Source organism: Megalops cyprinoides, chromosome 1 (genome assembly GCF_013368585.1).
Source record: "Megalops cyprinoides isolate fMegCyp1 chromosome 1, fMegCyp1.pri, whole genome shotgun sequence".
Classification (NCBI taxonomy): Eukaryota; Metazoa; Chordata; class Actinopteri; order Elopiformes; family Megalopidae; genus Megalops; species Megalops cyprinoides.
In genome coordinates, this window is record NC_050583.1 from 11,755,853 (window position 1) to 11,827,941 (window position 72,089).

At 41.1% G+C, this 72,089-nt stretch overlaps 3 gene segments (V, D, J or C); all 3 read right to left on the reverse strand.

Moving 5' to 3' along the window:
- Window positions 1-6,190: 6,190 nt before the first annotated feature.
- Window positions 6,191-12,317, reverse strand: LOC118783659. The segment is given in 2 exon segments: window positions 6,191-6,498; window positions 12,275-12,317. Coding segments are annotated over 2 exon segments (351 nt in total).
- A 9,409-nt stretch (window positions 12,318-21,726) lies between these two features.
- Window positions 21,727-22,244, reverse strand: LOC118783623. The segment is given in 2 exon segments: window positions 21,727-22,037; window positions 22,180-22,244. Coding segments are annotated over 2 exon segments (357 nt in total).
- A 9,300-nt stretch (window positions 22,245-31,544) lies between these two features.
- LOC118790730 lies at window positions 31,545-32,044 on the reverse strand. The segment is given in 2 exon segments: window positions 31,545-31,864; window positions 32,002-32,044. Coding segments are annotated over 2 exon segments (363 nt in total).
- Between the last annotated feature and the right edge of the window lie 40,045 nt (window positions 32,045-72,089).

Below are 72,089 nucleotides of genomic sequence, written 5' to 3' on the forward strand. Positions count from 1 at the left end.
GTACATGTGGTGTAACTTTCATATGTGATCCAAATACCCATTCATTTTACATTTATATTGAGTTGAAACTGATTTCTCTTTTAGAAATGATTTCAATGTTTGGAGGTTTGGCATTGACTTTATTATCAAGGGTTCTGATGAAACATAGAAAATGATCCAAGCAGGTAAAAAAAAGACATTCCCCCATGTTTTTTTTTTTCATTTGAGACACACACTTTCTCTCTCAACATCTCTCAACATAGATTTGTTGAGTGAATTCAGTACCATCAAAACGAAAGCATTATTTCCCCAAACTCATGAAATGAAAATATAATATCAGTGTGACTTTCTGTTGGGTTCCACTAACAGTGGAATTGGAGTAACATTGATATTTGTTGGCAGATGGCAGTGTTAGTGTCTTTTCAAGTCATGTAAAGTCATCTTCATAACTTATATTGTCATAACCGAGTATTAAAAACTTGAGAAACTAAAGGATATGACAGTGGCGGAACAACTTTACAAAGGGCCCTGGGGCAGAAATTGGTCAAGGGCCCCCCCTCTCTGTCTGTCTGAACTAAATGGCTAGCCTACGTCAGATGATCTTCGAAGATCAGAGATATACCCATCATGCACTGCAGTTGTCGGCAAATGAGAGAAACGTGAGTTTATTTGATTAAATAAAAACAATATAGATTATAAAATAATGTTTTTGAATCAAAATAAGTAATGGAATATATTTAGGATTGGGTTAGACAAATATATTTTATATTTTCAAAATTTTGAGCCCCACCCTGATGAAGTAGTATACCTGGAAAGAGCTATATAAATAGCGGATCACCACTTATTGATTTGTCAGTGGGAGAAGAAAGAGCACTGATCGTAAGGACGCAGCCTGGAATGTGTGTTAAAGGGGGCCCACATCGGGGCCATGAAGGGCCCCCCGCAGCTCCGGAGGGCCCCGGGCCCAGGGGCGCCTGCTCCGCCCCTGGATATGACTAAGCACTGACACCGGAATAATCTGCAAGTGAAACATTTGCATGCTTGCAATGGATGAAAATTAAAAGTTTTAATGATTTTTACAATTCATGTATTTTTCAGTGAAGGATTCAATCAGTCTAGCTGCAGGCAAGACACTCTGCTGTTTCAGGCTGCATGGGGCTTCTCATGGCTTCTCTGACTGCAGATGTTTAACTCTTATTCCCATGACAGAGAATGAGGGGAGGTTTTTGTGTGGCTCTCCCATTACTCTCCAACACTGTGAGTATCGAGCGCAGTAATACACAGCTGTGTCCTCAGCCCTCAGGTTGTTCAGAGTGAGAGAGGACCTGCTGTTGGAGCTGTCTCTGTTTAGGTTTAGGCGTCCCTTAACACTGTCTGCATAGTTAGAGCTGCCATCGTATCCCAGCCATTCCAAGCCCTTTCCAGGAGCCTGACGAACCCAGCTGATCCAATAGCTAGAGAATGTGAAGCCTGAAGTCTGACATGTGATACTCAGAGACTGGCCTGGGGTCTTTATCTCTGAATATGTGGAGGGGGTCAAGGAGACAGACAGAGACCCTGCAAAATAAGAATTAAAATCAACAACAATGCTGCAGTCCTACATAAACATTTTAGTTCTTCTTATAGCGTATTTCAACTCTAAACCTACCCTGTATGCAACAGATGAGAAGGCAAACACTAACAATGACTTCCATGATTGTCTTAGAGTGGCTGAACCAAACTCACTATTCACATTTAGATGCTACCCCTTTAAAAGAGGGCACCTCCGTTACATTTGCATCTCACTTGCATATTACATAAAAAGCAAACTCTTGTTGGATTTGCAATATGTATGAGCACACTGACTGTGAATTCAGTTTAATCAATCATGACAGATAAATACACTACAATATGTATTTGCACTTATTTTATGTGTATTAATGTTGTGAGCATTTAAATTCAAATGACTCATGATTCATATTACATCTTACAAAAAATACACTTGCAGTGCAACAGTGAAATAATTGTTAACATTTGTTTTATTGCTTTTCTTTCTCAATTGGACAAATTTTCTCCATTGTTTTAGATGTTTACTATTGACATGATAACTTTCTTCAGATTATTGTGGAGTTATTCACATGCAGTTTGTTGGTGCAGTCGTCTCAGTATTTTGGATGGTATAATTTTCATCTATTAACAGTCTTTAGGGAGACTGCCTAGAGAAGTTACATAATAACGGCATTTAATGCAACAAAATGAGAAAATGCAAGATTCCACTGGAAGGTTTTTAAAACAGGGAGATGGACAGAGACTGTCCTGGCTTTACAGTCAAGAAATCTGACTGACTGAGTTCAACATTAGACGGCACACCTATGAGTCAGGAGATAAATTCATTAGCATGTGTATTAAATAGTGTCCACATAGTTTTTAATCTCATTCTGACTGGCACTGTTATTCAGGATTCTGCTATTATCATTGTGCTTAAAGTGACAGAAGAAGACACTCACAGGATGCAGCTGCAAGAAGCAGTAGCAGAGATGCAGGGAACATGGTTTGTGTTGAAGATGAACTGGAGTGAGCTGCTCTTCTCAACTCTCCAGGACTCAGGGGCTGCTGAGGTCTGACAGAGACACTGATTATATTTAAGTAGCAAAGTGGTAATGCCTGGATTTGCACAGGGCTGTGATGACAGATGTTTGACTCAGTGAGCGTCAGTTTTTAATGTAGGCGGCTTTTAGCAGGTTTACAGGTGTTACAGAGTTTGTATTTTTGAATGACCATTGATGTGTGTCAGTAGGACTTTGTACAGGGATCACGCACGAGAAACGTAGTAAGGCTGGACCACAAAGTACCGTGTAACTCGACACACTGTTGAGAATCACTCTATGGTAGAACCTGTGGATCTGTTTAATTGTGCTACAGTGATAAACATATCAGCAGAGTGTGATTATCTGTGCATATCAAGCAGAGCAGTGCAGCTTTTAGTATTCCCACTGGTGCAGTGACACACCGCCCAGAGTTGGGGGAGATAGGGCTCCTGGTCACTGCACACACTTTGAAAGCAAGCTGAATTCTATGGCCCGAGTTGAATCGCAGTTGTGTTATCAACCAACCTTGAGTAGGAGCACACTGGGTAGATAAATTGGCTTGGATATACTGGGGATAAGGGTGTATATATTCACCAAGGGCCAGTCCATCTCATTACACACTGTTGACTCCCCCAGTTCAATCAGGTGGCCAAAAGTGGCCTGTATAAAAGTGTCCGTAAAACGTCCTCCTCCTGCAAGCCTGGCATGGCAACTGCAGTGTGAAAAGAGGTAATGCTTGGTGTTTCAGAGGAGAACATGTGCTGCCTGCACTACCCAGAGGTTGTGATTTCATTGCTGTGAAGAACAGTATGCTACACTATTCATTTGTGTTGTAATACAGTGTTTTCAATTCATTAGCTTGCTAGCTCATCTGTCACAGGAATCTCCTAACGGATTGTACCTCATGTTTGCACTGATAACTTGTCCTTGTTGTATTTTGTTTCTCTTTACATGTTTATTTGTTGTGCTTTTTTAATTTGTTTTTGTCTTTTCCATGTGACATAATGAAGTCAAGTATATAGACAGCATTAGCCAGAACACTAATTCTAAACAAACCACTAATCCCCATTGCACACTATACTGTGGATCCCTTATCATCATTGATTGTGTGGCTTTGTGTCCTGAATCACATCGGGGTGCAGTGTAAACCTCCCTGAGTGTCTCGTACGAGCTCCTGCTGACTGCACTTCAGAGTGCATTAGTTAGTCTTTTTCACAAGCTATTTTATATTGACCTTGATCTTCTTCCTTTGAGGTCTTTTTCAGAGGTCCTGGCCTCCTCTAAGTGACAGCTGAGGGGTAATATATTCAGTGCCATTTAGGGAGAGCCACAGTTCCATGTTTTAGAAGTTCCTGATGTTTATATGATAGGTGAGCGATTCTTTGATATAATACCATGGGAGGGCCATTGGCTTTGGTCTGAAGCATAAAATCCCACACTCTGCAGCGAGTTTTGTTATGTGATTTGTGTAGATGTACCAGACATACTTGTAGATGCTGATCTGATCTGTGTATGTCTTCATAACTCAATAATACGTTACACCTTAATCAAAATCAAAATATTTATATATATCCCCTCTCACAATGTTTCAGTATACACTGGTGTACATCCCGGGCCAACATGTTGTCTGTGATTATTGAAGTGTGAAACACTTTGCCAGGAGCAGCAGAAGAGATGCAGAATACATGTTTTGTGTTGATGATGAAGTGGAGTGAGCTGCTCTTCTTAACTCTCCAGGGCTCAGGGGCTGCTGAGGTGATAACCAGACAGAGCCACTATTTAAATACAGAGGGGGCAGAGAGAGAATGTTCAGGTTTGCATAGCAGAAGAGGCATATAATTGGTACAAAAAGAGAAATGAAACTTTGTCTCATAATGGATGCTTGACTGAAGAACAGCACACTAACAAATGATCCTCTATTGCAGAACAACAAAAAAATCGATCTTGCAATTTTCTGTTTAATATCAACATCCAAATTGTCCAACTGTTTACATTACTGACACTGTACTGACTCAGGCATAGAATCAGGCATAGGCATGTAATTCATATTGTTTAAAATATTTCTGTTTGAAGACAGTCTGTTATTACCTGGATAACAAATTATTTCAAAAAGTCAATTATGTCAGTTAAGCCCTACAAGTTGATTTCAATGTGAGGCTAGACCATATCACACCTCGCATTACCTAAAGCAGAACCATTAGTCATTTACACAGTTTGTGTGTAGGGATGTGTAAAGAAAAAGGGAATTTATTTTTTTGCACATTTGCACATATTGTTAATCTAATGACTGAGAATACATCAGCCAAATTCTCAAATATGTCTCACAGTTGTTCATGCATGTCATAACACTCTTTTTCTGAACGTATGTGGAATGGCATTTAGCAGATGCTCTTATCCAGTGCAACTTACAAGGGTTACAGGTTTATCCATTCATACAGATGTATATTTACTGAGATGATTCTGGGTTAAGAACATTGCCCAAGGGTACAATAACAGTCCTCCAGCAGGGTTTTGAACCAGCAACCTTTGAGTTATGAGTCTTGCTCCTTACTATTATGCCACACTGCTGCCCCGTGCCCTGATCTTTTCAGCCTAATGAGTTTTATTTATTTATTTTTTTAAATATGGACCAATAGGTCTTACACATGGAATTTAATATGAATATTGATAATACTGAATTATGATATTTATAAAGTTCTCTCAGTTTCTGGTGGTGGTGACATGGGGTCAGTAAAGATGTGAATAGTAGAGACGTTTAATCACTGTAAGTTTTGACTGGGTTTCAGCCCTCTCAAACACTGTAGCTGTTGGGCACATTAATACACAGCTGTGTCCTCAGTCTTCAGTGGGTCTACTTTTAAATAGGTTGTCTGCACCTCTTTGACTGGACCTCTGGTCTTAAGGGAGCTGGAACAGAGAGAATGTTTGCGTGGCCCAACCCTGAGGAGAGGAGCTGAGAGGATGTGTGCTCCATCTGTTACCTCCCTCTGTGTCTATGCACTGAAACTCACATTGCAAGCAGAAACTGGTTTGATTGTCCTGAATAAATATATCTCACTGCCCCCTGGTGGACATTTTCAGAGCTGTTCTGATGTGGGCACGTCTGCTTTGCTCAAGCTCCCAGTCTGAATCTGCTTATTTCTGAGAAATAAATATTGTATTTCAAGTTTGTGGAGCCCTTTACTGAATATATCACATTTCTAAAGGATCCGAAAACACTGAAATGGCTAATAAATGTTTGGTGTGAGCTTATAAATACTTGAGCTTATTCACATACAAATACAAATATAGCTGGCTCTTGTTGTTGTCTCTGAAGATGGTGAATATATTGTTGTCTCTGCAGATGGAGAATCATATTCCATAATGGCCAACCACTCTAGTTCCATCCCAGGAGTCTGTCTGCTGTAAAAATTGGGGCACATACACTAACATTAGGTATTTATGGGTACAATATTATGTTGTATTGTATTGTTGTATGTATTATTATCTGTTTCATATGTTTCAAGCAATGACACAGAAATGCATGATTTTTCTTTTCAGGGTCCTATGTTTGTGAGTGTGGGGGTATGGGGATGTATGTGTGCGGATTTGTGGGTCTCTGAGTTTTTGTACAGCTCTACTGTTGGTTCAAATCACTGTGGCCATCAGGCACAGTAATACACAGCTATGTCTTCAGTCTGCAGGCTACTTCCTTGTAAAGACACTGTGCTGCTGGAGGTGTCTGTGGAGATGCTGAACTTGTTCTTAAGGGAATCTTTGTAAGCAGTGCTTCCATCATACCCTATGCCACCAATCCACTCCATAGCTTTTCCTGCAGGCTGTCGAATCCATACTGTGGCATAGTCGTTATCAGTCAGGGAATACCCAGAGACTTTACAGGAGATGGTCAGAGACTGTCCTGGCTTTACAGTCAAGGAACCTGGCTGGGTGAGTTCAACATTAGACTTCACACCTGTAGGAAATGAGATAAATTGATTACCACATGGGTTAAATAGCTTCCACACAGTTTTTAATCTCACTCTGACTCACACTGTTATTCAGGATCCTGCTTCTACTGTTATTTATAAAGTGACAGAAAAAGACACTCACAGGATGCAGCTGCAAGAAACAGCAGCAAAGATGCAGGGAACATGGTTTGTGTTGAAGATGAACCGGAGTGGGACGCTCTTTTCAACTCTCCAGGGCTCAGGGGCTGCTGAGGTCTTAAAGAGACACAGCCATCACTTAAATACAGAAGGCAAAAAGAAAGAGAGTTTCGTTTTGCATAGGAGGGGAGGTGTATCATATATAGTAGTTGGTAAAAAGGCCAAAAAACACTAGAAATAGAGAAACAATATTTTTATTTCAAAATTATTTGTTTACAATTTATTTGACTTACAAACAAAACAGTATCAATGGCTCCTTCATTGTGTCTCCTTCATTGTGTCTACTTTTTCTGCAAAGGTCTTACTGCACAATTTGAGTATAGGGATATGTTAAAAAAAAGAATTTGCTGATCCACATATTTGTAAATGCATTCTATTTTACACTTTTAATAGAAAGGCAGTCTGTATACAGAATGAAAAAAAATCTAGCCTGTATAATAATGAAAATGAATAAATTAGTACTAATACTACTACTGCTACTACTACTGCTACTACTGCTACTAATAAAAATAAATACAAAATTACAATTGTTACGTTATGTTAGATTCTACTACAGGAAAAATGTCAGAGTAAAATGAAAAAGGTGTTCAAATACATATTGTGACAAAGTGTAGTTTGTTCAGGTGCTAATCAGTATGTCAGGGCGGTGATCGGGACATGAACGCGGACCACAGGGTTTTACGGTTCCAGGCGTTTATTAAAATCGGCAGGCGGTTCGTAATTCAGAGACAGGCAGGTTTGGAAACACTAGTGGTGTCAATCAAATCCGAAGCGGCAGGCAGAAATTGAAGTCGGGAATCAGGCAGGAACGGCAATGCGGCAAGCGATCAGGGAAACTAATGCGGGGACGAGACAGGTAATAAACACTGAAACGAACTAGCAACGAGACAGAGACAAGCAGGGATATAAATAGCTGGTGTAATGAGGAGATGGGATGCAGGTGAGCAGGCAGGCAGGTGACGGTGATGAGGAAATCAGGTGGGCGGGGACCAGGCTGGGAGCGGAGCGGGGCGAGGGCTGGAACGCAAGGAAACAAGAGCACATGGAGAAGGAGAAACAAAAACAGCACGGCTTAGGGGGGCGGAGCCCTGACACAATAATGAAAAAATTGTGTTGTTGAACAAATTCAGTCATATGATTTTTTTTTTTTTTTATATTTTTGAATGCTGATTAAAAAGTCATACAGTTTGACTTTAATGTTGATAGTGCTGGTCTTGACATGAGATATTTATAAAGATCTCTCTGGTAGAGGAGACCAGTGGCAACGTTAGGTCTGATCATTCGGGGCTATATTTTAAGCCTAGTCCCGAATATTTTAGCTGTGAAAAAGGAGGTGTTTATAGCAAAACAACAGACAGACTGTGTAACAGAGTGGAACTTGACTTGCAGCGTCTGAAGGTGTGATAATGTTTATTTATTGTAAAGGTAGATATAACCTCCCCAACCTACCGATGCCGATCTCCCTTCAAAAAAAAAAAAAGAAAAAAGACAAGCCCCAGGCAAACTTGACTTAGCCCCGGATCTTTTCAATAGCAAGAAACGCCCCTGGAGGAGACACAGGGAACATGCAGAGAGAGAAAGAGTGTACAATACAGATGTGCTTCAGTGACTCTGGGTGTGACATATCCTTGAAAAGTTTTTGTACAGTGCTGCAGTCTCTCCTGTCACTGAGTCTCTGGCACAGTAATGCACTGCAGTGTCCTCACTCTTCAGGCTTTTCCCCTGTAAGTGAAGCAGGTTCCTAGAGGTGTCTTTGGTGATGGAGCATGGCCCTGGAGGGAGTGGGAAAATATCCTGCTCATCTGTAAATACAGCTGGCTCTTGCTGTTGTCTCTGGAGATGGTGAATCTTCCCTTAACTGACTAGGAGTACTATGTGGTGTGCCCACCGTATTTAATATAAGCAATCCACTCCAGTTCCTTCCCAGGAGCCTGTCTGACCCATTTCACCCAGTAGCTGATGTGAACCCAGAGGCTGTGCAGGTCAGTTTGTGGGATTCTCCAAGCTTTTTAACTGCTGGTTCTGACTCAGTCAGTGTCTGACTTTTAATACCTGTGAAAATAATGAACACGTTCAGCTCAAAATTAAGTAAAAGGTTGTTCATGTAAAAACATTTTTCATATAAAAATGAACAATTCCTAAAACATACTTGTTAAGCATACTATTATCAGAAGTAATCTGATTATAACAGTCATGGTGTAAGTCTTTGATTGGTGTCTAAAATAACAGTCTTACAGCCAGTCCCCAACAACAGCCTATCCTCCCTTAGTGCAGAGAGATAAATGAAGAAGGAAGAGATCAGAGTTTGCATGAACTCCTCCGCACTGGGTGGGAAGATTTACACACTGTTTAAATAGTGGAGTCACATCTGACTGTTTCAGATTTTATTTTATCCATCCATACAGCTGATTATTGTATTATATTAATATTCAGAATGAGTCTAGAGTCAGGTAAGGATATGAAAGAGGGGCCAACATCTTACTTGCACTCAGCAGCCTGAAAAGAAAACCAGTCATACATTTCAGTCCAGTGTACCAGAGCTACCCTATAAGGACTGCAAAATGCCATAAAATATAGAAAATATCCTCATGTCCAATCTGAAACATTAGCCCATGTACTGTATGTGCAACAACTTGGCATACAGTGAGGCATGACAATAATAGTAGACAGTTCCCAATGTTGCTTACTTAATATGAGCTCATTTTAAGCATTAGGCAGAATTTCTTTTGGCAGAATTTCTTCTGCTCATTGCACATGTAGTTTATGATGTAGTTTATGTGTTTATTTTTTCATGTGTGATAAAACTGATTTCACATTCATTGTGTATGTTTATATGTAGGAGTTGCACAGTGAGTTTATTATTGATATCCTCACACGGATAAACTAGTGAAATAAGGAGGTAGGTGGAAAAGCACTCACATTCATAGAGTGTATTCATATCCAGTTTGTAAGGCTGTGGATGCTGGCTCTTTGTTCTCGGGATTATGTATGGTGCCCATAAAGAAACCAGACAGACAATGGCATTGAGGAGTCTCTGTGACCATTCCATCACTCTGTCTTCAATATCACTTCAATGTCAGCTTTTACAATGTGTCAGTATACAGCAGAATGTCTTCAAGCTGAGCAATTTGACTGTGATTAATGAAGTGTGAAGTTTTTGTATTGCTTTTAAATGACTTTCACTCGCTGTGTGTATGTGGCACAGTAATACACATCTGTGTCTTCAGCCTGCAGGCTGCGTGCTTGTAAAGACACTGTGCTGCTGGAGGTGTCTCTGGAGATGGTGAACTTGTTCTTTAAAGAATCTTTGTAAGCAGTGCTCCCACCACTGCTAATATATCCAACCCACTCCAGTGCTTTCCCTGCAGGCTGCCGGATCCAGAATGTGGTATGACTGCTCAGGGAATACCCAGAGACTTTACAGGTGATAGTCAGAGACTGTCCTGGCTTTCCAAACAAGGAACCTGGCTGAGTGAGTTCAACATTACACTGCACACCTGTTGAAAGAAGGACATAAGAATACATTCTACAACAATTTGACAAAAGATACACAGATATTTCTTGACCAATGCTGAATATTTTTAATCTTGTTGACATGAAAGTATTGATCTGCCGCAAAACCTAAACACTGAGACTCACAGGATGCAGCTGCTAGCAGCAGCAGCAGTAGAGATGCAGGGAACATGGTTTGTGTTGAAGCTGAACTGCTGTGAATGTCTGTAATGGCTTCTCACTGTGCACATGCTTAAATGAACACGGTGACAGCACTGGATTTGCATACAGCTTAGCTTGAAGTCATTCATCAATGGTGAGTGATGGATATAAAAGAGGTTAGATATGGCAATTGAACCCACAAACTGTACATGTAAGTGTGTGTGAGTCTCCTGGTGTCTTGACCACTGGATCAGATTCAGTCAGAACAACCTTAGCCTGAACAATTGTAAGTAAATGAAAAAGGGCACTGTGAGGGTCAGAGGAGATCAGACACTGCGGTGCAGCACAGCCACACAGTGGAAGCTGGTGACCCATCTCTCACTAAGTGGTATTCTGCCACCTTTATCAATGAAAGGCTTGGGTCCACTCAAGTGCATAAAAAGTGAAACTTACTGCAATGCCTTATGCCAAACACAATCTGAATATTGCACATCTCTCTCCTTTTCCTGATTTTATTCAGAGATTTCTTGCTGGTCTGTGGTAAGTCTGTGGTAAATTTCAACACTGAATTGCCACCCTTTGAGTTCCTGTGTTTTAAACTGGAAAATGATGGTGAACATGGTGTTTCTATGATTTATAGAAAGCTCCCGATAACATTCTCCATTCTGTTTGCATGGATTGATTCACAAGCTCTGCATACTGTGGATAGAATTCCAGAGCTGTCTGTAATTACAGCATTGATGTGGATATATAACATTTATAGAAGAATTATGGTACAAAGACCAGGATCTGCGTAGGCTCGCAAAGAGCAAAAACCTCATTTTGATTTCCAACGTTTACTCTGGTTGGGATTGAACTAAATTTGATGGGTGTAGGAAAGAAACAATACTGCTTTAAGTTACAGAACTTCACATTAAAAAAGACATATCTGTTATAGAGCTGTTGTTTGTTTAGCATTGACACAACCAGAATTCAGGTAATCTAATTTTTCTGATTTCAGTCAGAAGGCAGCTGAGGTGAAATATCACAGATACTATATATACATAAAATACTTTATGTTAACTATTCAAAAATACTCACTTGTTTAAGAAAAGTCTCAAGTCATGTATTTTATATTAAATAATAATTTTAATGTACATTTTTGATAAATGTTAAGTGAGCAGCCTTGTTGCCAGATAATTTTGAGGGTGAAGGAATCAGACAGTGAAACCAATACACCCTCCCTCCATCCTCCCTCAGCTGAATGGTTTTTATACAGCTCTTTGCTTCACTTCACACACTGGGAGTATCGAGCACAGTAATACACAGCTGTGTCTTCAGGCTTCAGACTGCTCATCTCCAAGGTGACTGTGCTCCTGTCATTGTCTCTGGAGATGGAGAATCTTCCCTTTACAGAGTCTGAGTAATATTTATTACTACCGCTTGGGCTGCTGATATATGCAATCCACTCCAAGCCTTTCCGAGGTGCCTGTCTGATCCAGCCCATAGCATTGCTACTAAACGTGTAGCCAGACCCTGTGCAGGTGAGAGAGATCCTCCCTCCTGGACTGCCCACCTGACCTGCAGGCTGGGTCAGAACCACATCACAGTGGACATCTAGAAAGAAGGAAGAATGCATCATTACCACCATCATATAATAATAATAATAATAATAATAATAATAATAATAATAATTACCACCAACCATATAATAATAATAATAATAATAATAATAATAATAATAATAATAATAATAATAATAATAATAATAATAACAAAAAATTTCAAAGACCTATCCTGATTTTTAAACACTTTATTCACACGTGCCAGTTAATGACAGAAGTACTATGTATGCCACTAATGATGACAGCGATGATATTTTTTTTATCTTATGTGTGACTAACTCATCTAAAATGACAAAGTCAAAGTGATCAAAGTGCAGAAACTCACAGGATGCAGCTGCAAGAAGCAGCAGCAGAGATGCAGGAAACATGGTTTGTGTTGATGATGAACTGGAATAATCTGCTCTTCTCAACTCTCCAGGGCTCAGGGCTGCTGAGGTCTTAAACAGACACAGACACTCTTTAAATAGAGAGAGAGCAAAGAAAGAGGGGTTAATTTGCATAAGAGGGGAGGTGTATCATATATAGGTATAAAAGGGTGAAATGAAAAACACTTTGTGGATATTATTGCTTTTTTCAGTTACAATGGCTATTACAAATTCTTACAAATTCAATACAAAATCTTTGATAGATTTTAATCTTATTCAGATTTTTCTTTTTCCTGATGATTGTAAGAGGGAAAAAATGCTTTTCTTCAGCCATTGCTGTGACAAAACTATCAGCTAATAGTTTGGAAAATTTCCCTCTAAGTAAGATGAAAATTTCATATGGTTGTGAAAAAATGAGATTGATTGTGTGGCTGTTGAGAAACAAAACCATCCTGCACCATCATTTGACAGAACTCATGAAATAACTCAAATCTCCAAGACTGGAATCATAAACAAACGCCTCAGGATGACAATGTGTCTCTGTTGTGTTATGCTGTCAGTTGGATGGGAATATCATTGATACTGGTTGGCAGAGTGCACTGTTCTTCAAAGCTGGACTGATGTACAACCAACCGTTGTACTGTCATATTAGCCTTCTCTTCATCAGCAAACATTACCTACATATTATTATTATCTTTATATACCTACTTATTATTATTTTTTTTGCTGTGTTTAATATAATTTCACAGAAATGAACACTTGCAGGATGCTGATGTCAGAAACAGAAGCAGAGGTGCAGGGTTTGTGTTGAAGATGCACGGGAGTGAGTTGCTCCTCTCAACCCCCCAGGCCTTAGGGGTTGCTGAGGTCAAAAAGAGACACTTTTCACTTTTCACTTCATTAATATTGATTCCAGCTCCTTGTCTCAGGGATCCTGGAGTGTGCATAATGAAGCCAGACAGACACAGGGAGTGAGGATTCAGTCTCTGTCTCTGTCTACTTATTCCATACCTGATGTACTGCCTTCCGATTATAATACAATTTAAATTACTGTTTCAGTTCATATAACTGATCAATGTCATTAAGAATAGTTAAATGGAATAATGACCTCAAAGCCATTCCATCACTCCCACAGTTCCCCCCTGCAGTTACACCTTCCACACTCAGCAGGATTACTCCTACTTCTCCCTCCTTATCTCTTCTCTCTACCGTCTCCTCTGCTGCACACAAGTGCAGAGAATCAAACATAAATATCAAGACCAACATGTGGACTGTGATTAATGAAGCGTGAAGCACTTTTTGTATTGCTCTCAAATGACTTTCACTCGCTGTGTGTATCTGGCACAGTAATACACAGCTGTGTCTTCAGTCTGCAGGCTTCGTCCTTGTAAAGACACTGTGCTGCTGGAGGTCTCTCTGGAGATGCTGAACTTATTCTTTAAAGAATCTTTGTAATAAATGTTTCCACTGCCACAGACACGTCCCACCCACTCCAGGGCTTTCCCTGCAGGCTGTCGTATCCATTCTGTACAGTAGCTGCTATCAGTGAGCGAGTACCCAGAGACTTTACAGGAGATGGTCAGAGACTGTCCTGGTTTTACAACCATAGAAGCCGGCTGAGTGAGGTCAACACAATGACCAACTGTGGATAAAGACACATGAGCATATTTCTTAGAATTCTAATTCATGCATTTTATTAAAATCTTTCTGGAAACATGTTAAAAAGCACAACAAGCAGACAGTGCATCTTTGTCAATTTTGGAAAAATGATTATTGAAAATGTCATCCATGACTGTAACAGTCACCAGAGTATAACATCTATACTTACATGAAAATGTTCCCAGTAAAATGGATAATACTGCAAAAACTCCCATTGTAATATACAGATTCCCCTCTGTTTTGCGGGTGATGGTTCGGTGTCGAGTGGAGAATTCTCAGTGGCCTTTATAGGAAATACAGTGAACTGAATTTGTTTAAGTCTCAGGGGGATGCACTTTTGGACTGAGAAAAGCTTAATAAATTCAGTGTGCCCTCACATGGATGGAAATGAAGACCAGTGCACAGGTCCACTCAACATAGAGCTTTATTTTAGATCAGGTGGTAATACTGACAGATTTAGGAATTGTCATGAGAATGAATAACTATATAGTTTTTATATATGTTTGTGTTGATTACTGAGCTCATTAATGAAATTATGCTTTTACTTTACTTTGTGCAGCTTAACTTAATACTTGTTTTTACTGTCTAGTATTCAAATGTTGATGTATCAGGACATTTGATACATCAAATGTCCTGATTTTTCTTTTTTACCTTAATTACAATGTAGATCGTATCTATAAAATGCATTAGTAATGTTTTACAATATGGTCTGCTGATGTGACATTATAAATAACTTTGGAGTAGTTCAGCTTCAGTAATTTGGTATAATAAAAGACAGTGTTACAACATTCAGTTAGACTGTGTTAATTTCTGCCAGGGTGAACTGAGTACAGCTTCAGTAATTTGGTATAATAAAAGATAGTGTTACAACATTCAGTTAGACTGTGTTAATTTCTGCCAGACGAACTGAGTACAGCTTCAGTAATTTGGTATAATAAAAGACAGTGTTACAACATTCAGTTAGACTGTGTTAATTTCTGCCAGGTGAACTGAGTACAGCTTCTGTAATGCAGCAGAATAAATGGCCTTTGAAAAGCAGACTCAGAGCTGGAGGTAAATGCGTTGGAGGTGATGAGTGTAAAGTTCTGTCTCAGAGTCCCTGGGACACAACCTCACAGAAACCATATCTGATTTTGGTGGGAAAATCAGATATGTTCTTCATCACTTACTGGTAAAAGGCTTCATAATTGAGTTCTCACTCTTCTGTCAAGAGTATAAGATACCAATGGTAGGATGAAACTTTCTTTAACTCTTTCTATATACATATGTTTTGTATATTGGTATTGAGCAAAGACTAGTTATCAAGATATCTCCTATAGAGATCAACTAGCAGGCCTCATTTTGAAGTCTTCTACAGAAACCATATTTGAATACAAATAACTAAGAATCGGCACAATTAGGAATCAGTGCAAACATGCAAATATGTTACTTTTGTAATTCTTTTCATTGTGTGAGGAATTAGAGAAGAGCACTTTTAAGAAGAGCATTTCATGTTGCAACACATTGTAATCCAGTCAAAGAGTATAATCTCATCCTGCAAGTGGTACGAAAACTTCAGGTGAAAAGTGCTAAATGTGGAAAAAGGTGGGTTTTGTACAGCCATAGTGCTATTTTTCTGTAAAGTATCTCTCAGGCACAGTAATACACAGCTGTGTCCTCAGTCTGCAGGCTGCTTCCTTATAAAGACACTCTGCCACTCGAGGTATCTCTTGAGATGCTGAATTTGTTCTTAATAGAACCTTTGTGAGCAGTGCTTCCACGGGCAGAGGGTAAATGCTCTGTTGGTGATGAGTGTAGACTGGGATACAGTATCATCACAAAACTGAATATCTGATATTTGGGGATCCTTCATCTCTCACTGGTAACAGCTATTAAAATAGCAGTCTCTCCTTCTGTCAAGAGCGCGCAATACCAAGAGTAAGTCACTATTGTTCTTGTGCAAAAAAGTTACTTTTTGTCCTGATCATTGTTGTGTTCTTTAAAATACAGGAAAGTTGTGGGTTATGCAGTATGTCATTTCTTATTGTGACACCATGTAACCAAACAAAATAGACAGATGATAGATAGATAGATAGATAGATAGATAGATAGATAGATAGATAGAAAATAGTTACGATGAGGAATAATGTTTTAATCTCTTCATGCCATTATTATGAAAACTTCATACCAGCACAAGAGGTAAGTGTATGCAATTTCTATAATTTCCTTCTTGGAAAATATTTGTTGAGTAAACTCTCAGGAGAATTGCAATAAAACTAATTTCAGTAAAAATCTTATTTTTCAGCTAGTTGCAGATACAAAATCAATTTTCAAAAAAGCTAAGGCATGGCAAACCTTTGTGAAACGCTACCTTAATTTAGCATGAAGCCAACAATAGCTTTTTTATCCAACCCAAAAGTGAATGCAGGTATAAGTGTTTGTTTGTGTTCTCTGTTGTCTTTGTCTTTCTTGTTTTCGTTTCTTTCCTGTCAGTTGTCTGTGTCACTGCGGACATGTGTGTTTCTCACACTACAGTCAGGTGTTTGGTTCTTGTACAGCCGTCTGTATGATGTCAAACACAGTACCTCTTGCTCAGTAGTACACTGCTGTGTCCTCTGCTTTCAGCTGGGTCATATGCAGATAGAGGCTGGAGCTGTCTTTGGATGCTGTGAATCTGCCCTGCACAACCTGTGCAGTGCTCTTGCTACTGTCAGAGTAAAAGTAAACGATCCATTCAAGTGCCTTTCCAGGAGCTTGGCGGATCCAGTGCATGATTGTGCCCCTAACATCAAACCCACTGCAGGCACATTTTAATGTGAGGGATCCTCCTGGTGCAGCCACAGCTGATTCAGACTGTGTGAGAACAATCTGAGACTGCACACGTAGGAAGAGAGACAAAGGTGAATAATGAACAAATGTTCAAAAAATATGAACACATAATGCAAGCTAAAATTTAATTCAAAAAGCTACTGATGATATAACAAACACAGAGACTAAAAGGATGCAGAGTTCATATTTTCAGATATTACTGTCTGTGTCCCTCGAAAAATATGTAATTAGGTTCAGTACCATATAGTTACAAGTTATCCATACTTTCCCAACTAAAATTCTCATCTTCAGCATTGGGTGTGACATTGTGGTGAAAATGGTTGATATGGTTGATTGTTTGCATGGAAAATGTCCGCAAATATTTTTAAAATATGCCATGTATGCAACAAAGAACAGTTTTGGGAAGATTTGATTAGTTGTGTGAATTCAGTACCATCAACACAAAAGCATTATTTCCCTGAACTCATAAAATCATTACTGAAATCGGGATGAACCTATTGCTCAGAATTTCATCCTTTCTGTTGCATTGACATTGGTTTTTCAGGGTTTTTACAATTTATATGTATTTCTGTAAAGGATTCAGGCAGTGTAGCAGTTGGCAAGAGATTCTGCTGCTTTCAGACTGCATGAGTTTTGTTCATGGTTTCTCTGACTGCAGCTGTTTAACTCTTATTCCCATGACAGAGAGTGAGGGGAGGTTTTTGTGTGGCTCTCCCATTACTCTCCAACACTGTGAGTATCGAGCGCAGTAATATACAGCTGTGTCCTCAGCCCTGAGGTTGTTCAGAGTGAGAGAGGACCTGCTGTTGGAGCTGTCTCTGTTCAGTTTTAGGCGTCCCTTAACACTGTCTGCATAGTTAGAGCTGCCATCGTATCCCAGCCATTCCAAGCCCTTTCCAGGAGCCTGACGAATCCAGCCGATATAATAGCTAGAGAATGTGTAGCCTGAAGTCTGGCATGTGATACTCAGAGACTGGCCTGGGGTCTTTATCTCTGAATATGTGGATGGGGTCAAGGAGATGGAGAGAGACCCTGCAAAAGAAGAATTAAAATCAATGACAATGCTGCAGTCCTACATAAACATTTTAGTTCTTCATATAGCGTATTTCAACTCTAAACCTACCCTGTATACAACAGATGAGAAGGCAAAAACTAAAAATGGCTTCCATGATTGTCTTAGAGTGGCTGAACCAAACTCACTGTTCGCATTTAGATGCTACTGCTTTAAAAGAGGACTCTCCATAACATTTGCATCTCATTTGCATATCACATTAAAAGGACACTTGTTGGATTTGCAATATGTATGAGCCTAAATGAGGCTCACAGTGAATTCAGTTACAATCAATCATGACAGATAAGATTTGTATTTTTATGTGTATTAATGTTGTGAGCATTTATTTAAATAAATGATTCAAGATTCATATTACATCTCACAAAAAATACACCTACAGTGCAAAAGAGAAATAATTGAAATTTTATATGTAAAGTGTCTTCCTGTCAGTGAGCTATCCAATATTATACTCACAAAGATGAAAGAAGAGATTAACTCTTTTCTGTCTTTAACTTTTCTTTCTACATGGGACAAAATATGGAGTTTTTTTTTTTTTTTTTAGATTTGTATACTATTGTCATGATAATCCCCATCAGATTTTTGTGTTATTCACATGCAGTTTGTTGAGGCAGCTGCCTCAATATTTTGGATGGTATAATGTTTCATTTATTTGCTATTATCTTTAGGAAGACTGTTTAGAGAAGTTGCATAAGAACTGCTTTTTATTTTAATAAAATGAGAAAATACAACTTTCCATTGGAAAGTTTTAAAAAATGGTAAACTTAAACATTGTACTGTAAATGTATATTTTGTGTGTGTGCGTGTGTGTGTGTGTGTGTGTGTGTGTATGTGTGTGTGTGTGTGTGTATGTAAGCATGTTTTTGGGAGGGTGGGGGGTGGGGGTAGGACTCAGAGTCCAAAGTTTGTAGGCATGTGTGGGAGTGCCAGAAGGGGGATATTTGTGTCTGGATGTGTGTGTCTTTGTCTTTGTAATACGCAGCTGTGTCCTCAGTCTTCAGCTGGTCTATTTGTAAATAGGTTGTCTCAAGGGAAACATCTTCAGAGACAGTGAATCTCCCTTGGAAAGAAGCTGCATAATTTGAGTTTGTGTTTCCAATCCACTCCAGTGCTCTCCCAGGTCTCTGGCGTATCCAGTGCATATAGTACTCACTCAAGGAAAACCCAGAGACAGTACAGGTGAGCTTGACTGTTTCTCCAGGTCTTTTCACCTCTGAGACTGACTGATCCAACCTCACATCATCACAGCACACACCTGGGGAGAAATAGAAATTTGAGGTCTAAAACGCAGTTTACACAAACTTGGTAAACAGCTGCAAGAGTTAGAGAGGGAGAGAGAGAGGATTGTGTTGTGCTGAATGTTTCCCACTCACAGTGCAGACACAGCAGTAGAAGAACAAATCGCAGGGCAGTGTCTGGAGACTCCATGTTGAGTGGAGGAATGAGGCCCTCTTTGGCTGGACCTCTGGTCTTAATGGAGCAAAGAGAATGTTTGCATGGCCCAACCCTGAGGGGAGGAGCTGAGAGGATGTGTGCTCCCTCTTTCACCTCCCTCTGTCTTACTGTATGCACTGAAACCCACATTCCAAGCAGAAACTGGTTTGGTTCTCCTGAATAAATATATCACACTGCCCCCTGGTGGACATTTACAGAGCTGTACTGATGTGGGTATGTCTGCTTTGCCCAAGCTCCTAGACTGAATATGGGTATTTGTGACAAATGCATATTGTATTTTAAGTGTGTGGAGCCATTTACTGTACATATCACATTTCTAAATGTTGGGAAAACATGGAACTGGTCAATAAATATTTGTTTTGATATCATAAATACTTGAAATTCTTCATTTAATAAAGCTGGCTCTTGGTGTCATCTCTGACGATGGTGAATATTTCCTGAACAAATTGTGAGTAGTATCTTTGACAATGACTGTCATATTCAAAAACAGCCAACCACTCTAGTCCCTTCCCAGGAGCCTGTTTGATCCATCCCATCCAGTAGATACTTAATGTGAAATGAGAAATGATTCACTAACATAAATAAGAAAAGAATAATTGTATTCTATGAAATGAACACGTTTCTTTGTTTTACAGTCATTGAAATATTATAATAATGACTGACAGATTTTTTTGAGAAGCCATGATGGCTCAAAATAAAAATACAATGGTAAAAATGCTTTGTCTGTGGTGTCAACTATTCATCACACAGCAATGACTGCAGGCAGAAATGATCCTTGCTGTGTGACGAAGGCCAGGTCTCGGCGGAACATGTTGAAGCATTGATGTAGATCAAAGCCATCCCTATATTTACTACACAGCTTTTTACAGTTATTGAGAAAGATAAGGTTGCTCAGGCTGCAAGTAAAACTCCACTAGTTTTCACTAGTCTTCAATTTCTGTTCACCTTCCATTTCGAGATTATATTTTCAACTGAATAAGATCACAATATTTCCACACTCAACTGTCAGGAGTATCAGCTGTAATAACTTGTATAGCCTCTCAAACAACTGATTGGTGAAACTCCTGTTGAACTGAAGCATGTACACTAACATCATGGATTAATGGGTATTGGGTTGCTTTTCATTTATGTTGGAAGACACTTCCAGGCTTTGACGAAAAGGCATGATTGTTTTAGGAACAAAATGTTAACCCTACAACACAAAGCATTAATGTGAGACATCAGTACTAAAATGTTCAGTTATGATCAGTTATGATCTTTTTCATGTTGAGAGGCAAATCCCTTGCTGTCCCTTTCAGAGACTGACATCTTCTGGCCACTTTGAGAACTGCAATGGAACAATGTGTTTCTGCTGGTGTGTGCTAGCACTCATGGGGTCAAGAAAACTGTGATTAAATGACACAGATACCTGAGCTGTGACCTCCCTCATGTTTACAAATTAATCTTTGGAATATGCTCAAATAAACAGTATAGTATAGTATAATAGTTGTATGAAAACACGTCAAAACTCCATGGTGATACTGTGCTGTTTAGATCACACCTACCAAAAGCCCATTCTGGAAAAAAACGGAATACTCTAACAGCATGTAAATCAGATTCCAATGTTTGATAAAACCTGCCAATTGCATTTTTTGAATTAATTGAATTTATACTGTATCTTATTAGAGTTATGTAGCTTTATGTACATATTTTACTAAGAAAATTAAACCAGTCATTTCCTGAGCTGATGTTATTATATTTTGGAACAAAATATGAGAGCGCAGGACATTGTAGTAAAGTTTTTTGTTTGTTTTTGTCTTTTTGTAATGTAGTTCATGGGTTCTTACACTTAAATGACATTGCATAGACAGCTGTTATAGGAGGGTATTTCACCTTTAAAGCTCTCTTCAATAATATCCCCTTCCCCATCCCTGAAGGTGCACCCTGTAAACCCGGCTCCCCCACTCTCATCAGGCTTCTCAGTCTGCATGCTCCTGCAGTCACTGACAATGGCAGCAGTATTAGATTAGCCAAGTACTAACTTCATATGCATGCATTATAAACTTTGGATGAATGTATAATCTGTATAATACATGAAAATAAGCATAAGGTAAGAGGGAAACATTGTACCATACACCTCTGCTTGTGCACTCTGTGGAAACAATGCTTCTGTCTGTACAACAGCTTTCACTTCAGGAAGCTACACTTAACTGTGTTTATCTGTGTATGATAAAGGGAAAGAGGTTTTGTCTTGCTCTCCCCTTACTCTCTTTCACTGTGACTCTGTGGCACAGTAATACAGAGCATTGTCTTCACCTTTCAGGCTGCTCACCTGTAAAAGCTGCATGAGAATGTTGACAACTTGATTGGATGGCAGATTCTTACTGTTATTGTTGTATGACGAGTGAGGGAGTTTTTGTATCACTCTTACATTATAATCTCTCATTGTGTCTCTTGGGCACAGTAATACACAGCTGTGTCTTCAGTCTGCAGGCTGCGTGCTTGTAAAGACACTGTGCTGCTGGAGGTGTCTCTGGAGATGGTGAACTTGTTCTTTAAAGAATCTTTGTAACGGGTGCCACCACTGTTAATATATCCGATCCATTCGAGGGCTTTCCCTGCAGGCTGCCGGATCCAGAATGTGGTATAACTGCTCAGGGAATACCCAGAGACTTTACAGGTGATAGTCAGAGACTGTCCTGGCTTTCCGAACATGAAAGCTGGCTGAGTGTGTTCAACATTACTCTGCACACCTGTCGAAAGAAAGACAGAAGAATACATTCTACAACAATGTGGCAAAAGATACACAGATATTTCTTGACCAATGCTGAATATTTTCAATCTTGTTGACATGAAAGCATTGATCTTCCGCAAAACCCAAACACTGAGACTCACAGGATGCAGCTGCTAGCAGCAGCAGCAGTAGAGATGCAGGGAGCATGGTTTGTGTTGAAGCTGAACTGCTGTGAATGTCTGTAATGGCTTCTCACTGTGGAGATGCTTAAATGAACATGGTGACAGCACTGGATTTGCATACAGCTGAGCTTGAAGTCATTCATCATTGGTGAGTGATGGATATAAAAGAAGGAAGACATGGCAATTGAGCCATTTACTTTGATGCAGAAATCAGGCAGTAGTGCAGCAGTGTGGAGTTTATTCCTATATTGACTGAATATGGCTTTGAAATTTACTCTACTGGTTTTGTTATTTTCACATCAGCTCCAGTATGTGAAAGGGTTTGTGTTCAGTGTGTGATGTTAATGTGCCGAGCCTTGTAGAGAAGCATATTCACAGAAAATAGTGCAGTTCATAATGAATAGTGCATAATGAATCTTCCCTTAACAGACTGGGAGTAGTAAGTGTAGCTGCTACCAGTGTAAATGAATGCAATCCACTCTAGTCCCTTCCCAGGGACCTGTCTGACGCATTTCATATTGCAGTCGCTGAATTTGAACCCAGAGGTTATACAGGTCAGTAACTGCTGGTTCAGACTCAGCCAGTGTCTGACTCTGAACACCTGTGAGAGGAAAAACAATTTAGAGCTGAATATAGTGAACCTCATACAAAAATATTGCACAAAGTGAAAAGGTAACCCACTAAAACTTACATGTGAGGCATACATTCTGGTCAGGATTTGCACTATACAGTTATCATTGTTTTGAATATTGTACAACAATAACTGTTTTTCTACTGCACTTCATACTGTATAATAGCAATAACCTTACCCTTGTTTATGGGAAACAATGTCAAATCTGCTATTAGTCAGAGAGTACCCGGAGACCTAGAGGTGGTCAGAGGCTGTCCTGGCTTAACAACCATAAAATCTGGCAGGTTGAATTCAACACAGCGAACATCTGTGAGCATATTTGTTATTAATCATCCATGAATCATGAAATAAAATGAAAATACACAGACAGTAAAAATTTTCCAGTGAGAAAAAAGGGGCCCAATATCATTGAAATGTTATAAATGTTAAAATGGTATAAATCACCATGACAGCGGTTTTCACCTACATGACAATGCATCTATTAGAATCATTAATATTGCAGTAGTGTTCAGTGTCACTCACAGATTCTATTTTACAGGTGATGCTCCTGTATTGGGAGGAGAATTCCAAGTGATTTTTATAGGAAATAAAGTGGGGCACATAACTGTGAATAAGGAAGAAGAGCACTGATGATGGTCACTTGTTGATTTGCACTTGATCCTCTGCACTTGGTCAATCCACCTGCTTTTACCCTCTTTATTTTTATGGCATTTTTAGTCCATCATAATAATACTGTGCATCTTAATTTGTTTCCCAAAACCGATGCAGTCATGGTAAGCACTGAGTTCAGTAATTGCTTATGGGACAGAATCAAATTCTCCTCAGCACGTAATCACTGTCACCTACAATATAGGCAGATTCGCAATTACAATTTCGGAAGTAAGTTTATTAGAGTATATGCCTTCTGGTAAGATTAGGTGCTCAGTACATTTATTTTCATATTGTTGGCTTAGGGTTTAGGGTTCTATGTTTGTGATTGTGTGTAGAAGTGAAAGAATAGGGATGTGTATGAATATGTGGGTCACATTATTAGTAATTAGTTATAAATGTTCTCAAAGCAGACCCACATGTCCTCAATAAATACATAATACCGTCATATATTACACAAAATGTAATGAAGTAATCATATTTTTTTTCTGTCTGGGTACAAAGGTCTGCTGTCCATTTGCTTTCAGTATATGTTAGCGAAATATGACACCTCGATACAAGATAAAGAAGACAATGCAAACATCTGAAGTGAATGTACTGTAAGTAGGTGAAAATGTACACATATATTGCCCGTACATGAACATTAACCATTATTAATATTCCTAAAAAATGATTAATATTCCTAAACCTATCAACATTCTTACTGAATTCATAAGTGATGTTGGGGGAAGCTCTTAATTCTCCTCCAGGTGGGGGCAGCAGCACTGCTCATAAAGGACATTCTGGTCCTGTGAATTTATCTTCTTTTTCTCAGTCATCCACCCCCCTAAAGATTTAGTCAAATTCACCCTACTTTACTTCTATTAAAAGCCACTGAGAACTCTGCTCCCACTACAGGAGCATCATTTGTAAAACAGAGAGGGGAATCTGTGTGTTACAATGGGAGCTGTTGCAGTTTTGATAACTTTCCTGGTTACAACTTCTTGTAAGTGTGCATGTATCATTTAAGTTGCCGTCAAATTGAAGTTTGACATTTTAATGATTGTTTTAGATGTTTAATTATTGTTTCATGCTTGACATTCTTTATCCACAGATGTTCACTGTGTTGAACTTACCCAGCCAGGTGCCTTGGTTGTAAAACCAGGACAGTCTCTGACCATCTCCTGTAAAATCTCTGGGTATTCCGTCACTAGCACCTATTGTACACACTGGATTCGACTGGCTGCAGGGAAAGCTCTCGAGTGGATTGGAATAATTTGTTATGATGGAAGCACTAACTACAAAGATTCCCTAAAAAGCAAGTTCAGCATCTCCAGAGACACCTCCAGCAACACAGTGTCTTTACAAGGAAGCAGCCTGCAGACTGGAGACACAGCTGTGTATTACTGTGCCCGAGACACACAGCGAGTGAAAGTCATTTGAGAGCAATACAAAAAGTGCTTCACGCTTCATTAATCACAGTCAACATGTTGGTCTTGATGATGTTTTCTTTCAATTCTCTGCAGTTGTGTACAGCAGAGGAGAAGGAATAGAGAAGAAGTAAGGAAAGAGAAGTGGGAGTAATGTGCCACTCCTACAGGTCCCTCCTGCAGTTACACCTTCCACACTCAGCAGCATTACTCCTACTTCTCCCTCCTTAGAGATTTCCCTGCAGGCTGTTTTATCCAACGTGTGTCATATCTGTTTAGTGATTATGCTACTTTACCCGTGATGGTGAAAGACTCCTGGTTTTACAGCCTTAGGAACTGGCCAGGTACCTTCAACATAGTGCACATCTGTGGATAAATAAAATTAAGCACAAAGCAACCATTAAAAGGACAATACAATCACTGAAATTCCCATCTTCAATTTACAACTAATCTAAATAAAGCATGTACACTGTTATGGCATCTTTTTGTCTTATGTTGGGCTGCAAAATATCTGTATTACTGTATTAAATGCACTGCATTAAATGTAAATAAACAGAAACTTGTGCACATGTTTGCGCTATCACAAAAATGATCAGATTGATTCATTACATTTTATGTAATGTAATACGTATTTATTTAGACCAGGTAGTCATGAATCTAGGCCTTTGACATGACTGATTAAGTTATTATACAATCACCAACAAACATGAGACTGAGGTCTGCCACATTTATAATGTTCATGTACCTCTGCTATACTCAGGGTGGGTTTTTGTACAGGCTTTCAATAACTTCACTGCACGGTGTCTCTCGGGCGCAGTAATACACAGCTGTGTCCTCAGTCTGCAGGCTTCGTCCTTGCAAAGACACTGTGCTGCTGGAGGTGTCTCTGGTGATGCTGAACTTGTTCTTAAGAGAATCTTTGTAATTAGTGCCTCCATCACTCCACATTATTCCAATCCACTCCAGTGCTTTCTCTGTAGACTGTCGTATCCAGTGTGTACGATAGCTGCTCAGTGAATATGAGACTTTACAGGAGATGGTCAGAGACTGTCCTGGTTTCACAACCATAGAACCTGGCTGAGTGAGTTCATCACAGTGAACATCTGTGGATGACAAATGTCAAGCAAAAAGCAGTTATTAAAATGCAAAAAATATGTATTAAAATGACAAACTTTGATGGCAACCAAAATGATACATGCACACTTACATGAAGTTGTAACCAGGAAGGTTATCAATACTGCAACGGCTCCCATTTTCACACATAGATTCCCCTCTCTGTTTTACAAATGATGCTTCTGTGATGGAAGCAGAGTTCTCAGTGGCTTTTATAAGAAATAAAGGGGACTGAATTTGACTAAATCTTTAGGGGATGGAGGAGTGAGGAAAAACAAGATGCATTAAAAGGGTCAAAATATCATTTTATGAATAGCACTGCTGCCCTCGTCTGGAGGAGCATTAGGAGCAGCAAACTGCTTCCACCAACATCACTGATGGATTTAGATCAGTAAGAAATCTTATGACTTCAGGAATTTCCATCAGACATAATGCATATGTAGAAGTGATCTATCAATATGTTTTTTTCCACCTGTAAATTCAGTTCAGATCGTTGTCAGATTGCATTTTCCTCTTTATCTTATGTTGAAGTTCTAGGTTTTGCTAATTTTTTCTGAAAGGACATTGGCAACGGATCATTTATATGTGTTTGTACCCAGGGAGAAAGAAATTTATTACCATGTTAGATCTTGTGTAACATATCAATTATTAGATATATATCGAGTAAGGGTGGTCCTGCATACAGACCATTTGTTGATACTAATAATGTACTTATGTTGCAGGACAGGTAAGGAATCTGAAGGGGGATCTTTTACCTCAATGATGATGTAGATCTCTAAATTGAAGAATGAATGATGGCTTTTTTTAATTCACATTTTATGTCTATTGTAAATTTTGACTTTTGTGTTATTGTGACTGCAGACAGCATACATGACACATTTATGGTCAAGACATTTTGAGCAGTGATAAGCAATTATACTGCCTCGCAGTGAATAGACTGATATAACACATGCATTCCCATGCATCCTACCATTGTTAGCAGGACAAGTGTAATATTACTCTATGTCGGCCATTTTATGTGTCTTTTCAAGAGGGAAAGCAATGCTCATTAAGTTATTACACATGCTTTTGAAGACCTTAACAATCTAGTTTCAGTTCGAGCACTGTTTTTTAGGATAGAACTTTTACAGGTCAGTTTGTGGGATTCTCTATCCTTTTAAACTGCTGGTTCAGACACAGTCAGTATCTGCCTTCTAATACCTGTGAAAAAAAGATTTAGAGCTCAACATTCATACATTCAACATAAAAAGTTTCAGATAAGATAGACAGAGAGGAAGGTGGCCTAGAGATACCGCTTAAAGAGACAACTTTACAGCTTTCTCTTGAAGGCAACCAGGGTGTCTGTTATTTGAAACTGAGAAGGAAGCTCATTCCAGCAGTGTGGAGCAAGTACTGAGAAGAGGCGGGTGCGAGAGATGCTGACCTTGTATTTCGGGACACAGAGGTGACACGAGGTAGCAGAGTGCAGCGCTCTTACTGACGTGTAGGCCTTGATCATGTCCTGCATGTATCAGGGATCAAGTTCAGTTCCTTGAAGGTTGAAGGTCTCTCCTCATCTCTTTTCTCCTCCATGTCCTCTGCGCCACACAACTGGGTCTGGTTGAGAGTGCAGGTAGATTTTAACTGTATGCAGCTAATAACTCCATGTGATAACCTAAGGAAACATTACATTACCTTATTGCCATTTAGTAGACACTCTTATCCAAAGTGACTTGCATAGGTTACTGTTTTATCCATTTATACAGCTGGATATTTACTGAGGAAATTGTAGGTTAACCGTTGTAAGCAGTGTGTCCACTCCATATTAATCCAATCCACTCCAGAGCCTTCCCTGCAGCTTTCCCCCCACAATTCCCATCTTCAGTTTGACACTAACCAAAGTAAAACTCACGTACTTACCTGAAGTTGTTCCCAGTAGAATTATTAATATTGCAACACCTCCCATTGTAACGCACAAATTTACCTCTCTGTTGTAGAGACTATGCTCCTGTGTTGGGAGAATTCTCAGCAGCTTTTATTGGAAATACAGTGTAGTGAATATGTAGGACTTATAAGGGTATGTAGGACTGAGAACAGTATAATGACTGCTGCCCACACATGGAGGAAAATGGAGAGCATGGAGAGCAATCAACTCCACCCATTAGACCATTGTTTTACCTTATCAATTTAGGAGTGTGGGGTTTATCTGGGGTTTATATAACTTTATGTTTCCCTGAATGAACATATTTCTGATACAACACTTTGACTTTTCATGTAAATGTGGGGTCATGTAAATAGTTATTTAAACTCATATTTTGTGCAATGCACAGATGTATTATACGGATCTCAATGACAGATAACTGTGTATTTAAGCTTTGTTTTTACTGCCTTCTGTTTGTGTTCCTGGAAAAAACTCAGATTCTTATTTATTGTAATGAAAATCCACAACAATTCACAACATCCACAACAATTTTGTTAAACAGATCAAAGCTGTATGTATGTCATGTCTTGTTGTGACACCACATAACCAAACCAAATAGCATATGTTTTAATCTCTTCATGCATTTATTATGAAAACTTCACACTCGCATAAGAGGCAGGTGTTAGATGTTCAATGGGGTGGGTTTTTGTACAGCTTTAGTGGTCTTCTTCTTTGCTGTGTATATCGGGCACAGTAATACTTTTTTTTTTCATTAATTTAAAAATCAATTAGTTAGTTTTAGCCCAAATCACAACAATAAGTTCTGACCTCTAAATAGAGGGTCCTTTAGCTCATCTATGTGAACCATGGCAACAATTCTTTATTCATCCCATATTACAAATTATACACAATGGTACTACATTTCAAGGACAGCACTAATGTCAGTAGAGTAGTTAAGTCAACTGCAAACCAAATTTGCTTGAATAAATAGTTGTGGTAAGCATTTATATAACATTACATTACATGATTGTCATTTGGCAGATGGGCTTATTCAGAGCAATTTACACAGGTTACAACTTTTTCCATTTCTACAGCTGCATATTTACTGCTGATTCTGGGTTAAGTACTTTGCAGGGTACGATAACAGGGCGCCAACAGGGATTCGCACCAGCAACGTTTGGATTACGAGTCCTGCTCCTTACTACTACACCACACTACTGCTCCCTGCCCCTACCCATTTCAGGCGAATGAGTTTTATTTATTTATTTTATTTTAATGTGGATGAATAGGTCTTACATATGGACTTTAATGTTTTTATTGATAATACTGAATAGTAATATTTATAAAGTTCTCTCTAAGTTTCTGGTGGTGTGGTGACACAGGGTCAGTAAAGATGTGAATACTACAGATATACTTCATCGGTGTAATTTTTGTCTGGGTTTCAGCTCTCTCAAACACTGTGGCTGTTGGGCACATTCATACACAGCTGCATCCTCAGTCTTCAGCTGGTCTGCTTGTAAATAGGTGGTCTCAAGGGAAACATCTTCCAAAACAGTGAATCTCCATTGGAAAGAAGCTGCATAATTTACATTTGTGTTTCCAATCCACTCCAATGCTCCCCAATGTCTGTGCCATATCCAGGCCATGTATTTCAAACTCAAGGAAAACCCAGAGGCAGTACAGGAGAGCTTCACTGTTTCTCCGGGTCTTTTCACCTCTGAGACTGACTGATCCAACCTCACATCATCACAGCACACACCTGGGGAGAAATAGCAATTTGAGGTCTAAAATACAGTTTACACAAACCTGGTAAACAGCTGCAAGAGGGGAAGAGGGAGAGAGAGAGGTTTGTGCTGTGCTGTATGTTTCTCACTCACAGTGCAGACACAGCAGTAGAAGGACAAATCGCAGGGCAGTGTCTGGAGACTCCATGTTCAGTCTTAAGGGAGCTAGAGCAGAGGGAATATTTGCATGTCCCAACCCTGAGGGGAGGAGCTGAGAGGATGTGTGCTCCCTCTGTCACCTCCCTCTGTGTATTACTGTATGCACTGAAACTCACATTGCAAGCAGAAACTCCTATGATTGTCCTGAATAAATATATCTCACTGCCCCCTGGTGGACATTTAGAGACAGAGGTGTTGTTAGGATCTTGAAACATTGGGGGCTTAGCCCAGCCCAGAAATCTTTAGATTTTTCACCTGATAATTGTACAATTTTCAAGTTATTTCAGAGTAAAATGAATACAAGATATGAGACAATGTGCTCTACCAAAAGATTCTGATCAGGTGCGTAGGCTGGCTTTCACAACATGGAATCAAAAGAAATCAAATGAGTGCAATCTGAGTTCTCATTCAACCATGTTATTATTTTAGCCTGGCAGCTACCTAGCTAGCTACCCGTCTGAGTGGAATACATGTTTCAATCGCCAAGTCGGTTGCAGCGATGCATATGCTTCATACATATGCTTCGGGAGAAACGAATTATGGCTTGAGGACTTATCAATTGGATTCTACAAAGGCAAAGTAAGGTCATCCCATTTTTTTCTATGCTTAGCCCATGTTCCACATTACTATCACAGTGAGTGCAGGCTTGTTAGACCAGTGGTTTTCAAACTGTGTGTCGTCACACACTGGTGTGTCTTGGGAGCTGGCCATGTGTGCCTTGGAATTAGTCTTATTTATGGTGATTTACATAGCTATAATCATATTTAAAGGTGTGCCTTGGAAATACTTGTTTTTACTAAATGGTGTGCCTTAATTGTGACAAAACGTTTGAGAACCACTGAGGTAGACTAGCTAGTTAGCTAAAGAGTCCTCTTCTTCAACAACCTGAGCTTGTAGATGAGGCAGTGGCACTCTCACGTCCTGACTCATCTGCTGCCACAGCAACAGGAGATAACTCTTCCTCCACCTCCTCTAGCCTCACCTGTGCCTTGTTGCCTTCATCCTTTTTCTTTGAAAAATCTCCTTATATCCATAGCCTTCAAGTCTTGCCTTAGCTACCACCAGATGCCAACAATGATAAGCCCTGTAACCAGTGTGCTTGCTCTCTCTCTCTCTCTCTCTCTCTCTCTCTCTCTCTCTCTCTCTCTCTCTCATGCTCACAAAAAATGCACGCGTGCCAAGTAGTGTGAAGTAGATCTGCTGCTTGAAGGACACACAGAGGAGCCAAAACGGACAAACACTGAAATGGCTAATAAATATTTGGTGTTAGCTCATAAATACTTGAGCTTGGTCACATACAAATACAAATACAGCTGGCTCTTGTTGTTGTCTCTGCAGATGGTGAATATTTTCTGAACAAACTGGGCATGAGACTGACGATCATGTTCCATAATGGCCAGCCACTCTAGTTCCATCCCAGGAGTCTGTCTGCTGTAAAAATTGAAGCACATACACTAGCATTAGGCATTTATGGGTACAATATTATGTTGCTCTGCATATATGCTGGAAAACGCTCCCAGGCTGACAAAGGGTCATGCATATGTTTATGAATGACTTGTTACCCATACATATGATAAAATGTATTTTATCTATATGTTTCATATGCTTCAAGCAATGACACAGAAATGCAATGTATGGGGATGTGTGTGTGTGGAGGCGTGGGTCTCTGAGTTTTTGTACAGCTCTACTGTTGGTTCAAATCACTGTGGCCATCGGGCACAGTAATACACAGCTGTGTCTTCAGTCTGCAGGCTGCTTCCTTGCAAAGACACTGTGCTGCTGGAGGTGTCTCTGGAGATGCTGAATTTGTTCTTAAGGGAATCTTTGTAAGCAGTGCTTCCATCATACCCTATGCCACCAATCAACTCTAGAGCTTTCCCCGCAGGCTGTCGAATCCATCCTGTGGCATAGTTGTTATCAGTCAGGGAATACCCAGAGACTTTACAGGAGATGGTCAGAGACTGTCCTGGCTTTACAGTCAAGGAACCTGGCTGGGTGAGTTCAACATTAGACTGCACACCTGTGGAAAAGGAGATAAATTGATTACCACATGGGTTAAATATCATTAACACAGTTTTTAATTTCATTCTGACTGACACTGTTATTCAGGATCCTACTTCTACTGTTATTTATAAAGTGGCAGAAAAAGACACTCACAGGATGCAGCTGCAAGAAGCAGCAGCAGAGATGCAGGGAACATGGTTTGTGTTGAAGATGAACTGGAGTGAGCTGCTCTTCTCAACTCTCCAGGGCTCAGGAGTTGTTGAGGTCTTGAAGAGACACAGCCACCATTTAAATACAGAAGGCAAAAAGAGAAAGTTTTGCTTTGCATAGGAGGGGAAGTGTATCATATATAGTGGTTGGTATAAAAAAGCTAAAATACATTTTTTGAAAATGTAACAATATATTTTATTTCAAAATTTTTGTTTACAATTTATTTGTTTCACAATTTATTTGTTTTACTGATCAATTTCAATAGTTCTTTATTGTGTCTGTTGTCCTCTACTGTTTAATTCAGTGTTTCTATAAAGGTCTTATTGTACAATCTGAGTATAGCGATATGTTAAAAAAAAAGAATTTACTGATCCACACATTTGGAAATGCATTTTATTTTACATCTTTGATAGAAAGGCAGTCTGTATACAGAATGAAAAAATCTAGCTCGTATAGTAATAAAGAAAATAGATAAATAAATTAATATTAATACTACCATTTCTACTACTGCTACTACCGCTACTACTGCTACTAATACTAATAAATACAAAAATACATATGTTGCATGTTAAATTTTACTATAGGAAAAATGTCAGAGTAAAATGAAAAAGGTGTGCAATACATATTGTGACAAAGTGTATTTAGTTCAGGTGCTAATCAACAATGAAAAAAAATATTGTGTTGTTGAACAAATTCAGTCATGTGTTTTTCTTTAATATTTTTGAATGCTGATTAAGAAGTCATACATTTTGACTTTAATCCTGATAGCAGTTTTCCTGAGATGAGATATTTATAAAGATTTCTTGTAGTTTCTGGTAGCGGAAACACAGGGGACATGCTGAGAGAGAAGGAGAGTACAATACAGATGTGCTCTGGGTGTGATACAGATCCTTTAGCAGTTTTTATACACCACTGCAGTCTCTCCTGTCACTGTGAGTCTCTGGCACAGTAATACACTGCAGTGTCCTCACTCTTCAGGCTTTTCCCCTGTAAATGCTGCAGGTTCCTGGAGGTGTCCTTGGTGATGGAGAACTGCATGGAGGGCCTGGGAAAATATAGTACAAACATGGTTTCTCTGACTGCATCTGTTTAACTCTTATTCCCATGACAGAGAGTGAGGGGAGGTTTTGTGTGGCTCTCCCATTACTCTCCAACACTGTGACTCTCGGGCGCAGTAATACACAGCTGTGTCCTCAGCCCTCAGGTTGTTCAGAGTGAGAGTGGACCTGCTGTTGGAGCTGTCTCTGTTCAGATTTAGGTGTCCTTTAACACTGTCTGCATAGTTAGAGCATATGTGGAGTTTGCGGGGAGGTTGGGGAGGGGCATTGCCCCCCCTTAGTGGCTGAAATATGTCACTACATTGAGTCTAAAATAGGTCCAAAAAATAAATAAATATATATACACTGGTGAAAAGTTTTAGAACACCTCCATTTTTCCAATTTATTGAAATTTAAGCGGTTCAAGTCCAGTGAATGACCTGAAATGGAACAAAAGGAAGCGGTAAACTTAAGGTTAAAATAAGTTTAGGTTACCAAAAACTGAAAAATAATGTATATGTCAAAGTTATAAAAAAGGCCTTTTTCAGGGAACAAGTGATGGGTTAACAACTTACAGCTTTTCTGCAGCAATGGAAGTAAATTAAGCTTTGAAAGTTGATGCAAACAATTCCTACAGGTGTCCCAACTTTTGTTGATTACTTACAAACCCTCTATCTATATAAAAGCAGTGTTAGAATAGACTGTGTTACTACACCCTCTGAAGCAGCATTTGGACAATATTGCACTGCAAGAAGTAGTATATTGCTATCATAATGGAGAGAAAAAGGCAATTAACAAAGGAAGACAGACAGAAAATTATAATCCTTAAAAGTGTGGGTCTTTCCTTTACAGAAATTGGGGGTGTTCTAAAACTTTTGACCGGTTGTGTGTGTATATTTATTTATTTATTTATTTATATATACACACTAGGGTCCAAAATTATTGGGACACCTGGGCATTTTGTGGTTAAGTGTGGATGTGCCTGAATTGCCTGATGACTACCCTTATTTCCAACATTTTAATAATATGTATGACATTAATTCTGCCAAACAAACTGACAATTCCATGACATTAACTTAATTTTAAAAGGTACCTACATACTTATTGAGTGGAGACAAGTGAACAAAAATGACCATCACTTCAATTAGGTCTGATTGAACGTTGCCCTGTCCCCTAATTGAACACTCATACTGAAGCCTATATAAACCTGACAAGGTTGGAACGTGGTCACAGAAGATGAAGCTGAAATTGACATTGACATAAATATGACTTTCCCAATGTCTGATGGAATTTGCAACAAAAATATTGTGGGTTTTCAGAAAAAAGTGAGTGTCCCAATAATTTTGGACCCCAGTGTACATGGGTTAAAGATCTCCGGCCCCACGCCGGAAATCCGGCGTGCTGAGATTTTAGATCAGGCAATGAATTAGTACTAGCGTATACGGGCTCTGATATACGGAAGCCGAGAACGCCCGTGCTTGCAATTATTTTTTTAATGCTGTTATCTCGAGATCACGAGTTAATTATTTTGTTATCTCGAGATAACAAGATGATTTATCTTGAGAAAACGACTTTTGTTTTCTCGGGATCAGGGGATAATTATGGAGAACTCGAAAATGAGTGTGTGGTTCATTTGATCACACCTGATTTCAGCCTTCAAGGTCGCTGTCATGACTGTCGGGGAGGATCTGAATGTTATCTCTAGAAAGACACAATGCAAATTTCAGTCTGTGTTAGACCTTGACTGAAGTACAGTCTGATGATCAGCAATGGGTACTCCTGACATTTTCATCTGAAATCAGCTACAGTTGCTAAAGTTGTCAAGATGCCATCTATGCATGGTGGTATGGCACTCCTGATGTTTTTTCGGATGAGTTTAAACCAATGGTAGCCTGTTTAGGTGACGTACTGGTGCGAGAGCACTGCTCTTATCCAGTCTGCAACTAGTTTCAACCTTCTATGAGGCGTAGAAGGCCAGGAGGTATTTGCGGGATTACTGCACAATAGGCTAGCATGCATTGAAATAGATGGAGCATGGAAGCGAAGGTTGGCGCAGACACAAGCACAGTAGTACGGGGGATGAAAAACAAATGGTTAGATGAAAACGGTAATGACGGACAAAAAAAAATTGGCTGTCACAAATTAAACGAGCCCGGGATCTGCTTTGCACCGTGTGTTGGAAAAAAAAATGCAGTATGGGACAAGCAGCAAAAGGTATTGCTCGGCATGATACAGATCCCTCACACAGAGCAGCTGTTCAGGCTCTTATACGTCAACGTTGCCGGGAGCTGTGGCCACTGTAGCTGCTGCCGCTTCATCCATCTAAGACAGCGTGTGCAATCACAAAGTCCGCATTTATAGAGGAACATGACCTGTCTTTCAGGATAGCGCCAGCGCTAGTACTTCACCTGTGCAAAACATCACGGGACAGAACTGCACTCTCCAGACTTAGCGTGTCAAATACACAGGCCAGCTACCTACCCACTAACGGGCACATTGGGCAATGTTTAGCGCACAAGCTGTTAAAACAGATGTTTTCACTGAACGTTGACGAGTCCACAAACCGCATCATGGACAGAATTTTCAATGTCTTGATCCGATTCTATGATGATGACTTGGACAAAGTTGTAACACAGCATCTTGCTAGCTACTCGACCAACTTTTGTTGAATATATATACATATATTTATATATATATATATATATATATACATATGTATATAATAAATGATATAAATGTCAGACACTGAGCCTGAACCAACCAATATACATATGCAATGTAACCGATGCACTGCCTTCTTAGTATAATACAATCGCTCATATGTGTGTGTGTGTGTGTGTGTGTGTGTGTGTGTGTGTTTGTGTTTTTGGGAGGATGGGTCTGAAGTTTGAAAATTCGGAAGTTCATTACAGTATATGCCTACTGATAAGACTAGTTACTCAGAATGTTCATTTTTGTATTGCTGACTTAGGGTTCTATTTTTGTGACTATGTGTGGGAGTGCAAGAATGGGGATGCATGTGTATGGATGTGTGGGTCTGTGTTTGTGAGTTTTTGTACAGGTCTACTGTTGGTTCACACCACTGTGTGTCTCGGGCGCAGTAATACACAGCTGTGTCCTCAGTCTTCAGCTGGTCTATTTGTAAATAGGTTGTCTCAAGGGAAACATCTTCAGAGACAGTGAATCTCCCTTCGAAAGAAGCCGCATAATTTGAGTTTGTGTCTCCAATCCACTCCAGTGCTCTCCCAGGTCTCTGGCGTATCCAGGCCATATAGTACTCACTCAAGGAAAACCCAGAGACAGTACAGGAGAGCTTGACTGTTTCTCCAGGTCTTTTCACCTCTGAGACTGACTGATCAAACCTCACATCATCACAGCACACACCTGGGGAGAAATAGAAATTTGAGTTCTAAAATGCAGTTTACACAAACTTGGTAAACAGCTGCAAGAGTTAGAGAGGGAGAGAGAGAGAGGTTTGTGCTGTGCTGTATGTTTCTCACTCACAGTGCAGACACAGCAGTAGAAGGACAAATCGCAGGGCAGTGTCTGGAGACTCCATGTTGAGTTGAGGAATGAGGCCTGCTTTGGCTGGACCTCTGGTCTTAAGGGAGCAGGAGCAGAGAGAATGTTTGCATGGCCCAACCTTGAGGGGAGGAGCTGAGAGGATGTGTGCTCCCTCTTTCACCTCCCTCTGTGTCTTACTGTATGCACTGAAACTCACATTGCAAGAAGAAACTCCTTTGATTCTCCTGAATAAATATATCACACTCCCCCCTGGTGGACATTTAGAGAGTTACACTGATTTGGACATGTCTGCTTTGCAGACAAGTTCCCAGTCTGAATCTTCTTATTTGTGAGAAATAAATATTGTATTTTAACTGTGTGGAGCCCTTTCCTGAGTATATTACGTTTCTAAAGCATGGGAAAACATTGAAATGGCCAATAAATATTTGGTTTGAGCTCATAAATACTTGAGCTTGTTTACTTATAAATATAGCTGCTTTCTCTGGAGATGGTGAATATTTCCTGAACACATAGAGAAAGACAATACTCTATAACGCCCAGCTACTCTATAGTCCCTTCCCAGGAGTCTGTCTGATCCATTTCGTCCAGCAGATGCTTAATCTGAACCCAGAAACCGTACAGGTCAGACAGTGAAAGTGAGGTTTATTTTACCAGCTTGCAGCTTTGCCAAAAGGCCTGTAGGGACTGAACTGTAAACTTAAAGTGGAAAAAAAAAATTCCCACTGAATTCATAGCCTCGAGGTATTGGAAGAGTAAAATGTAAGAAATACTGCCAAAGACAATACAATATGACCATGTGCCATGTTTTAGTGTGTTAGTGTCTTAGTCTGTAATTGCTGACTCACAAAATATTATTTTTCTGATCTTAGACAATCGGATTTGGGATGGCTGTCATGATGAGAGATTCTTAGATGGGAAATAATTTACTAACGTACATAAGAGAAGAATAATTGTATTTTATGAAATGGTGACTTCTGTTCCTTTTTTTTTTTTAGCAATGATGCATTAATAATGATCAATAGATTATTGGGCATGCCATTATCTGGATTATTGATGGTTCAGAATAGGAAAAAGACAATGGTAAATGTGCCTTGTCTGATGTATTAACTGTTCATCACACAACAATGACTTCTTAAAGAAATGATCTTTGCTGTGTGATGAAGGCTGGGTGTGGTTGGAATGTGTTGCTGTGTATATGAAGATCAAAGCCATGTCTGTATTTGCTGTAGGGCTTTTTGTATTTTAAAAGTTATAATGCTCCTGTGCTGAATAAATGAGTAATTGCATGTTTGTAAATATAAAACATGCGGTTCCCCTTTTACTGATTTGCCAGTTTTATCATACTGAGGTCTGTTCTTTTGCAAACCGTTTCATTTCACAGAGTTGTAGAGAAAGATAACTTTGCTCAGGCTGCAAGTAAAACTCCATTCGTCTTAACGAGTCTTCCATTTGTCTTCACCTGTCTACACAGGCTTGGATTTCCAACTGAATAAAATCACAATACTTCCCTATTCCTCTGTCAGGAGAATCATTTATAATAACTAGTATAGCCTTTCAAATAACTGATTGGTGAAACTACTGTAAAATTGAAGCACATGCACTAACATCATAGATTATTGGGTTGCTCTGGATTTATGTAGGTAGACGCTCACAGGCTTTGACCAAAGGATCCATGCATGTTTATATGAATGACTTGTTATCCACATGTATACTAAAATGTATTTTTATTTATGTGTTTCATATGAAAGGAGTGACAGAAATACATGAAAAAGGAAGCTTGTACTATAAAGGAAGTACACCTGGAAGAATGAAATAATATGAATGATATCATACTCATACTAAGTATCTCATTATAATATATTTCATTACAATTTACCTAAAATGTGCATTGTCCACATTTTAAATGCATGTATTCTACAAAGAATTTTTCCTGATTGGAAAGTATAAATATTTATTGTTGCAATATGCCTGATAGCACTCCTCTCCTGTATTTATACTTTAGAGCATGTTACAGGATGATGTGCCCCACAGCAAAAGAGAGAGGGTTAAAATTAATTATTTTCACTCATAATCATTGAAGTACACAATTAGTGCCACAAGAGAATTTCACTTTCAGGTTCTTTCCAAGCCTTTTATTACAAAACAGAGACTGAATATTTTCAGTCAATATTTAAGTGTTTGATTTCATATATTTTTGTTTCTCTTATTATATGTCAGTTGTGTGGTGCTGCAAGCAAATAGCTCTACCATTATTCATTTCTGCATGGATTCAATAATTGATTAAGGACTCTATACAACAGCTGTGTATGATAAAGGGGAAGAGGTTTTTGTGTGGCTCTCCCCTCACTCTCTCTCACTGTGTGTCTTTGGCACAGTAATACACAGCAGTGTCTTCAGCTCTCAGGCTGTTCATCTGTAAATACAGCTGGCTCTTGCTGTTGTCCCTGGAGATGGTGAATCTTCCCTTAACAGACTGGGAGTAGTAGATGTAACTTGTACCGTCATTACTAATTGTTGCCACCCACTCCAGTCCCTTCCCAGGAGCCTGTCTGAACCAGCCCATCCAGTAGCTGCTGAATGTGAATCCAGAGGCTGTGCAGGTCAGAGTGTGGGACTCTCCAGGCTTTTTTACTGCTGGCTCAGACTCAGTCAGTACAATCTCACTATGCACAGCTGTAATTAAAAGAAAAGTCAGTTTTTAGATACACTACATGGTGAACAGCCAGCAAGGAACTAAGCAAGACAGAGAGACATTGTATTTGTCTGACTCTGCACCCCTGTGGAGGTAAAGAACAGACTTTTAGACTTCAAAGCTGTACCCAGTGAAGTCAAATACTCAAAGTACTCACCTGTTACACATATTGTCATGAGAAGCAGTCCCTTTAGTAAACTCATTGTTGTATTAACTGTGATCTCTGTTAACACTTCACCTTGAGGGCAGTGTGCAACAGCAGTCCCTCCTCCCTCAGTGCTGTGAGATAAATGCAGAAGGAAGAGCTCAGAGTTTGCATCAGCTCCTCCTTATTGGGAGGGTGGATTACACAGGGCTTAAATAAAGGAGTCAGGAGGAGGGATGTGTTTATATGAAATTACAGTCAGCAACCCCATCCATTCACCCTCAGTAATCTTAATAAGTAATGTGGAACCAGACACAAATTATACTGGAAACGATGTCTTGTTCTCTGTGTTAAATTGGTATTCTAATAAGCATGATTATACAAGGATTGAATTGCACTGCACCACTGAGTGATGAGTATTAGAGATTAAATGCTAAAATCAAGTCCTTATGCGTTGATTAGTATCTAAAAGTATGTTGGAGATCTTACTGGAACCATGAAGTGACTTTTCCTCCTAGTTAAAGGCTTAAAAACAGAAAAGTAACACTAAGTTAATTATAACTTCTCTTCAAGAGAAATGTAGTGGCTGGTTCCCAGTTTCTAAAATATGCATGAGATAATATGGATCTGTCACCTTCACGTGGTCCACTAAATCTATCTGTTATCATTTTACAAATTTCAGCCATAAAGAGCTGGCTTTTAACATTAATCAGTTTGAGAGGTTTGTAACTCTTGGGATGTATTTTAAAATCCTTTATAAATAGAGTGTGATATAGCACATTAGGTAAACAAATGGCACATTAGCCTCTGTGATTGTTATTAAAGCAGGAACAATGGGAAATTTTCATTTTAGATTTTTTCAAAGAACCAGAACATAGTACAGATGATTGCATTCATGAATGCAATTTTTTTAACACCTTGTAATTTCTTTATAATTTTATTACAAATTTATTTATAATTTTATTATGAAATGTACTGAAGCTCTTCCTTGTGCGCTCTGTGGAAACGATGGTTCTGTGTTTACAATAGCTTTTAATTCAAGGCCATACAGTCTACTGTGTTTATCTGTGTGTGATGAATAGGCTGAGGTTTTTGTACGGCTTTCCCCTCACTCTCTGTCAGTGAGACTGTCTGGCACAGTAATACACAGCAGTGTCTTCAGCTCTCAGGCTGTTCATCTGTAAATACAGCTGGCTCTTGCTGTTGTCTCTGGAGATGGTGAATCTTCCCTTGACTGATTGGGAGTAGTATGTGGTGCCCCCACCACTGTTAATATAAGCAATCCACTCCAGTCCCTTCCCAGGAGCCTGTCTGACCCAGTTCACCTCATAGCTGCTGAATGTGAACCCAGAGGCTGTGCAGGTCAGTGTGTGGGACTCTCCAGGTTTTTTAACTGCTGGTTCCGACTCAGTCAGTGTTTGACTTCTGACTCCTGTAAAAACAAAGGACACTTTCATGAATAGAAGCAATCTCACTTGCTGTATATGTGAAGTTAATCACATGAAAATTAATGGTTGTTTAACACCTACTTGGTAAACATATTGATATCAGAAGCAGACTGGTGATAGTATTCATGTTTAAAGTTTTTGATAGCAGTCTGCAATGACGGTCCAACAGTCAGTTTCCAACAACAGCTCCCTCAGTACAGAGAGGTAAATGTCGAGGGAAGAGCTCAGAGTTTGCATGAAACTCCTCCTCACTGGGTGGGCAGATTTCACACTATTTAAATAAGGTGTCACATCTGTGGACTGGTTCAGGTGAAATTGGAGCTATAAGTATTATCCTTATATCTATACTGTCATGTATCCAACTTCAATGGCTGATTGTTACAATAGAAGTGCTTGCAAAATTATGTCAAACTGAAAGCTGAAGTCATGCTCAACAGTGTGGACTGCATTATCTTACATAAACTGGACAAGCAGTATTCCACTATTCCATAGCAATGTTTTTTTATTTTATTTTATTTTATTTTATTTTTTATCAACTTAAAAATCAATCAGTTAGTTTTAGTCCAAAGTACAATTAGTTCTGACTATCAAGTTTTCGCCACAGTAAGTTCTGACCTCTAAATAGAGGGACCTTTTGCTGATCTGTGTGAACCATGGCAACAATTCTTTATCTGTCCCATTTTGCAAGTTAAAGTGAATGGAGATTACTACTTATGCTAACTGGGAAGAAGACTTCAAGGGCTAAATGGCAGAAGCTGATCCCTGTGTGTTTATTGTTCACCAAGTCTGTCAATATTTGAAAAGACAAACAATGTCTGAACCAATCAGAATGGGTATTTTTATAGTTCAGAAAGACTTACAGAGGTTGCATGTGGCCACATAGCAAGCTATTTTTTCAACAACTGTTCTTGATTGGGAACATGTCAAGCTAACAGGCACATGTATTATAATGTAGAATCAGAATACTAGAATTGTGTTCTAATACTAAACATGGCATTACCAAATATATCCTGTAGGTGGCAGAAGGGTACAGCATATGCCAGTAACTACCTAGCCAGTGACCTAGCAGCTTATTGCTGTACACATGTTTATTCATACAACATAAACGGAGCACAGTTCATTCCTCAGCTAATAGTGAGCTCTACTCACACTTAAGGTATCACTCCAGTACCGTTTGACTGAGGGTGACCAAACTGAATGGAAACATTTTGTTGCTGTATAAACATACTTGAACATCTTTTCAGCCACAGCCTGGAGCTTTCCTTGGGCCCCTGTTAAATTAGAACAAACCACTACCACTATTATTTTGGAAGGAAATCTAAGAATTGGCAGATGAAATATTGGGGTAAACATCATTGGTCTCTTTCATAAAACGTGTGCCTGCAAAAACATAATCAATCAAACATAATTCTTTAATTATATGGAGCGTATGAGATGCATCTACATGGAAAGCTGTATGAGAATGCTGATAACTTGTTTGGTTGGCTAATTCTGACTGTTATTGTTAAATGATAAGTGAGGGAGTTTTTGTACCACTCTAACATTGTAATCTCTCCTTGTGTCTCTCGGGCACAATAATACACAGCTGTGTCTTCAGTCTGCAGGCTGCTGCCTTGCAAAGACACTGTGCTGCTGGAGGTGTCTCTGGTGATGCTGAACTTGTTCTTAAGGGAATCTTTGTAAAAAGTGCTCCCACCACCCCAAATGTATCCAATCCACTCCAGAGCTTTCCCCGCAGGCTGTCGAATCCAGTGTGTTGCATAGCTTCTATCAGTCAGGGAATACCCAGAGACTTTACAGGAGATGGTCAGAGACTGTCCTGGCTTTACAACCAGGGAATCCGGCTGGGTGAGTTCAACACAGTGAACATCTGTGATGAAGAAAGTACATCATAATTAAGCATAATTCAAAAAGTAAGCATAATTCAAAAATTCATTTCATATAATCATTTTGAAAATAAACAATACCATTCATGACAGTTAAGGAAAAAAATACCCACACTTACATGAAAATGTTCCCAGTATAATTGCTTATGCAACAATTAATGAAGTAACTTCCATTGTCACACACAGCTTCCCCTCTCTGTTTTACAAGTTATGCTCCTGAGATGGGGGAGAGATCTCAGTGGCTTTTATAAGAAATAAAGGGGGCTGAATTTGAATCTCTATGGGGGTGGAGGGCTGAGAAAAACAAGATAAATTCAAATGGTCAGAATATCCTTTAGGAGAAGCACTACTGCCCCCACCTGGAGGAGAATTAAGACCACCAAACTGCTTTCCCCAGCATCACTGAAGAATACAATAAGAATTCTTCCTTTTGGAATTCCCATCTGATTTAATGCATATGTAGAAGTGATCAATACATAAGTATTTCCCCCTACCTATATATTCAGTTCAGACTGTTGCATTTTTTTCCGTATCTTATGTTGAGGTGTCATAATTTGGTATTATGTTGTACTAAAGGTAAATGGACAGTATATTATTTGCATATATTTGTACCCAGATAGATGTAATTTCTTGCAATTTTGCATATTGCAATATATTTTTCATTTTCATTAACATATTTTAAATGTGTTTGCAATACATTCTGGGGCTGAACAACATTTACCAGTTTTAACGCACCTGTGCTGCATGTATGATTTGTATTGAAGGGAAAATTTGCTCACACTGCCCACACACTTAATACACTTGTATTCAATTGTATTACCAGCTTCACTGGTCTTCAGTTTCTCTGCTGAAGTGATTCAACATGCTCTTATTCAGAGCGACTGACATCGGCTAGTTTTTTTTTTTACAGTGTTATCCATTCGTACAGCTAGATATTTACTCAGGCGATTGTGAGTTACATCCTGGCTTTACAACCGTAGAACCTGGCGGCAGACAGCAGAGCAAAAGAGCCATGAAGCTTCGTCTTCTGATTTCTGATTGGTTCACCCCCCCCCCCCCCCCACCCCCTGCTCCCCGCTCTGCTCTCTCACTTCCAGAGCTACAAGCGCAAGTTGGTTTTGCAAAAAGCTTATCGCAAGATGTGTTGCAAAAGTCAAGGCGCACAGATTTGAAGTTTTAGGGACCGATTCGAGAGGTTGTAATCAGCGAGTCGTGGTTGTACTGGAAAATGGACTCACGTAAAAAAGAAATAAAATAAATATGATTAAATGTTAGATTACAAGTTTGCACCTGTCATTGTAGGCCTATTTATGTAAATATTAATCTACACATTTGTGAATTTCAACATACAAATTCACATTTTTTTCTACAATTGAAAATTTAAAGATACGAATTAAGATTTTCTCACATCGTATTCTACAAGTTCTCAAAATCAAGTCTATAAGCTCTCGCATTTTGCAACATATTTACCTTCATAGAATTTTTAACTGTTAATTATTTAAATAAGTAATATATCAGAAAATAATGTCACAGAAATGTCTGTTAAAGAAGCATTTAACCATGTGCTTTCCGTATGCATTTGTTAGTATACCATATTATTATACAGCATAATAATGGAGTTCTCCCTGTTCTGCCAGGAAGATGAAACCTTCGTCATCTATTTCTGTTAATTTCTAAAACATGACTAGCATGTTATATGGTAAAGAGCATAGATGAATTTGTGGATTTGACAGCAAATATTTTTGTTGATGTGCAAATAAGATCTTTTTTTTGTCACAGTTAAAGAGAACATAGTTCTGTGCTATATGTCACATTGTTGTGACACATTGTGACAAGGCCAAAGGGTATATGTTTTTATCTGTTTGTGAGAGTGTAATGAAAACTTCATATCAGCACATGAGATCAATGACTGCTTGTTTGATGGCATGTTTTTTTGTACAGCTTTAGATCCAGCTTTCTTCCAGAATGAAGGGTATGTTTTTGTCGTACTTCAGCAGGGGCCAGACTGCTCTCTGGACTGTGTCAGGTGGTTTTTGTACAGGCGTCTGTGTGATGTAAACCACAGTCTCTCTTGCGCAGTAGTACACTGCTGTGTCCTCTGCTTTCAGCTGAGTCATATGCAGATAGAGGCTGGAGCTGTCTTTGGATGCTGTGAATCTGCCCTGCACAACCTGTGCAGTGCTCTTGTCACTGTCAGAGTAAAAGTAAACAATCCATTGAAGTGCCTTTCCAGGAGCTTGGCGGATCCAGTTCATGTTTGTGCTCCCAACATCAAACCCACTGCAGGCACATTTTAATGTGAGGGATCCTCCTGGTGCAGCCACAGCTGATTCAGACTGTGTGAGAACAATCTGAGAGCGAATACCTAGGGAGAGAGAAAGAGAGGAATGTAGGTAAAATAGGAACACATTATGCAAGCTAAAATTTAATTTAAAAAGCAACTGATGATATATCAAACACAGAGACTAACAGGATGCAGCTGCCAGCAGCAGCAGTATTAGAGATGCAGGGAACATTGTTTGTGTTGAAAATGAACTGGAGTGAGCTGCTCTTCTCAACTCTCCAGGGCTCAGGGCTGCTGCGGCTATAAAGACAAACAGCCACTGCTTAAATACAGTTGTAGTGTACACAAAGACAGAGAGTTCAATTTTGCATAAGAGGGGAGGTATATCATAAGAAGATGTAAAAGGGTGAAATGAATAGTTAGAAATTCATACTTGTTTCACTTGAAAAATATATAATTAGCTTCAGTACCATGTAGTAAAATGGTTTTTAATTATTTTCTATTTACTGCTAAAGAAAAAAAATGGTCATCTTCAGCTTTAGATGTGACAGTGAGGGGAAGAAACAATCAATAAATCAAATAGTCAATGCCAACAGTCAATTAATTGTTAGCGTGGAAAATGTCCACCAAGGTATGCTGAGGAGTTTTAGGTATACTTTTGATGCATCACAGAACAGTTTTGGGAAGCTTTAATTATTTCTGTGAATGTTGAAAGATTCGGTACCATCAAATCAAGACCACAGTTTCCCCAAGCTCCTAAAATCATTGCTGAAATCAGAAGGAAATATAGCTCAGAATTACAGTATGTCTTTCTGCCATGTTACACTCGCAGAGGGATGGGAGTAACATTGATATTGTTTTGCAATTTTTAACTTGGATACACATGTTTTATTGTGCTGGAAGTTGCTCTGGTTAAGATGTCTGCTAAATGCATGTAATGTAATGTAATACAAATGGCAGTGCAAGAGTCATCTGTAGTCATGTGAAGTCATCTTCATATCTTCATAACATAAACATAAAGGAAATAATTAGTGTATGTCACTTTGAATAGTCTGCAAATGGCATGTTTGCATAACTTGAATGCATTAAATCTAAAGGTTTTAGGGGTTTAGGTAGTGTCTCTGTGACTGCAGCTGTTTAACTCTTATTCTTGCAACAGACAACAACAGAGAGTTATTCACATGCAGGTTGCTGATGAAGTGGCCTCAGTCAGTATTTTGGATGGTATAATTTTTCATCTATTAACATGTTCTATAAATAGACTGGAGAAGTGATTTAATAACATTTAATTTAAAAAAATGCAATTTTCTATAATCAGTTATGGAAATACACCCATACACATACTGTAAGTTAAAATGTATTTTGCAAAGTGGGAATATAGCTGTATGAATTGGAGGCACACATGTATTCTTAACGCTCAAAACCCTATATTTCATTTTCCTGTTTTTGAACATTTTGTAATGTGAACTACAGCATGTTGTTAAGAATTTGCCTCATGTAAATTCTTAAATATTTAGCTTTGTTGTTATTAGGATAAAACTGGACTGTAAAAACATACACAGTAAACCATCTGTGACAGGTTTTTGTACAGCCTTCCTTTAAACTCCCTCACTGTGTCTCTCGAGTGCAGTAGTACACAGCTGTGTCTGAGGGCTGGAGGCTTGTGATGTCTAAGTAAGCAACACTGTTGGAGCTGTCTTCTGTTACTTTGAAGCGACTCTCAAAAGACCTGCTACTGTATCCAACCCATTGCAGCCCCTTGTTTGGAGCCTGTCGAACCCAGTGAATGTTGTAGCTGCTGAGTGAGAACCCAGTAAATTTACATGAGAGTCTCACAGAGTCTCCAGGCTTTTTCATCTCTGGATCAGACTCCTTCATTGTGACATCACAGTGAACACCTGAAGAGAAGGAAAGATAATCAATGTAACACATTCTTCATTGACTAATTTTAATGCTGCCCAACTCAGGTTAAATGAAATTCTCTCCTTACATTTAAAAGCAAGCAGTAAGACTGTGATGCTAACAAAAGCCCTCATTCTCCTTCTGCTGCACCAGACAATGTGATATGCTGCTCTGTTCTGAGCCTGGGCTGAAAATTCAGTCAGCTTTAAAGAGGATGTATCTCTAGAATTTTGCATAACATGTTTCCTCTAAGCTTCCTCTTGATATGTGTCTATATAAAGTATAGAGGTTTATTCAGTCACATTTAACTTCTGAGGAAATTATGCACATCTCTAAGTGTTTGCTTGCATTTACCTAAAGTGCCCTGATTCCATTGGAAATGTTTTAATTATGGTTTTATAACTGGTCTTCAGTTTCTGTTTACCTCTTAACACCAGACTGGATTTCTGACTGCATAAAAACAAAGGAGCACTATACTCCTCTCTATAACTATACTAGAACTATAATAACCTGTAGAGCTACTCAAAGAACAGATTGGTGAAACTGCCATTAATCTGACCCACTTACACTAGAATCATGTATTAATGGATGCAGTGTTTGGTGGAATTTATAAACGTCCATTCCATTTTCAAATAGTGTTCTTTTTAATTTTGTTCATATTCATTCAAATTTCAGTCATTATATAAGTAGCAATTGTTAGATTGTATTGTCAGTCATGGGCCATGAAGATAAATGACATTAATAGTGCACAATGAAGCATAACTCATTTTAGAAATAGTGCTATTACAGTCACTTCTCATAAAAGGCAAATTCAAACATTGTATTATAAATGTACATTTTGTGCGTGTGTGTGTGTGTGTGTGTGTGTGTGTTGTGGGGGTGGGGCTCAGGGTCTGATGTTTTTGAGTATGTGTGTGAGTGCAGGAACAGGAATGTATGTGTGTGGATGTGTAGGTCTGTGTTTGTGAGTTTTTGTACAGGTCCTCTGATAGTTCACACCACTGTGTCCCGTTGCACAGTAATACACAGCTGTGTCCTCAGTCTTCAGCTGGTCTATTTGTAAATAGGTTGTCTCACGGGGAACATCTTCAGAGACAGTGAATCTCCCTTTGAAAGAAGCCGCATACTTTGAGTCTGTGTTTCCAATCCACTCCAGTGCTCTCCCAGGTCTCTGGCGTATCCAGTGCATGTATTTTGAGCTCAGGGAAAACCCAGAGACAGTACAGGAGAGCTTGACTGTTTCTCCAGGTCTTTTCACCTCTGAGACTGACTGATCCAACCTCACATCATCACAGCACACACCTGCAGAGAAATAGAAATTTGAGGTCTAAAATACAGTTTACACAAACCTGGTAAACAGCTGCAAGAGTTAGAGAGGGAGAGAGAGAGGTTTGTGTTGCGCTGTATATTTCTCACTCACAGTGCAGACACAGCAGTAGAAGAACAAATCGCAGGGCAGTGTCTGGAGACTCCATGTTGAGTGGAGGAATGAGGCCTGCTTTGGCTGGACCTCTGGTCTTAAGGGAGCTGGAGCAGAGAGAATGTTTGCATGGCCCAACCTTGAGAGGAGGAGCTGAGAGGATGTGTGCTCCCTCTGTCACCTCCCTCTGTGTCTTACTGTATGCACTGAAACTCACATTCCAAGCAGAAACTGGTTTGATTGTCCTGAATAAATAGATCACATTGGCCCCTGGTGGTCATTTACAGAGCTGTACTGATGTAGGTATGTCTGCTTTGCCCAAGCTCCTAGACTGAATATGTGTATTTGTGACAAATGCATATTATATTTCAGGTGTGTGGAGCCATTTACTGAATATATCACATTTCTAAATAATGGGAAAACATGGAAGTGGCCAATAAATATTTGTTTTGATCTTATAAATACTTGAACTTCTTCACTTAATAAAGCTGGCTCTTGTTGTCTCTGATGATGGTGAATATTCCCTGAACAAATTGTGAGTAGTATCATCGAGAATGACTGTCATATTCAAAAACAGCCAACCACTCTAGTCCCTTCCCAGGAGCCTGTCTAATCCATCCCATCCAGTAGATACTCAATTGAAACTGCACAGGTCAGACTGTGAAAGTGAGGTTTATTTTACCAGCTTGCAGCTTTGCCAATGAAAGGTCTGTAGGAACTGAACTGGAAACTTAAAGTGAGAACAGTACTCACACTAAATTCATAACCTTCAGTACAATCTAAAAACTTTTGCCAAAGACAATGGAATATGACCATACAGCATGTTTCAATACTTCAATGTGCTAACCTGTAGTTATCGACTCACAAAATATTATTTTTCTGATCTTAGGCACTTTGATCTGGGATTGCTGTCACCATGCGGCTTAAACGAGCAATGGTTCACTAACATAAAAAAGAGGAGAATAATTGTATTCTATGAAATGGAGACATTTCTTTGTTTTTTTTAATCATTGAAATATTACACTAATGATTAACAGATTATTTGAGAAGCCATCATTTTGATTATTGATGGCTCCAAATAAAAATACAATGGTAAAAATGCTTTGTCTGTAGTGTAAACTATTCATCACACAGCAATGACTGCTGGCAGAAATGATCCTTGCTGTGTGATGAAGGCCAGGTCTCAGTGGAACTGTCAGGGCTCCGCCCTCCTAGCTGTGGTGTTTTTGTTTTTCCCTGTCCATGTGCTTTTGTTTTTCCTTGTGTTCCAGCCCCGCCCCGCTCCCCGCCTGGTCCCCGCCCACCTGATTGCCCCATTACCTTCACCTGCCTGCCTGCTCACCTGCATCTCATCTCCTCATCAGCCCAGCCCTATTTCTACCCTGCTTGTTCCTGTCTTGTTTGCCAGTTCGTCTCAGTGTTTTCGTACCTGTTTCGTTCCCGCAGTTTTTTGGATTTCTGTATTCTCCGTGCCTGACTCTGCCTGCCCTTCGTCTTCGTTTCCTGCCTGCCGTTTTGTCCCTTTGCCTGATTGTTTGCCTGCCCGGTTCCTGATCCTGCCTGCTTCTATTACTGACCCTGTTTTTGTCCACGGACTGCCTTCCGGTTTTCGACCCTGCCTGCTTTTGGTTTCGCTACTTTCCTGCCGTCATTATAAACCCGCCTGCAACCTGAAGCTCTCTTGGTCTGCGACTGAGTCCCTGCCTGAGTCCTTACAGTACGAACTGGCCACGATGGACTCAGCAGACCTGCCCCAGCTGAGGACTGCGCTGGAGCTGCAAGGCGCATTACTGGGGGACCATCAAAGCCAGCTGGAAGCCATAGGCCGGTCCTTGGAGAGTTTCGCCACCAACCTTGCCGGCGTCGCGTCCCAGCTGCTGCAACTGCAGCAGCTGAGCCAGGAGAACTGCCCCGCACCGCCTGTGGCAGCTCCCCCGTCTGCCCCGCCAGCTCTCCCGTGCCGGGAGCCCCGATTGCCACCTCCCGAATGTTACGCGGGGAATCCCGGAACCTGTCGGTCGTTCCTCTCCCAGTGCTCCCTGGTTTTCGAACTCCAACCCTCTACGTTTCCCACGGACCGGGCGAGGATTGCCTACGTGATTACCCTGTTGACGGGACGTGCCAGGGAGTGGGGCACTGCGGTCTGGGATGCCGACGCCCCTTTCTGCCACTCCTTCGCCACCTTCGCCGAGGAGATGAGGAAGGTCTTCGACCGCTCCAAACACGGTCGTGAAGCCGCGAGGGAGATGCTCCTGATCCGCCAGGGGCGCCAGTCGGTGTCTGACTACGCGATCGATTTCCGCACCCTCGCTGCCTCCAGTGGGTGGAACACGGAGGCACAGTATGACACCTTTCTCCACGGCCTTTCGGAGACCATCAAGGACGAGCTGACCACTCGGGAGTTGCCGGTCAGCTTTGACGCCTTGGTGGATCTGGCTATCCGCGTTGACCAGCGCCTGTCACAGCGGCAGCGGGAGAGAGGAGCCAGTGAACCGCGGAGCCCCTCCCGTGAGCCCCTACCCACTCCAGCAACGCACAGCCCTGCTACACCGCCGCCTGTTTTCCCGGAGCTGATGCAAGTCGACCGCACTCGCCTGACTCGCCTGTCCCCGGCTGAGCGTCAGAGGAGGATCAGCGCCGGGGCGTGCCTGTACTGTGGTCAACCTGGGCATTTCGTGGCAACCTGCCCAGCAAAAAGCCAGCGGTCACCTGTAGCAAGGGGACTACAGGTGAGCATCACCCCCTTAAGCCAGTCCTCTGAAGTCCGCCCTCTGTTTTCTGCCATGTTGCTCGTAGAGGATCAGCCTCACCCGGTCTCCGTCCTGATTGACTCGGGGGCCGATGGGAGCTTCATCGATGCCAACCTGGCGGCCCAGCTGCAACTGCCCCGGGTCCCGCTGCACTCGCCTCTGGAGGCCCATGCCATCACCGGGGCCCCGCTGGTCCGCATCACCCACGCCACTCCCCCCGTGGGCTTCCTCATCTCCGGCAACCATCGCGAGGAGATAGTACTGCACGTCATTGATACCCCGCAAGCTTCCATAGTCCTGGGTCATCCCTGGCTGGCGCGACATAACCCCCACATCGACTGGCAGGGCAACAAGATCCTGGGCTGGAGTCCGTTCTGCCACTCCCACTGTCTGCATGAGGCCCTAGCTCCTGTGTCACCTGTCGCTTGCGCACCAGAGGAGTTTCCAGACCTCTCGGCAGTGCCGCCGGAGTATCTGGACCTGAAGCCTGTGTTCAGTAAGTCCCGTGCAGCCTCGCTTCCCCCTCATCGTCCTTATGATTGTGCGATCGACCTCCTGCCCGGCTCCTCACCACCTAGGGGGCGTCTGTACTCCCTATCCCCGCCGGAGACTGAGGCCATGAATCGTTACATCCAGGAGTCCCTAGCAGCTGGAATTATTCGCCCGTCTTCCTCACCTGCCGGGGCTGGCTTCTTCTTTGTTGGGAAGAAGGACGGCTCTCTTCGTCCGTGCATTGATTACCGGGGTCTCAATGCCATTACTGTGAAAAACCGCTACCCCCTTCCGCTCCTGTCCTCTGCTTTTGAGTCGCTGCAGGGGGCCACCATCTTCACCAAACTCGACCTCCGCAACGCCTACCACCTAGTCCGTATCCGGGAGGGAGATGAGTGGAAGACAGCCTTCAACACCTCCACCGGTCACTATGAATATTTGGTTATGCCATTCGGGTTAACTAATGCCCCTGCTGTGTTTCAGTCACTGGTGAACGATGTCCTACGGGATATGCTGAACCGGTTTGTTTTCGTCTACCTCGACGACATCCTCATTTTTTCTCGCTCCCTGTCCGAACACGTCTGGCATGTCCGTTGCGTTCTCCAGCGCCTGCTGGAGAATCACCTCTACGTCAAGGCTGAGAAGAGCGAGTTCCACCGAGACACCATCTCCTTCCTGGGTTTTGTTATCACAGCGGGTAGCATACAAATGGACCGGCGGAAGGTCCGTGCAGTGGAGGAGTGGCCCCGCCCCACCTCCCGTCGGGAGCTGCAGCGCTTCCTTGGGTTTGCCAATTTTTACCGCCGCTTCATCCGGGACTACGGCACTGTAGCAGCTCCCCTCACGGCCCTGACATCTACCAACAGGGCATTCTCCTGGACCCCGGCAGCCGAGGCAGCATTTCGCAACCTAAAAGGCCGCTTCACTTCTGCGCCCATCCTGACACAGCCTGATCCTGCCCGTCAGTTCATTGTGGAAGTGGACGCTTCGGACATAGGAGTGGGGGCCGTCCTGTCTCAGCGTTTGGCTGCAGACAACAAACTCCATCCCTGTGCGTTCTTCTCCCACCGCCTCACGCCCACCGAGCGCAATTACGACATCGGCGACCGGGAGCTGCTGGCGGTGAAGCTCGCACTGGAGGAGTGGAGGCATTGGCTGGAGGGGGCAAAGACGCCGTTCCTGGTGTGGACCGACCATAAAAATCTGGAATATATCAGGTCGGCTAAACGTCTGAACCCCCGACAGGCCCGCTGGTCCCTGTTCTTTTCCCGGTTCGACTTCGCCCTGTCCTACCGACCGGGTACCAAGAACGGGAAACCTGACGCTCTCTCTCGCCAGTTCGCGTCAGCAGGCGAGACCCCAGAACCCAGCACCATCCTGCCTACCCGGTGCGTGGTTGCGGCAGCGCAGTGGGACATCGAGACCACCGTCCGCGCTGCCCTCCGGACCGAGCCGGGTCCTAGCTCCTGCCCCCTTAACCGCCTCTTTGTCCCTCAGTCTGTCCGATCCCAGGTCCTGCAATGGGGGCACTCGTCTAGACTTGCCTGCCACCCTGGCGCCCGACGTACTGCGGCGTTCATCGGTCAGCGGTTCTGGTGGCCCACCATGAGGGAGGACATTCCCCGCTTCGTTTCCGCCTGCTCGGTCTGCGCCCGGAATAAGACGTCCAACCAGCCACCTGCCGGTCTGCTGCAACCCCTGCCAGTTCCCCGACGACCCTGGTCCCACATCGCATTGGACTTCGTCACTGGCTTGCCCTCGTCAGATGGTAACACCACCATTCTCACCGTTGTCGACCGTTTTTCCAAGTCTGTCCACTTCATTCCGTTGCCCAAACTTCCCTCCGCCAAAGAAACAGCGCAGCTGCTTATTTTTCACGTTTTCCGGCTGCACGGCCTGCCCTCTGACGTGGTGTCTGACCGGGGTCCCCAGTTCACCTCCCACTTCTGGAGGGCATTTTGCAGATTGCTGGGCGCATCAGTCAGCTTGTCGTCGGGGTTCCACCCCCAGTCCAACGGCCAGACCGAGCGGGCGAACCAACAACTGGAGACGGTGCTGCGATGTCTGACGTCCCAGGAGCCGTCGGCGTGGAGCCAGCACCTGCCCTGGGTGGAGTACGCCGTAAATTCCCTGCCATCTTCGTCGTTGGGGCTGTCCCCTTTCCATTGTTGCCTGGGCTACCAGCCCCCACTGTTTCCTGCCCAGGAGGAGGAAGTCGGCGTCCCCTCGGCAGCTGCATTCATCCGGCGATGTCGCCGCACCTGGAGGCGTGCACGGCTCGCCCTGCTGCGAGCCTCAGCCCAGGCTAAGCGTTTCGCCGACCGCCACCGCTCCAAAGCCCCTCGTTATCGCCAGGGCCAGCGAGTGTGGCTCTCCACCAGAGACCTTCCCCTCAGAACAGACTCCCGCAAGCTCGCCCCCCGCTTCATCGGGCCGTTCCCCATTGCTAAGGTGATCAGTCCCGCAGCGGTCCGGTTGAAGCTGCCGCTCTCGCTCCGCCGCATACATCCCACCTTCCACGTCTCGAGGATCAAGCCCGTCTTCCGCAGCCCGCTCTGTCCTGCACCCCGGGCGCCCCCGCCACCCCGCCTGATCGACGGATCGGAGGCGTACACCGTGCGCCGCCTGCTTAAAGTTCGGCGACGGGGGCGCGGACTCCAGTACCTGGTTGATTGGGAGGGCTACGGTCCTGAAGAGAGGTGCTGGGTCCCTGCCAGGGACATCTTGGACCCCGACCTCATCCGGGACTTCCACCGCCGGCACCCTGGCGAACCCGCTGTGACGCCTGGGGGCGTCCGTAGGGGGGGGGGTACTGTCAGGGCTCCGCCCTCCTAGCTGTGGTGTTTTTGTTTTTCCCTGTCCATGTGCTTTTGTTTTTCCTTGTGTTCCAGCCCCGCCCCGCTCCCCGCCTGGTCCCCGCCCACCTGATTGCCCCATTACCTTCACCTGCCTGCCTGCTCACCTGCATCTCATCTCCTCATCAGCCCAGCCCTATTTCTACCCTGCTTGTTCCTGTCTTGTTTGCCAGTTCGTCTCAGTGTTTTCGTACCTGTTTCGTTCCCGCAGTTTTTTGGATTTCTGTATTCTCCGTGCCTGACTCTGCCTGCCCTTCGTCTTCGTTTCCTGCCTGCCGTTTTGTCCCTTTGCCTGATTGTTTGCCTGCCCGGTTCCTGATCCTGCCTGCTTCTATTACTGACCCTGTTTTTGTCCACGGACTGCCTTCCGGTTTTCGACCCTGCCTGCTTTTGGTTTCGCTACTTTCCTGCCGTCATTATAAACCCGCCTGCAACCTGAAGCTCTCTTGGTCTGCGACTGAGTCCCTGCCTGAGTCCTTACAGGAACATGTTGATGCATTCATGTAGATAAAAGCCATCCCTGTATTTACTACACAGCTTTTTTAGTTATTGAGAAAGATAACGTTGCTCAGACTGCAAGTAAAACTCCACTAGTTTTCACCAGTCTTCAATTTCTGTTCAGCTTTGTGTTTGAGATTATATTTTCAACTGAATAAGATCACAATACTTCCACACCCAGCTGTCAGGAGTATCAGCTATAATAACTTGTATAGCTGTAACACTTAACTGTGTTTATCTGTGTATGATAAAGGGGAAGAGGTTTTTGTATGGCTCTCCCCTCACTCTCTCTCACTGTGTGTCTCTGGCACAGTAATACACAGCAGTGTCTTCAGCTCTCAGACTGTTCATCTGTAAATACAGCTGGCTCTTGCTATTGTCTCTGGTATTTGTGAATCTTCCCTGAACAGATTGGGAATAGAATTTATTATCGCTGTCATATTCAATTATTGATATCCATTCCAGTCCCTTCCCAGGAGCCTGTCTGATCCAGCCCATCCAGTAGTCACTGAATGTGAACCCAGAGGCTGTGCAGGTCAGTGTGTGAGAGTCTCCTGGTCTCTTTACCACTGGTTCAGACTCAGTCAGTACAATCTCACTATGCACACCTGCAATTAAAACAAAAGTCAGTTTTTAGATACACTACATGGTGAGCAGCAAGCAAACCAAGCAAGAAAGATAGAGAGAAGAGAGATGAGAGATAAAGCAATTGACCTGATAGTGTGAGTGCTGTGAGTGACAGCAGGGCTGGTAAAAGCTTCATAACTGCAGATGAGAAGGAGGAGCACTGAGTTAAAGCACAGACTGAGTACCACTGACTGATGCTCTGGGACCCACACTGACACTGGCTCCATTAAAAGCTCTGGGAGGTTTGCATTGGATCCTCCTCCAGGGGAGGGCACAGTGACTTTACATATTATATACAGTTAATTAAGACATGGGGCACAATTTTATTCATTTTCCAGAGATATAAGATGTTTCTTCTTGCTGTTCAATCACTATTTATTTAAGTGACAATAATCTTGTTCAAAAATCTGAGTAAAATTTAATGATAAATATTATAATAAATATAAATATTTAATACAATGTTTGCATTGCAAACTTATCTTACAATGCAGCTATGGTTTCAATATGAACAACTGCTATATTTTCTGTCTGGTTACATATAAATATATGCATTTGTGACTCATAAAGCACAGCACAGTCTCCAGTCAACTTTTCGCGAGATCTCCAGCTTGGAGCTATGAGTGTCCCTCTTGATGAGTTGTTTCATGGATTATAACATATACAGTCCACCTTAAAGGGGTGAGCCTTGTTTCTGTTTAATTGGTATATATTTGAAGAGCTAACAAAAATTTCCAAATTTTCCAAAGTTAAAGGAAAGTTCTGTGGTATGTGTCAGTTCAAACATACCAGCACATTTGGCCAATAGGAGCTGCAGTCTGGGCACATTGTCCTTGTGTTGTGTTACTCATCAGGGTAGGTTTTTGTACAGGCCTGCTGTAGCTTTACTGCACTGTGTCAGTATCTTGCACAGTAATACACGGCTGTATCTTCAGTAAATAAATACTCAATACAATAAAATGTATTTTTATCTATATGTTTCATATGCTTCAAGCAATGACACAGAAATGCATGATTTTTTTGTCTTTCTTTTCAGGGTCCTATGTTTGTGAGTGTGGGAGTGCAATGTATGGGGATGTATGTGTGTGGAGGTGCGGGTCTCTGAGTTTTTGAACAGCTCTACTGTCGGTTCAAATCACTGTGGCCATCGGACACAGTAATACACAGCTGTGTCTTCAGTCTGCAGGCTGCTGCCTTGCAGTGACACTGTGCTGCTGGAGGTGTCTCTGGAGATGCTGAACTTGTTTTTCAGAGAATCTTTGTAATAAGTGCTCCCACCACCCCACATATGTGCAATCCACTCCAGTGCTTTCCCTGCAGGCTGTCGAATCCATACTGTAGCATAGTTGTTATCAGTCACAGAATATCCAGAGACTTTACAGGAGATGGTCAGAGACTGTCCTGGCTTTACAACCATAGGACCTGGCTGGGTGAGTTCAACACCTTTGATAGAAAGGCAGTCTGGATAAAACAGAAAAAAACTAGCCTGTATAATAGTAATGAAAATAAATAAATGATTTAATGAATGAATGAATAAATAAATATTACTACTATTACTACTACTAATATGATGACAACTTCTCCGACTACTATTACTGCTATTACTGCTACTAATAACAAATGCAATGACACAAATGTTACATGTTAAATTCTACTTCAGAAAAAAAATAGCTGAGTAAAACCAAAAAGTGTGGAAATGCATATTCTGAAAACAAATGTGTTTTTTCTTCAGGTACTGATCAAGCAATTATTAATAACTGCTTGAATAGTTATAATATAATTATAATTATAATGTATAATATCTATATATTGCTCGATATATTATATAATTATAATATATTGAGCAATTTCAGTCATGTGGTTTTCATTAATATTTTTAAATGCTGATTAAAAAAATCACACATTTTGACTTTAATGTTGATGTGGATGATCATGTGTTGTGATGGTTATAAAGAACTCCCTTGGTTTCTGGTGGTGGGACATGCAGAGAGAGAGAGAGAGAGAGAGAGAGAGAGAGAGAGAGAGAAAGAACAGTATGGATGCACTTCAGTTTTTGTACAGCGCTGTAGTTTCTCCTGTCACGGTTCAGGCATATATACTGTATATATATCTGGGGGAGGGGGTTCTGAGGCCTCCTTCCCCTTCTCTGCTTTGTGCTTATCTGGCTTTTTCCCTTTATTCAGTGTTGAAGGTGGAAAAGCCCTACCAGCTTCCAGAAGACTCTAGAAGACTCTAGGGTGCTGGAGTAACTGTGATAGTCAGCATGTGATGTCACCTAACATTGAGTGTTCTGGGGTTAGAGCTGGAGATAAACTAAGGAAAACAGTATGCTAGTACTGTCAGTAAAGTTTATTATTAATCCCCTCGTGAGTACAGTGACACTGGTGTGATCAGCCCTTTTGCAGATACAGTTAAACCAGTGTGGTTAGAACACAAGTTTGGAAAATTTCTAGCTAACGTTAGCTTTGAGGAAACAGTGATTTAACATTACAAAGTATAGCAAATTGGGCGGTGAGAACTCTGAGAAGCTTGATAATGCTAATGAAACATATTGAACCATGTAATGTAACATGTGCACCACATAGCATAAAATAAGTCACATATGAAAGGGTTAAACTTTTTTCAATAAAAATAATACTGAGGAATAAAAGATTACATACAGTTGCATGGATTGGGAATGTTTGCGAGTGATTCATGCACTTAGCACAGATGTGGGAAAGGTCAGAATCCCTGAAGCAGCTTAAGATGGGCAGCTGGGCACTTTAGCAGCTGATCTCCTCTCCCTCATTAAGAGTCAGTGCAGGAGGAGCTCTCACACCTGAAAGCCTACAGAGACAGGCTCCACTGCTCAGCCCTTCATCCCTTAAACCAGCACACCAGGGACAACACACACCAACACCAACACACCGACCAGGCCCACACCTCGCCCTCTCTCCCAGCCCAATGATGGTCCACCCAGACCTCACCAACCATCCCAACCCAACAACGTCCCACCTAGACCTCATCCTCTATCCCAATCCAATGACACACTGCCCAGGCATCTCGCTCTAACCCGGCCAAACAGCACCCCACAAAGACCTCTACATCTATCCCAGCCAAACAATGCCCCGCCCAGGAATCTCCCACCAGAGTCATCAAAACTTACATTTACATAAAACCTTTTTCCTGAAATGTTATGTTCTACATTAATTAGTACCTTTTATTGCCACTAGGGTGCAACTGTGTCACACAGTAATAGCCATTTCAGCTTAATTTGAGTGTACATATACATATACACAATATATATGTACAAACATATTACATATCAATTTCAGTTAAATAGACTTATTGAGGTAAATATCTCTATGGAGGGGTCACATGGCTAAATACATAAGCAGGGAAACTGGTTGCTCCACAGATTTGAATGGGTTTTTTCTCCAGCACTGATGTAACATTCTGATTGGTGTAAAACCAGAAAAGTGCTAAGTGCCCAGTCCAGCGCATCTGTGGTGAGGAGGTTGAGGGATGCCTGTGCTCCTGCCCGTCTGTGAATGGGGCTCTCCTCCACAAGATGCTCAGCTGTTTGGACACTTCCGCATTGGCAGGCTACAGCAGGGGGAAGCTTCCTCCTGTGTGTGCTGCAGTTGGATGCTGACGCTTTAGGAGACACCACTCCTTACGTGGCAGCCTGCAGTCTGAGGGTGTGGTGGAGATGAGTAGCAGTTGGTGTCATCTACCAGAGGGGGAGCTTTTTCCTCCACTCTCTCCTGACCCAGTGGCTCCTGTCCTGGTGGTCTTGGAACTGGATGAAGCTCTCTGATGAAGGGATTGCTCTTTCTGAAGTGATGTGCTGGCAGTGTTTGGAGAATCTCCTCGTAGAGGGGAAGGGATCCATTGCTGGTGGCTTTGAATGCTGCTCCTTCAGGAGGTGTAGTGAGACAGTAGAGAGCTCTCAGATGCAATACCAAATTCAGTATCCACCAGTCATGCGACCCAGCAGCACTTTCGACACAGCAATTGACAAGACTGTTCTCTAGTGTGACCGAAGCAGGAAGTTACTGACTAATATTCTTGAAGCAGTTTCACCCTCTTCTTAAAGATCTGTAACTGATCTGCACTGATGTATTTGGTTTTGTTCATGCTGAACTGTTGCTGTCACTCCATCACAGCACACAACACCAGTCCTGTGTTCACAGCACTGATTGGCTACAAGTGCCTGTTGTACCCAGGAAGGGCATTTGCATAGAGGAGACACTTTGCATTGGCAGCACATGCTCCAGTGCTCTGAGAGCGTTTATATTCCTGTGAGCTTAACACTTCATGGCTGAGAGCTGTCCTTCATGACAACAGAACTCACAACAGCAATGACTTTTAGCACCATCTTCATCTGGGCACTTGCTTTCTGCACTCAAGGTAAAAAAGATTATGGAAAATTGTAAAATTATGTTTTTTTTTTTTTGGAAATGTACTTTATATGCTTTTAATATTGAATGCAATAATTTGTAGATTTTGAAATTTTGCTTTATATTTACAGCATCCAGAGGGCAAATCATTGTGACTCAGAGTCCTCCAGTGAAAACTTTTCGACTAGGAGAGACAGTCACTTTGGGCTGTAAAACCAGCAGTGCTCCAGATGGTGGTTGCTGCCATAACAGCATCTGTACTTATTCTTGTCTATCCTGGTATGTTCAGAAATCAGAAGCTCCTAAACCCCTGATCTATTCAGCAAGCCACCATCTCACAGGGACTCCAGGTCGATTCAGGGGCAGTGGATCCAGCCAAACTGACTTCACTCTGACCATCAGTGGAGTCCAGGCTGAAGATGCAGGAGATTATTACTGTATGAGTGCACACTATATTGGCAGTAGCTGGGTGTTCACACAGTGTTAGAGAGCTGTACAAAAACCTCCCTCAGTCAGACTGCACAGTGACTGCACTGCTGCAGCTGGGACCTACTGCAGATGCTGAGGAAGAAGCCAATGACACCAAAGTCTGTAGAGGGGATTGGCTTGAAAATCACAGAGGGTCTGATATACATAAATATGTAACAGAGAAAAAAAGAAAGACCTGGTTCTATTATATTTTTTTAAGCATGAGATATTTAGAATTCTAACACATCGGACACTTAACCAGATTATCTGCCTCAATGTATAATCAGTATTATACATCCCTCAGTCAGACTGCACAATGACAGCACTGTTGCAGCTGGGACCTACTGAGAGGTGCTGAGTGGGAAACCTATAACATGAGATACAGCCTGTGGAGGGGCTTATTGGTACAAGTTGCCACATTTTATTTTTATTTTATTTTTTATTATTTCACAACAACAATGACTTTTATCACTATCTTCATCTGGGGACTTACACCCAGAGTAAAATCAATTTAGAAGTAAGAGTTGTACTTGTTGTAAATTGTTGAGCTGTAAATTTAACAGTGCCAATCATTACAGAGCTCTATCCTGGCTCCTGCAAAAACCTGGAGACATTCCTCAATTCCTGATCTATGATATAAACCCCCGTTACACCGGGACTCCATCTTGATTCAGTGGGAGTGGATCTAGCCAGGGAACCGATTTCACTCTGACCATCAGTGGAGTCCAGGCTAAAGATGCTAGAGATTACTACTGTCAGTGTTTTCACTACGCTAACAGTGTCTATGTGCTGTTCACACAGTATTAGAGAGCCATACAAACACCCTCCTCAGTCAGACTGCACTGCTGCAGCTGGGACCTACTGCAGGTGCTGACAGGGATGGCAGTTTTTGTGACTGACCCTCTTCTGGTCAGCGGGTCACTTTTCATGCTTACCTGGAGGCGAGGCTGACTCAAGCTGCCCAGAACAAAAAGTGTCCTTGTGCCTGAGGAATGTTTGTAGCCCTAACCCTCTCAGTACATTGTACACCAGGCATTGTCCCTGAGTTGAAATATTATAAATCAGTACATCAGAAAATCTACTCTTCATAAACAGGTACACTGAACAGAGTAATATCTGTCTTATGTTCCAGCTCTGCAGATTAAAGAGTTTTTCTCTTTATTCTCAAAATGTAAACGCATTTCGCACACATTTAATACTACTCACACAAAACATATTATTCAACATTATATGCAATTTGTAATCATATGATTTCATGCAGAAAACACCCATAGAAATACATATGGAATCCCCAACATTGCAGCGACTGTGACATCACAATGGAAACACAATGGAACATTTCCCTCAGCCACAATGGATTTTATCAGCATCTTTATGTGGGCTCTCCAGGTAAGAGTGCTTATTAATGGTTAAGAGACAGAGCTGGAATCAGCCTGCACTGTTACCCAAATCTCACTGCACAAGGACAGAAGCATGAAAATGTTACTGCTGATATTATCCCACAGGTGGCGGCTCCCAATATCAATGCCCCCTCAAAAGCACCAAGGGAAACAGATTTACATTCATAATTTGCATTGTTTCAAATAGCTTTAATTCAGATTCCATGCAAAAAATGTACAAACATTTGCAAAAAAAAAAGGACACCACTGTACTGTAATAACAGGCAGCAGCAGTTAACCTGAGTGTTAATGATTCAAGTTAACATCGGTAGCGCAGCCTCTTAAGTTTAGCTTGGAATCCAGCTGCTGCAAATTATTGCTGCTGCAAAGCTAGCCAACATTAGCCACAAACTCCTACAACTAGACAGAGTTCTCTTCATCCCCAGACAACGGACTAGGCAGCCCTCATTCATGTGGAGAAATGGCTTTCATCCCTGGTCACAGAGAACATACCGTGCACCTATACAACAGAGCTCAAGACAACTTTTCCTTTGCTACTTTTTTTTGGACAACGCACTGTCTCCAACCAAGGACCGGAGAACCAATGAACTGACATTACATGGTGAAATAACAACTTCATGTTCCGGAGGCAGTGTACCTTAATCTTATTGTAATCTTTTACTTCGATAAAAGGAAGACCTAACCGTGTACGATTATCTGTGTTTATGAAAGGGGGTATACTAGCTCATAGCTTCCTTTATGATGTTGTATATATTAATAAAGTTGATTAAAAGTTACGGTTTCACATTTTCTTTGGTAGATGCTGAACAGAAGAGGCCCCTTTTATTGCAAGCATTCCACCTTTGGTCAACAGGTTCATTAAAGTGATGCAAATTTATTTGTTGAAAATTGTAAGAACCTGTTCATAGGTGACCAGCTAATAATCAATCCAGTCCTTCTTTGCTTGCTTGTGATGTACATTTATATTGGTTTAGACTTTCAATCCATGACTAGAATAGTCAAATTTCGACTATCTTTGGGTTCTTCAAAATGTATGTTTTTGCTGAAGTTAGAAATTTGAAGGGCAGAACTGAGCTGAGTTGGGCTCTTACTGACAATGTTCCCTAAAGCATCAATGCTCACCATGGGCACAGTCATAACTGTTAATGGATGCTGAATCTTTTCTTCTGCAAACTTCAATACATAAAAAAAACATAAGTCAAATGACTGAAACACAAGCCAAGAGCTGTCATTGCTTGGTTTTGAGATTCCTGAAAAAAATCTGAATTGGCTGTTCGGGTGAGAATTGGCAGAAGCTGAAATGTGCTGAATGCTGGCCTGGCTTCATTCTCAGTTTAGCTCTGGGCAGGCACTCAATCCATTAGAAGGCAGAGGATCCATGCCATCATATCCATGCTGTCCTGGCTGCACGCGCTGACCCAGCTCCCACCTGTGTGACATTGTGTTCGTCTTTCTTCATCCATTATCTGTATGTGTGAACAGGTACGTGAATGAAGGTATAGAGGTGGACTCCTGCAATACCCAGTGACAAATATCAGTTGCTCCAGTCTAAATCTGTATATCCAGTATATCCCCCCAGTCAAACACAACAACTTACATTTCTGGCATGAATCCATACTTTGTAAAATAATTGCAGTAAAGACCAAACATAGAGCAAATATCCATTCACTCTTCATTGCTCCTTATGCTCACCAGACAAACACAAAGCAAACTTTTCAATGCAGTATTGAGGTAATATACATAACCAATCATTCAAGCTGATTGATGCTGATTGATAATAATAAATAATAATTAAAATAGTTTGCAGTGTTTACGAAGGACTACATACAGTATTACTCTACTACATAGAATATTCATAGATTTCAGAACTACAAAGTACCCTCAGGGGGTGCATTCTTTTGGAAAGTATTCCTTTGAACTGGCTTGGAGGTGCAGTATGAATAGTCCTGACACAGGCAGCCTATCAGTGTGGTTGGCATGTATGTCAGAGTCATGGTGAGAATCTCAGGGCTTTACTTTATTCTCACATTGGTGTAAAGTGATAGAAAAGTAAAGTTCTGTACAATTCTGCCGTACAAACACACCCAGCAAAGTAGAGTAGAATGCATGGATTCAATCCGGGCTGGATTGAATTTTCACTCAGTTTCCCCAACAGGATAAGAGGAACAACAGTCTATGGACCATACTATTTGTAGAGGTTTAAAACAACTGATTTTATAAATCTAATATAAATCTAATAACAAAACATAAAGTCTCTAAAAACAAAAATATGGGACTTGGGATCAGTCGAACTGTAACTGCATTTTACCTAACTTGGCATGCCATAATTTATTTAATTACATATAGTGTTAGCAAACTTTGCTTCCAAGCTGAAATAATGAATAATTCCTTGAAGACCAAAGACATGTTTAATCAGAAATAGCCAAATTTGGAAAATATAAAAGTTATCATTTACAAAACCAGAGACTTACAGCAGTTTCAGTTATAAGAAGAAACACATTGACTGTAATTTCTATACTTTGTTTCATTCAAGGGACTGAATCAGGAAATTTATCTTGCATATATAATGGCACACGCTAAAAAAGATGTATACAAACATACAGTATTTAAGGTGAGAAAAGAGTGTTATCAGTGTGATTTGACTGCTGCATAGCTGATATGACCTGTGCTGGTCATCAAATACCAGCCAGATCACTGTGTAAGGATTGTGGTATTGGGCTGACTCAATAAAAACCATGGATGGCTACAGATTATCTGCTGCGTATTAATCATTAATTACTTAGTTAATAATAGTCGCTTAACAATATGCTTTAATAATGTAATCAATTTCACTTGTCCCTCCTCTACAGAAGTGAAATCAGTCCACCCCTACACAGCTGCCCCAGTCCAGGGGATTTTGGGTAGTGAAACTTTGAAACTGTGAGCTGTGGGGGTGAAACTCAGATTTGCATAGGTAGGGCAGGGCGGTTCCGCTACTCCCAGAATAGAGCAGCACTGTCACCAGATGTTCCCCCGTCCCCAGGGGGTTACTGTGAGCTGAGAGCACACTGTACATCACGAAACAGCAGCTAATACAGTCACACACTCTTCTCACTGCTCAGACTTCCAGTCATCTGCTCAATTGACTATTTTACCTCATGCATTTACGCATCACTCACAGGTTTTCTTTTCTGCTAAATCAATGTACTTCAAATCAATTGTAATTTTCATGCAATTGCACTTAAATCATAACAGTATGACAGAATAATATGTGTGCTAATAAGTGATGCTATGTAAAAACACTAAAACTAATGCTATTCACCAATAAGAAACACGATCTCAGACAGTTGTTTCAAATGAGAAAAAAATACATTTACATTTACACTTATTCATTTAGCAGACATTTTTATCCAAAAGTGCTGTACAAAAGTGCATATAGTGGGCAAACAGTCACAGGCACAAGGGCAAGATGTGTACAGTTCATACAAAGCAGATAGTGCTGAAGTTGAGCGCAAGGCCAGTGTAGCGAGACAGAGCTAATCTGATCTAGGGATACATAAATCAAATACAATCATTGGGACAATAAAGTGCTGCTATACTACCTAGGCAAAAACATGCTACAAATACAAGGTAAGAGATAGCGCTACAAGTACAAGCCAAGAATCTTAGATCTACAAAGTCAAAATGGCAAGGGTGTCAGTCCAGGTAGAGCGTGAAGAGGTGTGTCTTCAGCCCACGTATGAAGGGTTGGATTGAAGGGGTTGTTCTCAGGGGAGTGGGGAGTTCATTCCACCATTGGGGGGTGATGACGGAAAAGCGACATTGTGAGGAGCGTGGGCCTTTCGTTCTGATGGTGGGAGGAGCGAGGCGTCCGGATGTAGCAGAGCGAAGGTGAGAGTCAAGGTTTTAAAGCGGATCCTGGCTGCGATCGGGAACCAGTGGAGCGATCTCAGCAAGAGAAAATACTGGCACCTGATCACCCTTACATCAAACTACACCTGTATGTCACAATCATTTCAAATCTGTGGTGCCTTTGACTCCTTGCATTTATGGTTGGAGGTAGCAGCTGGAGAGAGCTGTTTAACTGAGTTCATCATGAACCCTGTCCCATAGTGTAAAGCTTTATGTAATGTGATGTAACAATTGCCCCAAAACAGTGTTTCCTTCATCTTCATAACTGAGAGTATGTCTCTGTGTTTGTATTAATAAAGAGAACAACAGAGTTTATGACTCAAGAAGAAATATTTATTACTCCTTATTACAACAGCATTGAAGCATCAAACAACACATGGACACATATGTCTAACAGAGATCAAAATCAGAGCACATGAAAGATGTTCTGTTAAAAGCTCAGTCTGCAGAATGGATTCACACATGGGCTGAAGCACAGCACACTATTAGTCTACATGTAATCAGTGAGTAAGAGAGAAGAGCTGAGTGCAGAAGAGAGTAAAAACAAAGCATTCAGCAGCTCTAAACAGGAGTGTGCTACTCAGAACACTGCTCTCTCCTCAGTGTTTGAGTGACCGGAGTATGGGAGCCCTGGGTGGCCTCACAGGTCAGTGACTCCACCTTGCTCCACTCGTCCACAGAGAGAGTCAGGGTGCTGCTCCAGCTGTACAAGCCGTCATTCTCCAGGACCGCGCCGCTCACCTCCGAGCTCTTGATGCTACCATCCACCGTCCAGCGCAGCGTCCAGTCTGAGGGGAAGCCCTTGTTGGCCAGGCACATCAGCGTGGCTGTTCTCTTGCCGGACAGCTCCACACTAGAGGGGGGCAGGACTGTGAGGGTGGGGGAGACGTTTTCTGGGAAAAACAGTAGGGATGTGAGGTTCAGAGAGAGAGGGGAGGAAATACAGGTAGGATGTTCCCCTCAATATAGAACTACAGGAGATGTAGAAGAGACTTGTTTTCTTTAAGCTCATACACTAAAGAAATGTAGAACTTGTAGAATAAAACAAAAACAGATAACCTGACAGTATAGATGCAGATAAATGTAATATCTATGCTGTACCCAAACAGGATGCTTTCCATAATATACAATCCCCAAAGCAGTGTGTCATATAGCCTGGTACATTACACTGGGGCGGCAGTGTAGCATAGTGGTTAAGGCGCAGGACTCGTAACTGAAAGGTTGCTGGTTCGATCCCTGCTGGGACACTGCTGCTGTACCCTTGGGCAAGGTACTTAACCCACAATTGCCTCAGTAAATATCCAGCTGTATAAATGGATAATATTGTAAAGAACTGTAACCTATGTAAGTCGCTTTGGATAAAAAGCGTCTGCCAAATGAATGAATGTAAATGGTACACTTTTACCGCAGTGTACAACCAACATACTTGTGATGAAGCCTAAGTTATCATCGGTGACAAAATGAGTAGATTGAAGACGGTGGAGACGTCAGATAAAAATGACTTCTGTTAAATCGGAATCATTATCAGACAAAAACACACTGACAATCATCATTTCATTCAGCCATCTTCGTTTTCAAATGCATTTTATGGAAACCGTTATATGTGAAGGCTTTCCTCATGAAGATTCTATAACCGAATATTATATCTTTGCAAACCCTTAAAAACACACACAGGCTGCCAAGCCTTATGTTTGCAGAACATAATCACGTTTGCAGAAGGAAATTATCTCCACAGACCACGCTCTAAAGAACTAAAGAACTTTCTTTTAAAACAGACCCGTAAGACATAAAATCATATTTGATCCAGTACGTTAACAATTATCTTCTTTGGGAAAACTTTGACAATAGCCATACACACACATCTTCGTAAAGAATTCCGGATTCCTGCAATTTTTGTAGGAAATATCTGTGCATCGACAGAAAATATGGTATTAGCAAAACGAGTCGCAGAGAATACCGAAGTAGTTACAGAGGCGCTGAACGCGTTCGCTCGATGTATGAAATCACACCGCTTGCTACGCAATAATATCTAACAGAGATTTGCCAAAATGTTATGACTATCTCGACAAGGTATTGCACTATTAACATTAATTTGAACGCGTGGAATGTGTCAGTTTTGGATGGCATAATAAATACAACCGAGCATAGGCCAGCACATATCACTGATCGAACGTGACCTCCTAGAGTCAGATGAACGACCCTCTGTAGGGAGCAGGAGAGTAATCCCTACTGGCGTTGGTTATCGAATGTTATTTTAAAACGGCGGAACACTTACTTCCGACACGTAGCCTGGTGCCGCTGCCAAAAGTGCACCACAGTTCCTATCAGTGCCCGCAGAAAAACCTCTCGCACGGCGCAAAGAAGAAACCAAAAGGTTTAAGCGCAAAAAGAATGTATTCTAAAAACACAGCTTCGGTAGCCTTGGTGAAATAAAGCGTCGCATTTTTTAATGTCTGAAAGTCAAATAAATTTTAAAAAATCATTTAAAAAAATGAAATACGCTAAGAGTGTTTTCCATTGTATTCAGTTTCATCCACGTAAATGTTTTCATTTCCAATTTGTAACTATTTCTTGCACAACATTTCAATTAATAGGCCTAAGTGTTATTATATCTCGAAAAATAAAACACGGAATGGGAGAATGAATGAAAGCATTATATGAGAGACAAAACATGTGTTTCGGTCGATACAATCACATATAAATCGCAGATAAAATAGCAAAGAAACATTAAACTTTCATGCTACATTAAAAGGCGCTTTCTGTGTAATAATAATGGTGAAAATGAGCGTAAAATCGCTGTAAACTTACTGCCGATCTCCAGTTTCGTCCCGCTGCCGAAAGTCCACCACAGTGATTGACTCTCATTGAACAGCTGTACAAAAACCTCCCAGCCCTACACCGTCTGCGTTTCTAACTACGAACAGCTGATTCATTAAACTATAAACAGACTCACCGCTGAATCCTTCCCAGTGATTCTGCTCTAGGTAATCTCTTTTAATTTGTTTAATTTGCCAATTCGCTTTTTCGATGAAGGGACAAATTAATGTGCATTATTTCCGAATTATTTACAGAAACACACACAATGAGGCAGATAAATGGACAGAACACAAAATAATGGACAAACACAAAATAAAAAATATATAATATACAACTACTAAACTAAAAAAAAAAAAAAATGAATAGAATAAAAATAGAATGTGCAAATTAAAAGTAACGTGCAGTCGTGCATTGCGGGATTCTAGGATTCCAGGATTCTAAACAGTTCAAGAGGAAGTGAGAAAAACGTACCACAGTAGAGCAACATGTGTCCTGAGAATTTCCTCTGTTACGCAATTATTACAGCTTCATAAGGGCAGTAATATAGGTCTAGATGTCAATAAGGCAGTACACAAATATTGGTAGGGCAGCAGTGTAGGTCTCAGTTTCAGTGGGGCAGTAGTGTAATTCTTTGTGTTAATTGTATAGTTCTTAGTGTTAGCAATTTAGTTTCCAGTAGATTTTGATAGAGATAATGCGCACAGAGTGCACAGAGATTAGCTTTTTTGATGAAAACTAGAGGTCCCTGTTTATATTTGAAGTGTGATGTGAGATATGTCATGGTTTGAGGAGGAAAGAGGCCTCAGCGTTTAGTGGTGTGTCTGGGAAAAAAAGGCTGTTTCAGGACCCTCCAGAATCCTTCCACAAAAGTATAAGAGGTGAGCTTCACACCTTGTTGTGTAATTGCAGTACCTCTCTGGTAGTAAACTGTGTTCCATTGCCTTGTAGTCACTGTGTGATCATTGTAACTTTCATTTATCTTTTGGATGGGTTTACAAATAGGACCTTATCTTAATGCTATTTATTGCTTTTATTTATGCTATTTATTGCTTTTATTTATGCACATAATTTGCAATTTATGTATTTTGCATGTATTGGTACTAGAAAGCTTAGTTGCCATTGTCCTTTCTAGAGTGTAAGTCAAAGGACTGCCACATAAATAAAGTGATGTTATAATAGCAGGGGGTTTGGTGATTCAGTCCAAACAGTCTATATGCCTTTGCATGAAGAACTTCACATTGGCAGAACTTGCTTAAATGTCCCAGCCAGCATGCAATAGGCCATCAGACCCGGACCCGCACTCTACACAAAACAAATCTAACCAACAAAACATGGAAAAGTGCATCACTAACTCTAAACACAAGCTAAATATTGCTCCCCATCTGAGGCATACCAGGGTCAGAGTTCAAGTTAGAGTTATTAGGATATTTTCATTTCTGTTAGTTATTCTTCTTTAAATCACGCAAATAGGCATTGATTATACTGAGAAGATGCTGCCTGCAGAACTTCTGAATTTCTGATACTTCTAAGGGGAGAGAACCAGAGCTAACCACACCTGCAGTTTAAGTTTTTTGGTCAAAGTGTCCTATTAGATGTTGCTGTTCATTAAAACCTTTGCATTATGAATGGTGATAGGATCCAGAGGTCTGAAAAACTCACAAAACATGTGAAAATCTCTGCTATATTTCTCAGTGGAATAATTATACACATGTATGCTTGCAAGGGTCACCTTTTGTATGGCAAACACCAATGAGCAAGGTCCAACAAGCTCCTTTTTCCTTTCACCATAAAACATGCTTCCATTCATATGCAGTTTAGCAAATTCAACTCACCTCTGTTTGTGGCTTGCCAAGAGCTAATATAAGAGCAAAGTTTCAACCAAGCACACTGTCATGTTTTTCGTTAAAAAAAAAATAATAATGATATTGTCTTTGTTAACTATTATCGCTATATATAAAAGCAGTGAAAAGATGCATCTTTATTGCAGAACTTTTTTCATTTTCTCAGAAACATCTCCTCGGCTTTTAAAGCAGTGTGTTCTGAGGCTGATGTCTGCAAAAAGAACACATGACTGTACTGTAACTCAGTGAGAACAATCCCTTCGACACCACCATCTCAACTGGAAAAAACTTTTTGTGTCCCAAAAGGTGCAGCTGACTGCCTGTGTTGGCTTCTCTTACCCTGTTAGGAGCTCATGAAGACTCCTAAATACAGGAGTGAGAGCTCTTCAGGCTAAATATGCCTTGTTTCTAACTCTTATTCTTTCTCTTGCACTTAGGACAAAATTGTCACAACTCAAAATATTTTCACACTCAGATCTGATTTTTTTTCTTCCAGTGGATTTATGCATATTTCCCCAAGGTCTGATCACTACCAAAATGTAACCCCTGGCTGCAGAAGAAGAGAATAGAAAAGAAGAAGAGAATAGAAACTGATTCCATGAGAACAATAGCAAGGCTAAAATGACCTAAAAGTCCTTAAAAAGCTGTGGTCTGTTCATGCTGAACTGCTGCTTTCACTCCATAGCAGCACACAGCACCAGGCCTGTGTTCACAGCACTGAATGGTTAGTGCCTGCTGTGCCCAGGAAGCATTTGCATAGAGAAGACACTTTGCACTACACTGGCAGGATATGCTTCAGTGCTCTGGGAGTGTTTATATTCCTGTGGGTTTAACACTGCATGACTTAGAGCTGTCCTTCACGGCAACAGAACCCACAACAACAATGACTTTTAGCACCATCTTCATCTGGGCACTTGCTTTCTGCACTCAAAGTAAGACAAGATCAACACAATTTTTTTCTTAAATTTTTAGTTCAAAAAGACATTTTGAAATGTGTATTAATGAGTTAACATTCAGAATTGAAATGGAAAGATAAATTGATTGTTTTTTTTGAACTGTTTAATTTTCAGAAACTGCAGGGCAGCACACTCTGACTCAGACTCCTGCAGTGAAAACTGTTCTTCCAGGAGAAACAGTGTCACTGGGCTGTAAAGTCAGCAGTGTTCCATATGATAACCGACTCAACTGGTACCAGCAGAAACCTGGAGAAGCTCCTAAACTCCTCATCTACTATGTAAGCCACCATCACTCGGGGACTCCAGATCGATTCAGTGGCAGTGGATCTGGGACTGACTTCACTCTGACCATCAGTGGAGTCCAGGCTGAAGATGGAGGAGATTATTACTGTCAGGGTGGACACAGTGGTCCAGTGTTCACACAATGTTAGAGAGCTGTACAAAAACCTCCCCCAGTCAGACTACACAGTGACTGCACTGCTGCTGGGACCTACTGCAGGTGCTGAGGAGGAAGGCAATGACACTAGACACAGTCTGTGGATCACATTAAACTGAAATCACATCGAGACACAGTTTAATAAGCAATGTTAAAGGAAGATGGTGGGTAAAGACATGCTTCTGTTATTATTCTAATTTAAAAGTAAATGTTTTGTTCTGATACAACTTGACTGCCTTTCAGGTATGAGATATTATAGTACATTGTATGCAGCCTGCAGTA